General features: G+C 45.0%; 1 protein-coding gene across 1 annotated transcript; it reads right to left on the bottom strand.

Moving 5' to 3' along the window:
* Positions 1–5,372: 5,372 nt before the first annotated feature.
* On the bottom strand, positions 5,373–50,889 carry LOC144165800 (cystatin-2-like). The gene is made up of 3 exons (XM_077695580.1): positions 50,610–50,889; positions 8,301–8,408; positions 5,373–5,608 (listed from the first exon to the last, which is right to left on the bottom strand). The coding sequence occupies exons 1-3, from the start codon at positions 50,808–50,810 to the stop codon at positions 5,528–5,530; spliced, it is 390 nt and encodes a 129-aa protein (XP_077551706.1). The 5' UTR covers positions 50,811–50,889; the 3' UTR covers positions 5,373–5,527.
* Between the last annotated feature and the right edge of the window lie 13,835 nt (positions 50,890–64,724).

Raw genomic sequence — 64,724 nt, 5'->3', positions numbered from 1 at the left:
TTTGCCTTCAGTCACGGTAGATCAAGATCTTAATTTAAAAACGCCATGGCAGCACTAACTCACATTGATTCATTCTGATAGGCTTAGTGCGCTTGTTGCAAAAAAGGATGATATTAAACTTCCACTTTTTGTGTTGTCGAAAACTGAATTCGCAGGAAAGCTGTATTAAGTGAATTTATTCGCTGTACTTCATTTAGTTTTCGTGCTAAGGAACACCGCCACTTGATCACTCGGCAAATCCAAAATCTTGGTCATTTTTTATAATTTACTCTTCGGTGCCCGAGATACCACTCCTTCCTCCGTGAACTCTATCTCACGTAGCTTCGCATGCACATGAAGCACCCAGGCATCATGGGATCCCAAAGCGTTTGCCTAAAGGGCCCATGCGGACAACATACAAGTTTGTTTTATTCGAAGCTTTGCATGTTTTATAATACCCCAGCATTTGTCCGGCCGCAAACGATGCTGTATTTACTGAGAAATTCATCTCTTTAAATTAAAAGTTTCAATTTTCCGCCAAATCTTGTGTTTTCGCGACGTCTGCCATGCAGCCATGAGCGCGGGTGTTCAAACAAACTTCAAGTGCGTCATCAGGCTCTCCAGCATTGCTTGCCGTCAGTCCTCCGAGATGGAGCTACCGTGCGCGGACTGCTATCTGCGGTTACTTTGTTTATGACCGTATTTGCTCCTGGCTTGTTTTTAATACGGTAGAAAGCAATCGTTTAATTAAAAATATCTGTCTCGACAAACATCACGTAAGACGAGTTGATTTACGCCAATTGGGTAGTGTCGTCTAAGATATCTCAAATGCTGTGAGCTGCTGCGCACAAAAACAGGATGAACAGCAATTTGGATCGGTACTGCTATGTTTAAGGGGAGTTTCTTAACTTCCATTGTTTACCCCACTATTGTTACTGCTGTCAGAAGAATATGCATTATATTTCAGAGCAAATAGCTCCTTCGGCAAGCTTATAAGGCCTGCCTAATTTGCGTTCGCATTGGCCGCCCTCCACCAGTCACACAGATGGGCATATTGACATCATAGTTCCTGTTTCAGGAAATGAGCTGGTGGGTCGCTTAGCCATTACCCTTTTCTTAATTATATAGGGTATTTGAGCAGAGTGTGCATTAAATCTGGTGTCAGTATGATTCGAACAAGCAAACTTTCGAATAAACCAACGTGCTGTTTTGTCTGCCTGTCCCCTTTAGGTGGAAGCGCCTTCTACGCGTAAGTGCGCAAATGTTACTCAAGCCCCCCCCCCCCCCCCCCCCAAAAAAAGAACACCTTTCCATCTTTCGTACAACACTTAGAAGCGTCGTGTTCTCGATCGCCCTTTCAGAATAAGCGCTCAGCATTCGCATGTACACATGGAATGACCCAAAGTCTGCTAAACGATCCGGCATTCGGGCGTTTGCGAATCACTATCAGTTTGCAAATAGATATAGGTCATTTTTCCCAGCGGAGCTGTTCATGCCGAGAGTTATCCGTCTGTCCGAGCAAAAAATCTATTGGAGCGATGACGTCACCTCGCGTTGCCTAGCAAAACCTGGCGCTGGTGTGCATACCGTCGCAAGCGCTTCGCCATCCTACCCATGGCTTCACCGAGCTTTACCGGCGCCGTAATGCAGCGACGTCACTGCGCAACACATAGTACAAGGGCTGGTGTAAAGGAGCGGTCCACCATACGTTGACAGGAGAGGCCAAAGAAGATCCGCACTCCAGTGGAGGAAGTCGCTTACCTGAAATGACATCTCAGCTGCTAAGCGAACACTACCTGTACGTTGTTCCACATACCTGTACACAGCTGTACATAAAAAAATATATGTGGTTCAAAACCCATACGTTTGCGTTAATACTCGACTGAGGTAAGCTGAAGCAGTTTCGTAGAAAGAACGGCTGTTTTCCTAATGAAGCTGCGAAAACCTATCATATTGCCCCGAACCATACATTGGGTTTGTTTATTTGTGTTTTGCTTTTACCGGCCGGCTGGGCCGGTCTGTGCGCCAACGGAAGCGCGTGTTCCATTCTTTCTGTGCCGCATGTGTTATCTGTTGTGATAGGGAGAGCATTCCGATCTAACGTGAACAGCCCAGAATAATCTTCTTGGATCTACTATGTTCTCGATGCGAATCGACGTTTCGAGAACCACGCGCGCCAAAAGATAAAAAGCCTGCAGTGCGGACGCCGGGGCATTCGATTCGACGACACTCGCCTGTGCAAGTCACTTTGTTGACCGCTGCTTCGCCGCCTCTGTATTCTTTTGAGTTGTTAGGGGAGAAGACTGCATTTATAACCCCAGACGGCCTATACGAGTTCAAGGTGATGCCGTTTGGGCTATGCACAGCACCAGCGACGTTTCAAAGAGTCATGGACACTGTGCTAGCTGGCCTTAAGTGGCACACCTGCCTCGTATACCTCGACGACGTAGTGGTATTCGCCCGGACTTTCGACGAACACCTTGCAAGGTTGGAGTCTGTACTCGAGGCCATTCGTACGTCGGGGTTGACGCTGAAGCCTGAAAAGTGCCGTTTCGCATACGGGGAACTCAAGTTCTTGGGCCACGTCGTCAACGCCGCGGGAGTCCTACCTGACCCGGCAAAAACTTCAGCCATTGCAAACTTCCCAAGGCCGAAAGACAAGAAGGGCGTGCGAAGATTTCTCGGGCTGTGCGCATACTACCGGCGCTTCGTCGCAAACTTCGCACGCATTGCAGAGCCACTCACGCGCTTGACGAAAGATAGCACCCCTTTCAGCTGGGAAAACGACCAAGAAAAAGCATTCGGCGAGCTGCAAAAACGCCTGCAAAGCCCGCCCGTGCTCACTCATTTCGACGAAAATGCCGAAACGGAAATGCACACGGACGCCAGTGATATAGGCTTGGGTGCCGTCCTTGTCCAAAAGCAGAGCGGCTGCGAAAGGGTAATTGCCTATGCCAGCCATGGTCTGTCGAAGGAGGAGAAAAACTATTCTGCCTCTGAGAAAGAGTGCCTGGCTATTATATGGGCGATTTCAGAATTTCGCCCATACGTGTATGGAAGGCCATTCAAGGTTGTAACAGACCACCATGCGCTGTGTTGGCTCGCCAATTTGAAGGACCCCTCTGGCCGTCTTGGGCGGTGGAGCTTGCGCCTGCAAGAGTTCGACGTTACAGTCGTTTATAAATCCGGCAGGAAACACTTCGACGCCGACTGCCTGTCCCGCGCCCCCGTCGACCCACCACCACAAGACTCTGATGAAGACAGCGCGTTCTTCGGGATCGTGACGGAGAGCACCTAGCCGCCCAGCAGCGTGCTGACCCCGACTTAAACGTTATAATCGAGTACCTCGAGGGATGCAACGTTACCGTTCCTAGGACCTTCAAACGCAGCTTACCAGCATTCAGCCTGAGAAACTCCGTCCTTGTGAAGAAGAATTTCAGCCCCGGAACAAGAGCGAATTACCTTCTCGACATCCCCGCGGACCTTCGTGACGAAGTTTTGGAAGCGTGCCATGACGACCCGTCTTCCGGACATCTGAGCACAGCCCGCACTATTGGAAAAATCAAGGTGAGGTACTACTGGCCCGGCATTACCTCTGATGTCACCCACTACGTCCGGAGCTGCCGTGACTGCCAGCGACGAAAAACGCCGCCGACAAGACCCGCCGGTCGTCTGCAACAGATCGCCGTCCCATCGAGACCATTTCAACAGAATGGAATGGACCTTTTACGCGCGTTCCCTACGTCACGATCACAGAACAAGTGGATTGTCGTAGCGACAGACTACATGACGCGCTACGCAGAGGCCGCCGCTCTTCCGAGGGGGACCGTACAAGAAGTGGCGAAGTTCTGTATAAGCCAGGTTTTGCTGCGACATGGAGCCCCGGAAGTCCTAATCACAGACCGCGGAACGGCATTTACTGCGGAGCTGATGCAAGGAGTATTACGCTACAGTAACACGGATCACCGAAGAACGACGGCGTATCAACCTCAAACGAACGGACTAACAGAAGGTCTGAACAAAACAATCGCAGATATGCTGTCAATGTACGTTGACGTTGAACATAAGACTTGGGACGAAGTGCTCGCGTATGTCACGTTTGCGTACAAAACGGCTATCCAGGAGACGACACAGCTGACGCCATTCGAGCTTGTCTACGGTAGAAGGCCGACTAGGATGCTCGACGCCATGCTTCCGCACGTAGAAGACGACGACCTCAACGCCGGCGTCCACGGATATCTTCAACGTGCGCAGGAGGCCCGCCAGCTCTCTCGAATTCGTATAACGGACCAGCAGCTGGTGGATGCGGGCCGCTACAAACTCCGACGCCGAGACGCCGAGTACCAACCAGGCGATCATGTGTGGGTTTGGACTCCCATCCGACGACGCGGACTCAGTGAGAAGCTCCTGCGACGGTATTTCGGACCCTACCAGATTCTACGACGTGTTGGCCAACTTACCTACGAAGTGATCCCCGATGGTGACTCCGGCACATCACGACGACGCACGCGGCCTGAAGTCGTCCACGTGGTTCGCTTAAAACCTTTCTACGGACGATGACGAACTTTTATTTTCATTTGTTCGGACTGTCGCTTATGTTAGCATCGGGTCGATGCACTCTTAGAGGGGGGGTAATGCCGCGAACCATACATTGGGTTTGTTGATTTGTGTTTTGCTTTTACCGCCCGGCTGCGCCGGTCTGTGCGCCAAGGGAAGCGCGTGTTCCATTCTTTCTTTCCGTGCCGCATGTGTTATCTGTTGTGATAGGGAGAGCATTTCGATCTAACGTGAACAGCCCAGAATAATCTTCTTGGATCTACTATGTTCTCGTTGCGAATCGACGTTTCGAGAACCACGCGCGCAAAAGATAAAAAGCCTGCAGTGCGGACGCCGGGGCATTCGATTCGACGACACTCGCCTGTGCAAGTCACTTTGTTGACCGCTGCTTCGCCGCCTCTGTATTCTTTTGAGTTGTTAGGGGAGCACAAGTTCGCTCCAATAAACGTGTTTCTCATTCAAGACAACTGAATCGTCCTTGTCTTCGTGACAATATCCTCGCAAAATTTAGCAGGACCTCGAACCGCCAGGACAAGCTAGGTGGCGATCAGCTCCGCTTTGTCTATAGCCATGCACCACTTGTATAAGGTAGGTCATTGTTATTTCAAAGAATTTATGCGATTGTCGCATAATTTTTAGTGACTGAAAATATTGGTTCCATTATTAGGAATGTCGTCAGCCGGCAATTCTTTTTCAATAGTTTGAGTTGTGCGTCGCAATGCGACTTCCTGAACCATACGCTATTGCACTCGACATTATTGGTTCCCTGGTGACCATAAAATGTTGTCACGAAGGTGTGTGCGCGGATATTTGAAAATATAAAAAAACTGCAAATATTTGCACTTTCAAACAAAATTTATTTGGTATACCTTCTACATTTTATCTTATCCCATGCTGCAAGGCTTTTTACTTAAGCGGAAGTCCTAATTTTCCATTGGCAACAACTTCCTTTAAGGGTAAACTGCGCTTTGCCGAAATAGCTTAAAATATTTTACCCGCAGTTGTAAGAGTTGACCTCTATCAAGTTCCTCCACGAAACTTCGTAAATCTTTGCTGTGCAGGTTGCCTTTGCCTGAAACGTAAAAAGGGCAATAATGAGTATTCCTCCACGTAGTACCGCTACTGCCTTAAAGGTGTTCATATTTTTACTTGGCAAAGACACGGAGTCGGAGCGAACACCTCATCCCGTACAAAGCACCCCCACCAAGGATGATACGTGCAGAGGCGTATATTTGCAGGTATTTATAAGTGAGAATAAGCTAAGAAGTACAGAATTAGGCAGCAGCGTGAGTATGGGCAAAGCGTCGTTGCTCTTGTCTTCCATCACCGGCGCAGACCCCTCCGCATGTTTGGTTCGAACAGGGATTGCCCCATCACAATATTATCTGAGGTGTTTCAGTTGGGAAAGGCACATCAGAACCGTTTGCCCAATACACACGAAAAGAAAAAGCAAGCGGTAAAAAGTACCCCGAAATTTTAGCTAGTACCATTGAAGATCCTTCTACCAGGAGAATTAGAACACTTCATGAAATTGTAAAGATTGCTGTGCTTTAAAGTTTTCGTTAAATGGAGACGCCCTCACTTCACCTTCGAAGTTAGGGTTGTCTTTTTTTTAGAGATAGCACTACTACAAATTCAGGAATGACACTAGTTTACCAAGGCATTTGCGATACGTCTTTCTAGAACTGGGTTTTTTTTTTTTTGAAGCCGGCTGCAGGTATTTTACTGAGACCAAATACGATATTTGGTCGTTTTTTTTAAATTTTCTCTTCGGTGCCCAAGATTCCACTCGTTTCTCCGCGAACAAGATCTGACGTAGCTTTGCAGGTGTCGATCTGACGTAGCTTCGGGTGCAGGTATTTTACGGAGACCAAATATCGTGGCATATACTTTGGTATGCAGATTAAAAACTTGGGCTTACTATCTTTGCGCTGCGCAACAATTCATATCGCGAATGCACTGACTTATGCAAACACATACTGATACCATCCAGGTAACTCTTGGGAATTCATAAACGAGAGCGGATTCGATGTCGTTGTACAGCGCAATTCAGTTTTACTTCCGCTTCGATGAACAAATAGAGGAGGTCGCAGGGAGCAGAAGTAGCCAGAATGGGCAGTTAATAGAATCTACTGCGAAGGTTACAAACTTATAATGCTCAATTACTGCGTAATTAGAACGGGGATATTTTGCACTTACGCTTGATGTGAACTTGTTTAGCAGTCACGGAAACATGAGACTTGGTGGGATATTTGGAACACACATAAATCCTATTCCCATGCTGCTACCCTTGCATTTTGTTTTTAGCTTTTGGGTTTTTGTTGGTCGTTGGCGGCCATTTTGGCCCAAGCACATTAAAGGCACTCATTGAAATTTCGAAAGAACCAGAGCCTCCAAGTCTTCCTATGCGAGTGTTAGGTATGTCAGATGGAGCGCGGTTCTAAATGAAGATAAAGTGGTAGATTCAACCTGGGTCATACTGAAATTATGTGGCCGCGGGATTTGCCTACGAAGGGGAGTGGGTAGAAGCTGATGACAAAGGAGCGCATGATGGCTGGATTGATAAGTTGCTATGGCCGCTGATATTTGAGGTACATGAATAATTTTCATGTTAACAATATGATGCAAAGCAATGTTGCTATTTTTGGTGCTTTTTGTTGTTGAAACACATTCAAACGAAGGAAGTTCCTATGTCGGGATTTTATGAACCATCACAAATTGGGTCAACAAGAATGCTTTCCTATATGTTGCAAAATTTTGAGCTTCTCTTCGCGGAAAGTTTTAGTAAGGGATAGTGGACTTCAACCATTTAACTGAAATTTCGCGAGTACAATGTTGCATATCAAAGTCAGTACAAACTCCCAATCAATGTTGAAAGCTTACGAGCTTACTGCTGCAGGGACACGTCCATGTTGGGCCCTCATTACTTCGAGGTATTTTTTTATGTCGCACGGCCTTAGCCTGCTAAGTGGCCAGTACAGTTGTGCTTTCAATTCACCGGAGAATCGCTCGTATATGGCAGTACTTGAAATTGCAACATGATCTAGAATACGAAGTTTAACGGGCCGAAGCTACGCCAGTGAAATGGAGTGTGCCCTGGTGGAGGGATCCGGAATAATTTTGACCACGTGGGGATCTTTAACTTGCTTTGAAATAAAATCATACGGATGTTTTCGCTTTTCTCCTCCACCTCGAAAGCTGCCTCCGGGGCAGGGATCTAACCCGTGTCCGTGCACTTAGCAGCACAACGTCTTATTCACTTAACCACCGCGGCGGGTGCAGAACAAAGCCACAAATGTATGAACTGTGGCACTTTACAGAGCCCCTTGTCTTATTTGCCTCGCAATGTTTCTTTTTTAGAGCCGATATTCTGTGAAAATATCCAAGGTAACACGTGAGAAGGGTTTTTAACATAGCTAGGCATCAGTTTCAAATGATATCTAAGGACTTTTGGCTTGTTTTCTGTACCGTCACACCTGGATATTTCGCATTTTTGCCACCAGATTATTTCATCGACGTAATTGTAGAATTCGCATAATAGGCATTGCGTGACGCGAAACCTCCTCTGTTATTATTGGTTATATTAGATGTAATAGTAACGCGAGACATTTTCTTCCACTTCCTATGGGTAACGTGAGGTAAAAAGATAAATTTTGCATTTGGCTAAAGCATGGAGATATATAAAAAACGTGCGTATATTGATCTCGCCAAGTTATGCACGTTAATTTACTACCTTAACCAAAAATATGATAACACAAACTCACCTCTGTGGTAGTCGGAGGACAGCGCTCTCTTGTGTATTCAACCTGCCCGATCTTGCAGACCGAGGGGGCGATGGTGAAGGTCAGCCGGTAGTTCATGCCTTCCACAAGCTGTATGCCGATGCGAATAGCAGCAGTAGCACATGCAAGATTTCCGCTTCAAAGGTTAGCATATTTAAGGTGTACAATACATTGTACACATGCGAAACATTGCAATTTACATTTCGAATTTACAATGTACACTTATGATGGCTTACAGTTTTAGAGTTGGTTGTAGTACACACAACGACAGTATTTGGCGAATGGTAGAGGTAATTATAGTCTTACAGCGGTCGGATATCAATCAAATGAGAAATATTTTAAATAACGTACTGCAGCAGTTCTTTTCGATTTTTCTACTTATCTTCACCATCAAGGAAAACTTCAAATCGCGCCGACATCACATGAAGTGAAACCACACCAAAACATGCTTCATATTTTGTAGGTTTAACGCGTTGAAGATATACCTGTGCCGGCAGTGATTCTATAGATCAGTTCCGACAAAATCAATGTGTGCGGAAATTGTGGCAAAGTCGTGTTTTGCTTCTGCACCCTGCTCAATAGAACGGCAACCCTGGCCAGAAAGAAAACCACGGCCTTAAGCTCACCAGGACAGCGCCTTAGCCTGTGGGCTGCAGAGGAAAGAAAGAATATTGTCATACTAAAAAATCTCAATAACTACAATCATCCAGCAAGCCTTGAGGAAGATATTTCTTACGTCCAAATTTTACAGCTGAAAAATAGCAAATAGCCGGCAACAGTCAAGCTTGTCTGAGATATTTATAAATACTTTACTCTATATTTGTCATTTTCGTTTCTTTTCACCCAGTCAAAGCGCGTCTGCAACTGGGTAAAACCAGTTGTCCCAAAATATGACGAATCTTTTTCAAAGGTAAGGTTGTGTACTAGAGGCAGAATGGTAATCGAAATTCGGAAAAGGACACTTGCAGCTTCACATTGTCTCATTACATCATCGCCATAAGTGGGAACAATACCCCATGCGACGTTTTCATACACGTGACCCTATAAAGCATAGACAACGTTGACAATTTTTAAGTTGTGTGGGATGTTTTGCCGGAACGACTGTCAGCAGTGGCCGTGTTTAAGGACATGCTATTGGTTGTAAAAACAGAACACCAGGACATGTTTTTTTATGGGAAAGCAAAGTAACTATTATATAATAACTAGTAGGTAGAGACGTACCTATGGTTTAACGTAGGAACTGCGATACGAGCCATCCCACAGCCTGCTCCAGTAACCGCATATCCATCAGTCTTTTCGAGTATGGAGACGTGCGAAATTTATTGTGAAACCTACTCTGTCAAAAATTGTCGCTGGTTTCCGGAGAAGACCACAGATGCCGATGTTAATGAGGAAGAAAACTTAGGATTTTGTGTTATCTGAATTCATGTCCACGCAGCAGCAGACCATTGCGCCACCACTGTGCTACGTTCACGCATTCGTAGCGGTAAAAGAAAAGTTCTTGTCTTGCTCCTTTATTTGTGACCCATACCTTTTTGGTGGATTTGCCAGGAACAGGGCCAGTTGCGGGAACAACAAGTAAAGAACCGTAAAGGCGGCGAAAATAAGATTTAGCCATAATCAAGATCATTCTACGTAAATGAGCATTATTTTCTATCATTATTATTAATATTATCATTATTACTATTGCATCCTTGCTTCGCCCCATCTTTTCAAAGATGGCTGCAAGCAAGGACGTATGTGTACTCTGTTCCTGTGTTTTCTTCGGAAAACAGAAATTTCTGCGTTGCGGCGAGTGCAACAAACGCGCTCACGCGAAATGTATCACGTTGCCGGACGGCGACTTCCAGTTACTTAAGTCAGGTGCGCGGCGCTTCGCCTGCAATACGTGCAAGACTGCTTCGTCGCCGGTTTGCCCTAAGATCGACCACGGCATTTCTTCGCAAGCGGCAGCTTTCCGGCCCTTTCGTCCAGCCCTTCCCTCACAGCCGCCACCAAGCAGCCCAATGACCTTGGCGCCGAGCTGGATTGCCTCCGTGCCCTTTTCGTGGTCGCCCTCGAGGGAATCTCTTTCCTCTCTGACCAGGTTATTAAGCTGGGGCAGGACAACGAGCAGCTCCGCCGGGAGGGCGCAACAAAGGCCGAGGCACACGCCGATGCCGTGAAATCGCTGCCCCAAGAGGTGCATTGTCTGCACAGTGATTTGGCCCGGCTGAGGGGTGCGCCCCGGCTGGCCGATTTCCCGCCGCTTCCAACCAGGACGGTAGCGTAAACAAAACCCCCTACCCCGCGGACGCCAGGCTCTTTGCAGAATCCCATGCTGCCTGCCTCTGCCCCTCCAAACCCGACGCTGGTGAATTCGGCTTCTCGGCCTCTCCAGAACTTGTCACCACCGACGCAGCAGCAGCAACGCCACGCAAGGCACAACCCGCGTCCGCTGGCGGTTGGCGTTTCTGATGTGACTGTACTTGCAGCGGTGGGCCGTCCCAGGCCCCCTGAAGCTACATTTCTCACCAAGCTGCGTCCTACTACAACATCGGCGCAAGTAGCCACGCACTTGTGTTCTGTGGGTGCTGTGCCGATGATGTGCAAGCGACTGAAAACGAGGGATGACTCTTACGCTTCCTTTTACGTCGCCGTGGACGACGTGTGTTTCGAGAAACTGAAAGACCCTGCGCTTTGGCCGTGGCACTGCCTGTTTAAACCCATCCGCGGTGAGTTGTGTGAACAAATGATTTATGTCGAGGAACACCGTTTCGATGGCGATTTACGACAGTTTTGATTTTTTTCTACCAAAATGTTCGTGGGCTACATACTAAAGCTGTCGAATGTTTTTTATAATGTAGTTTCTTCTTTCTTTCCAGTAATATTTCTTACAGAAACCTGGCTGCACCCGTACATTAGCTCTAATTCCTTCTTTCCCCCAAACACCAAGTCTTTCACCATGACCGTGACCCTTCGTGCGGCAAACAATGGGGAGGTGGCGTGTTGGTTGCCCTACACGATTGTAAACGGTGCCGGAACCTTGATTTGGAAACTGAGTCTATCTGGTTAGAGGTGCTTTGCTCTCGGGGCAAGTGCTTCTTACTATGCACTTATTACATACCACCCGAGACAAACGCCACTGACTAAAAGCATACCCTAAATTCAATAGAAAATGTCGTAGCCTCTCACAGTGATCACGATTTTCTTATAACTGGTGATTTTAACGCACCCGGCATTGCATGGGAAACTCAGTTGGCTGATCGGGCGTCCCATCCGATATCACAGAAGTGTGAAATTTTGCTAGATTTTATTTCTTTCACTTGGTTACAGCAATGCAACTTCCTTGGGAATCTGCGTGGAAACGTATTGGACTTGTCTTTTACTAACATGGAACATGTTGAGGTGTCGCGTAGTTATATTGACCTAGTAAAACCAGACAGGTATCACCCCCCTTACTCATTTTAATTTCTAACGTATCCCTTGCCCACCAGACTCCACCCGTCAACACACCAGGCGTCTATGGTTACAACTTCGCTCGTGGGGACTATATTGGCTTGTTTCACTTCCTTGCTGAAAGGGATTTGTCACCATTGGACACCCTCAATGACGCTAACGAAATGACTGATTTTTTTTACCGAAGTTCTTCACTATGGCTTAAGCAGATTTGTACCTAAAAAACTAAAAAGTCGCAATTATCCATACTGGTTTTCATCTGAACTAAGAAAGGCCCTTGGTAGAAAGAATCGAGCTCACAAACAAAAAAACTGGCCAAGAGAGGTGGCAGAGCGAGTTTCTCCAACTCAGGTCGCATTGTAAACATCTGCTTAAGCGCGATAGCTCCAGTTATATTGCCACGGTTAAAGCTGATGCGCCACGCAATGCTAAATCTTTCTGGGGCCATGTCCCTGTACAAACTTTCAAAAACAACCCAGGAGATATTAACCTCATTGTCAAGAGGGGTGACAGCACTCCTGACGTTCCTAATGCGTTTGCTCAACAACTCAGTTCAGTATTCGGCAAGCCAATTGCAGCCTGCCCCTCCCAATTGTTCCCGCGGTATGATAAATGCTAAGAATGTTTTATTTCGGAAAATCTTTTATCAAGAGTTCTAAAGCGAGTTAAGCCCTCATTTTCGAACGGCCCTGATGGCATTCCTTCGGCAGTAGTGAAGGCGTTTGGGGATCCTCATGTTCCGGTCTTGGCGCGAATATTTCGAACGTCACTCAATACCGGTAAGTTCCCCTCTCGCTGGAAGATTGCGCGGGTTGTTCCTATGTTTAGGTCAGGGTCAAGTTTAGACCCCACAAACTACCGCCCGATTTCTATTCTCTACGCTGCTTCAAAACTCTTTGAGACTGTACTACATACACCACTCTCTTTCATCGTAAAAACTATATTATTACCTCCGCAACACGGCTTTATCGCTGTGAGATCGGTCACCACCAATCTTGCATATTTTATGCTGCATGCTTCGGAAACTTTTCAGGGAAAAGGACCACTCGATGTCGTCTACTTCGATTTGAGCAAGGCTTTTGATGTCGTCTGCTAATATATATTTTTTAGAAAGCTGGGTCAACTCGAGTTACAACTATCCATCACATCCCTTTTATGTAATTATTTATGGGATACGTCATGCTTCGTGCATGCAAACGGGCAGTCTTCCCTCTCCTACGAGGCCACAAGTGGTGTCCCTCAGGGATCTGTTCTGGGGCCACTTCTTTTTTCAATTTTTATAACTGATGTTTCCTCAGTAATTCATGATTGTCACTTTCTGTTATATGCTGAGTATGTAAAAATATTTAGGGCTCTTTCAGACACCGCAAGCTGTTCCGCTCTCCAGCGAGCCATGACGTCTTTTTCAGATTCGTGCTCACGCAACAAACTCCTTATCAAGACATCAAAAACTAAGGTAATGACCTACACTAGAAAAAATGACAGTATATTGTTCTCCTATAACAGTAACGGTGAAGCACTACCACGTGTTTAGGAGGTTAAGGATCTTGGTGTTAATTTCGACCGTACATTGAGCTTCTCCCCGCACATCAGGGAGGTCACTCGGCGGTCCCTCCAATCTCTTGGTGTTATATGTCGCCTATCAAAAGAGTTCAAGGAGCCGGGCTCTTTTCTCAAGCTGTACACGACTATCTGTCGTCCGCAGCTCGAGTATGCTTCTGTGGTATGGAATAGCGCATGCAAAACACTCTGTATGCACATTGAAAGTGTCGAGAAAAGGTTCATATCTATCTTCGATCATCGCTTTGGTAGCCATTACAATTTTGGGTCATTCTCTGTACCGATACTCTAGTGCTAAACTCCAGACGTAATAATGCTTATCTTCTTTTCCTGTTGAAAATCATTCACGGCACAGCGTTTTGTGGTGAAATGCTGCAACATGTTGCACTCCATGTGCCGCAAAAATCCACCAGAAGACACGACACATTTTTTATTCAGAGCTGTCTGTGTGGCATGTGCTCCTTGTTTCTCCTAAAGTGTAGGTACAATCAGTACAACGAATATTTCGACATATTTAATAATTCCTCGACACAGTTCCGCAAACACGTCTGTGAGCTTGTCATGTAAGTGAACTTTTTTATCCTCTGTTCCCACGTGGTCACTTCCGCATGAAGCGAGGACAACACAAGACTTTCTTTTTATATATTGCCCTTATTCCATGTCTGGTTTTCTTTACAGGTAAATTCCTTCCATGCTCCTTTTCTTACATATAAGCTATCATGATTCACTCCATCTCGGCGCAACTAAACTTTAACATTTATGTATATTTTTGAAATTATCTCTGTAGGACGACCACTGGCGTGATGTCACATGCTTTACTGCAAGGCAATGTACTTGTTTTTGTGCATATGTGTGTGTTTGTGTTTTCTGTGGGTGCATGTATATTCTGGTGCACTACAGTGGGTAATTTTTGCGTGTGTGTGTGTCAGTATCGCTGTCCTTTAATTGCATTAACTGTGAGGTGTGGGCATCTTACATTGCCCGTTTTTTCTTTCTTTTTTCTTCGTGCGCCAGCACAAATGCCCTCCGGGTGTTTCTGGGCACGTTAATAAACGATTGATTGATTGATTTATTATTTTTATTAATATTATTGCGCGGGTTGTAATATTATATTATTATACTATTATATTATTATATTATTATTATTATTATTATTATTCAATGTTGAATATTGTACATTTATAAAGAAACCTCATGTCTTCCTTACGATGAAGGGCCACATCAAACAAGCCGCTATTGGCTTAAATGGGCCCGTTTCGCTGTAGCTTTTCTGTCGTGATTAACAAAGTATATTATAATAATAATAATAATAATAATCAATCAATCAATCAATCAATCAATCAATCATGTTTATTTACGTGCCCAGGAACAGCCAGAGGCCTGAGTGCTGGCGCACGGGTAGTTACATGAAAACAAAATACAAGAAACATATAGCAAGAAACAAACAAGCGAGAAGACACACACAAAGTGAAGTAGTGAAAATGACAGAAATAAAGCACAGGCGGAGCCTGGGTACAGGTAAAAAATAAAAAAAGAAGATGCCTATGTTGCTCTGCCCGTCGTAAAGGCCACACGACAGGCAGAGCAACAAAGTTTGACAGTAATACAACAAAAACAACGGCAAGAGTGTAGAGACAAATGAAAAAACGAACAAATGACAGTAAACAGTTTCAAAAATAGGCAACTATCAGTTGGATAGACACAACCGCAGAGAAATCAAATTCCAGAAAAAAAAAAAAAGAACGACAGACATATCATAGGTGTTTAACATACTGTATTCAACAGCGTTGTACGGTAAACTGTAAAGGATTTCTGAAAGATGTCAAGGCGTTCAAAGAAGCGGTTGTAACAATTCTGTATTCTGCGCACAGGAGAATGATTGGAGTTGCGCGCAGCGGTCAAGAACGGGCGATGCGACCTGGTGGGCCTTTGTGGTACACTAAACTCTAAACAGTTAAGCAGGTCTGCGCAAGAAAGGTCACCATGAACAATTTTGTGAAGAAATGTAAGGTCTGCACGCATACGTCTGCAGTTCAAGGAAGGGATGGAAGGGACTATGGATAAGTCAGAATCAGGATGAATACTGTGATTGTGATGACGGTGCTTAAATATGGATAAAAACTTCTTCTGCACACGTTCTATTAATTCACTACTAGATTTGGAGATGCCGTTCCAGGCAACAGAAGCATATTCTAACTGTGGTATACATATTGCATTGTATAGCTTTAGAAATGGATCTGGAGAAGAGAATTCCTTTGTAATCCGACACACATTTCCAAGACTTCGGAGTGCTCGCCTGGTGATGAGCCTAATATGAGGAGAAAAAGAGAGGGTACTGTCGAAAAGCACCCCTAGGTCCCTAATCTCCTCAACCCTTTGCAGAGGAGCTCCCTCAATACTGTAGGAAAACAGCAGACGGTGGGTTTTCCGGCTGTAGGTGCAACCTTTGTTTTAGTGGGGTTTAAAATTAGGCAGTTTTTCCTGCACCAGACCGATAATTCCGACACATCCCTCTGCAAGGCACAGCAGTCCTGAACACCGCTAATGTGCCTAAATAGTTTGACATCATCAGCATAGAGAAGAAAAGAAGAGTTTGTTAACACTGTTGAAACATCATTGATAAAGACAGAAAACAATAATGGACCCAGCACGGAACCCTGGGGTACACCACTTGTTGCAGGGTAAACACTAGACTTTTTGTAGTTAACATCTACATAAAAGGACCGGTCAAGGAGATAGTTGGACAACAAGGCAACAAGGCTTGCGTCTACACCAGACTTAGCAAGCTTGTTAATTAATAACTGATGGTTCACCACATCAAACGCCTTACTGAGGTCAAAATAAATAACGTCCAACTGGCCGTTTTCACAAACTGCAGCCGAAGCCTGTGTCATAAAGCTTGCAAGATTTGTGACCGTCGATCGACCCGAGAAAAAGCCGTGCTGATTTGGTATCACAACGTTCTTGACGCAGGCAGCAAGAACTTTGTGCAGAGCTGACTCAAAGAGTTTTGAGGCGACACAAAGGAGTGAGATCGGGCGATAGTTAGAAACGGCTGACTTATCACCAGACTTAAATATTGGAAAAATTCGAGCGATCTTCCATGCACGAGGAAATTTACCTAAAAGTAAGCAGTTATTATAAATGGAAGTTAAGACAGGCACAAAAATGTTCCCGTAAGCCTTCATGAGGGCTGCTGGAATTCCATCTGCACCACAGGAAAATGATGGTTTCATCCGTTGAAGGCTATCATTGACAATTTTTTCATCGAACCTAAGTGTGTTAAAATTAGAGTTATTAAACGATAGGCGTTCGTCGTTGCCATCTGGCAGTTGAAAGACAGAATGAAAGTACTGAGCAAAACTGGTGGCAACATCCTCAACCTCTTCACCATCGGAATTAAGCAGGCTAACGTGTTCTTTAGACGCCTTAGAACGGCCGCGTACATACCTCCAGAATTCAGCCGGTTTCTGAGACGCAGCAGCCTCTAACGATTCTATATAGAGCTGGTGGTCACGCCGGTAGAGGATTTTACAAAGTGAGCGATACCGACTAAACTCCGCTTTCCACTTGTCAAGCCCAGAACGCTTCGCCTTTTTGTGGGCGCTATCCTTAAGTTTAAGCGAACTTCGAAGTTCTTTAGAAAACCAGTGGGGAAATTTGGAAGGAACAGGCTTATAACAAGGGATATACTTTTCCATGCCACTTCTGACTATTTCGGTAAAACGTCGAACCTGTTCGTCAACATCATTGACATCCAAAACACTAGACCATTCAGCAGATGAATAAAAGTGATACAGCCCAGCATAATCTCCACGCTTGAAAGCATATCGCGGGACTGAACAATTGTCAACACCGCCAGAGCGATGCTGGGTCGCGACCGAGAGAGAGACAATAAGAGGGGGGTGAAACTTGTCGGGGTGCACAAGGGATATTTCGGAGGCACACACTTGTACGTTTTCTAAGTTTGAGAAGCACACATCTAGAACATTACCACAAGAGTTTTCTATGCGGCAAAACTGCTGCATGGAGGTGAACGACTGAAAATCTAATAGCATGCTGCATTTCTGCGCTGCATAATGGTTTTTGTGCTCAAAGGAAAGACTGTTCCAGCGAATACCTGGGGTGTTGAAGTCTCCAAGTATGATGAGCTTATGTTTGGAGTGTGCATTTGAGACATTTTCTATGGATGTGAGTGTTCGATTAAATTCAGAAGGTAATACATCCGGGGATATATAGAATGCACCGATGAGTAGCTTCTCGCCCTTCGTGAGGCCTACCTCAAGCCAGACTGATTCGTCTAGGGTCTCGAGGTCAGCACGCCGCATGCAATGCACTGAATGATCAACGGCAACGAGCACCCCGCCACCTTTTTGTTTAGGTCCAGTTAATTTTCTGTCGCTTCTAAAGATTTGATAGTTAGAAGGGAAATAGTCGGAAGACGAGATATCATCGGAAAGCCAGGTTTCAGTAATGACAACAGCAGAAAATTTAGAGCATACAATATTTCTAATAAATTCAGAGGACTTAGTTCGTAGACCTCTAGTGTTTTGATAGTATATGTCGAAACTCTCGTACTTACTGATCATTAATAATAATAATAATAATAATAATAATATATTTTTTTCTGGAATTTGATTTCTCTGCGGTTGTGTCTATCCAACTGATAGTTGCCTATTTTTGAAACTGTTTACTGTCATTTGTTCGTTTTTTCATTTGTCTCTACACTCTTGCCGTTGTTTTTGTTGTATTACTGTCAAACTTTGTTGCTCTGCCTGTCGTGTGGCCTTTACGACGGGCAGAGCAACATAGGCATCTTCTTTTTTTATTTTTTACCTGTACTCAGGCTCCGCCTGTGCTTTATTTCTGTCATTTTCACTACTTCAATTTGTGTGTGTCTTATTGCTTGTTTGTTTCTTGCTATAGGTTTCTAGTATTTTGTTTTCATGTAACTACCCGTGCGCCAGCACTCAGGCCTCTGGCTGTTCCTGGGCACGTAAATAAACATGATTGATTGATTGATTATTATTCAGAGCTGTATTGAGGGAGCTCCTCTGCAAAGGATTAAGGAGATTAGGGACCTAGGGGTGCTTTTCGAAAGTACCCTCTTTTTTTCTCCTCATATTAGGCTCATCACCCGGCGAGCACTCCGAAGCCTTGGACATGTGTGTCGGATTACAAAGGAATTCTCTTCTCCAGATCCATTTCTAATGCTATACAATGCAATATGTATACCACAGTTAGAATATGCTTCTGTTGCCTGGAACGGCATCTCCAAATCTAGTAGTGAATTAATAGAACGTGTGCAGAAGAAGTTTTTATCCATATTTAAGCACCGTCATCACAATCACAGTTTTCATCCTGATTCTGACTTACCCATAGTCCCTTCCATCCCTTCCTTGAACTGCAGACGTATGCGTGCAGACCTTACATTTCTTAACAAAATTGTTCATGGTGACCTTTCTTGCGCAGACCTGCCTAACTGTTTAGAGTTTAGTGTACCGAAAAGGCCCACCAGGTCGCATCGCCCGTTTTTGACCGCTGCGCGCAACTCCAATCATTCTCCTGTGAGCAGAATACAGAATTGTTACAAACGCTTCTTTGAACGCCTTGACATCTTTCAGAAATCCTTTACAATTTACCGTACAGCGCTGATGAATACAGTGTGTTAAACACCTATGATATGTCTGTCGTTCTTTTCTTTCTGGAATTTGGTTTCTCTGCGGTTGTGTCTATCCAACTGATAGTTGCCTTTTTTTGAAACTGTTTACTGTCATTTGTTCGTCTTATCATTTGTATCTACACTCTTGCCGTTGTTTTTGTTGTATTACTGTCAAGCTTTGTTGCTCTGCCTGTCGTGTGGCCTTCACGACAGGCACAGCAACATAGGCATCTTCTTTTTTATTTTTTACCTTTACCCAGGCTCCGCCTGTGCTTTATTTCTGTCATTTTCACTATTTCAATTTGTGTGTGTCTTGTCGCTTGTTTGTTTCTTGCTATATGTTTCTTGTATTTTGTTTTCATGTAACTACCCGTGCGCCAGCACTCAGGCCTCTGGCTGTTCCTGGGTACGTAAATAAACAGGATTGATTGATTGATTGATTGATTGATTGATTGATTTATTGATTATTATTATTATTATTATAGTTGCCTATTTTTGAAACTGTTTACTGTCATTTGTTCGTTTATTCATTTGTCTCTACACTCTTGCCGTTGTTTTTGTTGTATTACTGTCAAACTTTGCTGCTCTGCCTGTCGTGCGGCCTTTACGACGGGCAGATCAACATAGGCATCTTCTTTTTTTATTTTTTACCTGTACCCAGCCTCCGCCTCTGCGTTATTTCTGTCATTTTCACTACTTCAATTTGTGTGTGTCTTGTCGCTAGTTTGTTTCTTGCTATATGTTTCTTGTATTTTGTTTTCATGTAACTACCCGTGCGCCAGCACTCAGGCCTCTGGCTGTTCCTGGGCACGTAAATAAACATGATTGATTGATTGATTGATTGATTGATTGATTGATTGATTGATTATTATTATTGCTATACGTTGCTATATCCAGGAGCGATATTGCTATGTAAGTGTTAACGGTCAAACATCATTTAGATACAAAGCAACAAGTGGTGTACCCGAGGGCTCCGTTCCGGGCCCCCATTTTCAAAATGATGTTGCTTCTGCCATTCAAAATTCATCTTTTTTGTTGTATGCTGATGATATGAAAATCTTCAGAGAAGTGCGTAATGTTCAGGACTGTAATTCTCTTCAGGCTGATATCGTGTTATTCCATCGTTGGTGCGCCAAAAACGACTTAATTTTGAACCCCTCAAAAACTAAAGTTGTTTCCTATAGTAGGAAAACTCAACAGCTGCTATATTCCTATAAAATAGCAAGCACTGCACTGCCGAGGGTGACCGAAATTCGGGACTTGGGAGTACTATTTGATTCTTCTCTGAATTTCTCTTCCCACGTTACACAAATTACCGGACGCTCTCTTCGATGTCTGGGTGCTGTTTGCAGGTATTCTAGAGAGTTTAAAAGTCCTCTTCCTTTCTTAAAGTTGTATTCAGCTCTCTGCTTACCTCTTCTCAAATACGGTTCTGTTGTTTGGAATGGAACTTGCAAGTCCAATAGTGACCGCATCGAAAGGGTTCAAAATAAGTTCCTTTCTATCTTTAGGCACCGTTTCCGTCATGTACAAGAAGACGCAAACGGCAGCATGTCTTGTCTCAAAAGTATTCCTTCCCTTTGGTGTCGACGAAGGAGAGCTGACATTATCTTTCTTTATAAACTTCTTCATGGTGATATTTTGTGTGATGACTTGGTTGCACTTATCAATGTCAACTTGCCGAACAAACTTTTCCGAAGATTTCGAACTTTCAGAACAGATGCTTTAAGTAGACGACGCTCGTCCATCTGCAGAATATAATGTGCACATAATGAATATTGCGATCGTCTTGATATATTTCAGAGCTCTTTGTCTTTGCTCTCTAATGAATTGAAAACTGTTGTAGCTTAAGTGCCTTTATGTCATTCATGTGCCGTATTTCTGTCCCGTATTTATTTTATGTAAATCATCATCTTGCTTGTTTGTTTTTCACTTTTCCTGATTTTGTGTTGCTTGAATTTCTGTCGGTTTAGGGGCAGTGCTTGTAACGCTGAACTTCGTTTTTCCATTTTGAAACTTCCTAACATTTTGTTACAAAACCTTTGTTTTATGTGTATAATCTATCTCCGTCATGTTCATTGAGTATTTGCTTGTGTATTTTCAATTTTTCACGTGCCTTCAACGTTTTTGCTGGCCGGGTGTCATGGCTTCTCAACACTAGGCTTCCTTTTTTTTTGCTGTTTTGCTTTCTGGGATCTCTGTAACTATTTTTACCTTATTGTTTCTTTTATATATATGGTTTTCTGTGTTGTGTTGTCTTGATTTTAGTTTGTTTTTATGAATGCTTGTATATGGTGTACCAGTACCAAGACCCTAGGGTTGTTCCTGAGCACCAAAAACGAAGGTTGATTGATTAATTGATTGATTGCTTGATTGATTGATTATTATTATTATTATAATTTGGTAGCACTTTCGCACCTCTCAGAGACAGTGAGACATCTCGGTTTATCAACAGCGTGCGTTGGGCAAGTTCAGTTCTTCTTGATGAGAAGCTTGTATTTGAAAGCCTCAAGCACATGAAACCTTCTTTGTCGTATGGCCCAGAAGCCATCCCTGCGGGGATACCTAAAGCTTTTAAAGATATCTAGTTCCTGTTCTAACATGTATATTTAATAACTGCTTAACTACTAACACATTTCCAGCTACATGGAAGATTCTAGAATATATCCTATCTTTAAGTCAGGCAACCGCGCAGATCCAACGAACTACCAGCAGGTTTCAATCCTCTGTGCCACGTCCAAACTTTTTGAGTCCTCGTTACACACAGTTTTGTCTTCGTCCGTAAAAAATGCGTTGTTACCCGATCAGCATGGTTTTATAACTGGGCGGTCAACGACAACTAACCTCACCTGCTTTGTGACGCATGCATTCAAAGCAGTCACAGACCGAGGCCAGATTGACGCAGTCTACTGTGATCTAAGCAAGGCTTTTGATCTTGTTACTCATCCACGGTTGCTCAAAAAAACTGTTGCTCTGTGGCGTCAATGCTCCACTAGTTGCCTTACTAGGCAGCTATCTTCTTAACAGACGTTGTTATATCAGTGTAAATGGCCAAAGATCTGTCGACTACATTCCTACCAGCGGCGTACCTCAGGGGTCCGTGTTGGGCCCTCTTCTTTTCTCTCTCTTCATTAATGACGTATCTACCTCTATTAAGAGCTCGTTTTTTCGTTTGTATGCTGACGATATTAAGGTTTACAAAATAATTAATTGCCCAGAGGACTGCCTTGCCCTTCAACATGACATCTCATCTTTAGCGCTTTGGTGTGCTGAGCAGGGATTAATTCTTAACTCTAATAAAACCAAAGTTATCACCCACAGCCCGAAAACACATCCCTTCCAATTCTCTTACACGCTTAATAATGCTCGTCTGTCAAAAGTTTCCGAGGTTAGAGACATTGGAGTGCTGTTCGACAGCTCCCTCAGTTTCACTCCCCATATACGACAGGTGGTCGGGCGGGCCCTCCGCTCTGTGGGTGCGGTGTGCAGGTTTACAAGAGATTTCACTTCTCCTGTTCCCTTTTTAAAGTTTTACTCATAAGTATGCCTCCACCAATTAGAATACTAATCTGTCGTTTGGAATGGAACCTGCCAGTCCAACCACCAGTATCTTGAACGAGTGCAGAAAAAATTCCTATCAATATATAAACACCGGCTTGGACGCGGTTCTGTTTTGTCCTGTAGTCAACATCAGCTCCCCTAAGCTTATTCCGTTGAGTTCTAGGCGTGATGGAGCTGATCTTCTTTTTCTGCACAAGCTACTACACGGGAGTCATTTCCTGCCCAGAGCTTCTGTCCCAGCTTGTGCTCCGAATTCCCCAGAAGTGCACGCGATCGCGCTATCCATTCCATACTGGTGCAACTAGTAGTCGTCTCTCGCCTATCCACCGACTGCAAAGCCTGTACAACTTTCTTGGCGACAAATTGGATGTTTTCAATGGCTCCCTCGCCCAGTTTCGTGCAGGGCTGAGTAGGGCTGTTTGTAGCTAACGGTATATGCCTTACTCCTTTCACACAATCTTGCTTTGCCACCTGCTTTTGTTTGCTCGTGACTGCATTTTATTCAACTTTTCGTTTGTATAGCTTTTATCCTTACCTGACTATCTTCTAATTGGCTGTATGTTCACTTAACCAGTACAATATTTGTGGCTAACTCTTCTGTACATAGAGTATGATATCATTGTTATTAGCATTCTTTGTAGTTCTATTATTAGTTCTTTGTGCTTCTTTTAGTGATACGTGTTGTATGTACCATGTCATTCTGTTTGTTTTTATGTTTGTTAGTGTACCAGCACTAAGACATCACCGTTGTTCCTGGGAACTGAAAATAAATTGATTGATTGATTGATTATTATAATATTATTATTATTATTATTATTATTATTATTATTTTGCTGTAATAATACCCGACAAATATCATCCTCCTCTTTCTATTTCCTGTTGCCTTCCTACAATGCTCCACCGTTCTGTATTTTCAAGCAAGGCGCAACCTCGCTACGCTTTCGCCCGGGGAGATTACGTTGGGCTGTATGGCTACTTTTCTGCTGCCCCTTGGTCAACAGTCATTGACCACTCTGATGTGAATGAACAAGTTGACGGTTTTACTGAGATTGTGCTTTTGGGTATGAAGAAATACATCCCGCAATATTTACCAAAGAAGTTCAAGTTCCCACACTGGTTTTCTTCTGAATTGCGGGATGCCCTGAAACTCAAAGAACGTGCGCAAAGAAAGATGAAGCGCTCTCGTGCGAATGAGTTCGCTCAGGAGTTCGGGCGCCTACGTGCTCTATGCAAAATATCGCACAAGCGTGATCATGCTTTGTACCTGGCGTCAGTTGAAGCTAAAGCAACTCATCAGCCGGGAGCCTTCTGGAAGTACATTCATTCTAGATCTAGTTCAACGAAAGAATCTATTCGTCTACTGGATTCTAATGGCGATGAGGTTGCAGATGCGGCCGATTGCTTTGCTCGTCATTTTTCTTCTTTGTTTGGGCTTAGCGGCGGTAGTGATGACGGCAGCGTCTCTTGTCACCAGGACGGTAACTCCGCTTGTTTCCAATTGGATGAGAACATCGTGCGGACCAGCATCAAGCGGCTAAAGCCCTCGTTTTCTTCGGGGCCAGATGGTATTCCTGCTGCAATTCTAAGAACGTATGCAAATATATTTGTCCCTGTTTTCACCTCAATATTTAATAACTGTCTCCGGTCTGGCACGTACCCTCGCTCATGGAAAATCTGTCGTGTATTCCCTGTTTTCAAGTCAGGCCCAAAAACCGACCCCATGAACTATAGGCCAGCGTCGCTTCTTTGTTCTGCCTCTAAAATATTCGAGTTATCCCTTCATACGGTCTTGTCTTTCGCACTTAAACACGTCCTCATTGCTAATCAACATGGCTTCATGCGTGGTCGGTCAACTTCCACAAACCTCGCATGCTTCATGGAGCAGGCTGTCCCAGCAGTCGTTGGTAGAAGCCAGCTTGATGCGGTCTACTGTGACATGAGCAAGGCCTTTGATGTAGTCAACCACTCGTTATTGCTTGCCAAGCTCATTCTGTTAGATGTTCACGCTTCTTTAGTTGGTCTTATACGTTGCTATCTCCAGGAGCGATATTGCTATGTAAGTGTTAATGGTCAAACATCATTTAGGTACAAAGCAACCAGTGGTGTACCCCAGGGCTCCGTTCTGGGCCCCCTTCTTTTTTCCATTTTCATTAACGATGTTGCTTCTGCCATTCAAAATTCTTTTTTGTTGTATGCTGATGATATGAAAATCTTCAGAGAAGGGCGTAATGTTCTGGACTGCAATTCTCTTCAGGCTGATATCGTGTCATTTCATCGTTGGTGCACCAAAAACGACTTATTTTGAACCCCTCCAAAACGAAAGTTGTTTCCTATAGTAGGAAAACTCAACAGCTGCAATACTCCTATAAAATAGCAAGCACTGCACTGCCGAGGGTGACCGAAATTCGCGACTTGGGAGTACTATTTGATTCTTCTCTGACTTTCTCTTCCCACGTTACACAAATTACCGGAAGCTCTCTTCAATGTCTGGGGGCTCTTTGCAGGTATTCTAGAGAGTTTAAAAGTCCTCTTCCTTTCTTAAAGTTGTATTCGGCTCTCTGCTTACCTCTTCTCGAATACGGTTCTGTTGTTTATAATGGAACTTGCAAGTCGAATAGTGACCGCATCGAAAGGGTTCAAAATAAGTTCCTTTCTATCTTTAGGCACCGTTTTCGTCATGTACAAGAAGACGCAAACGGCAGGATGTCTTGTCTCAAAAGTATTCCTTCTCTTTGGTGTCGACGAATGAGAGCTGACATTATCTTTCTTTATAAACTTCTTGATGGTGATATTTTGTGTGATGACTTGGTTGCACTTATCAATGTCAACTTGCCGAACAAACTTTTCCGAAGATTTCGAACTTTCAGAACAGATGCTCTAAGTAGACGACGCTCGTCCATCTGCAGAATACAATATGCATATAATGAATATTCCAATCGTCTTGATATATTCCAGAGCTCTTTGTCTTTGTTCTCTAATGAATTGAAAGCTGTTGTAGCTTAAGTGCCTTTATGTCATATATGTGCCGTTTTTCTGTCCGTATTTATTTTATGCAAATCATCATCTTGCTTGTTTGTTTTTCACTTTTACTGATTTAGTGTTGCTTGAATTTCTCTCGGTTTAAGTGTAAGTGCTTGTAACGCTGAACTTTGTTTTTCCATTTTGAAACTTCCTAACATTTTGTTACAAAACCTTTGTTTTATGTGAATAATCTATCTCCGTCATGTTCATTGAGTATTTGCTTGTGTATTTTCAATTTTTCACGTGCCTTCAACGTTTTTGCTGGCCGGGTGTCATGGCTTTCAACACTAGGCTTCCTTTTTTTTTTGCTGTTTTGCTTTCTGGGATCTCTGTAACTATTTTTACCTTATTGCTTCTTTCATATATATGGTTTTCTGTATTGTGTTGTCTTGATTTTAGTTTGTTTTTATGAATGCTTGTATATGGTGTACCAGTACCAAAACCCTAGGGTTGTTCCTGGGCACCAAAAATAAAGGTTGATTGATTGATTGATTAATTGATTGATTAATATTATTAATATTATTATTAATAATAATAACATTTAACATACCTTAATTAACAGACCTTACATTTCTTCACAAAGTTGTCACGTACAGCCGGAAAACCCATCGTCTACTGTTTTCCTACAGTATAGAGGGAGCTCCTTTGCAAAGGGTTGAGGAGATTAGGGACCTCGGAGTTCTTTTCGACAGTACCCTCTCTTTTTCTTCTCATATTAGGCTCATCACCCGGCGAGCGCTCCGAAGTCTTGGAAATGTGTGTCGGATTAGAAAGGAATTCTCTTCTCCAGATCCATTTCTAATGCTATACAATGCAATATGTATCCCCCAGTTAGAATATGCTTCTGTTGCCTGGAACGGCATCTCCAAATCTAGTAGTGAATTAATAGAACGTGTACAGAAGATGTTTTTATCCATATTTAAGCACCGTCATCACAATCACAGTCCGGGTCCTGATTCTGACTTACCCATAGTTCCTTCCATTCCTTCGTTGACCTGCAGACGTATGCGTGCAGACCTTACATTTCTTCACAAAGTTGTTCATGGTGACCTTTCTTGCGCGGACCTGCTTAACTGTTTAGAGTTTAGTGTTCCACAGAGGCCCACCAGGTCGCATCGCCCTTTCTTGACCGCTGCGCGCAACTCCAATCATTCTCCAGTGCGCAGAATACAGAATTGCTACAACCGCTTCTCTGAACACCTTGACATCTTTCAAAGCTCCTTTAAATTTACCGTACTGCGCTGTTGAACACAGTATGTTAAACATCTATGATATCTCTGTCGTTCGTTTTTCTTTTTTTTTATTGCTGAAATTTGGTTTCTCTGCGGTTCTGTTTAACCAATATAGTTGCCTGTTTTTGAAACTGTTTACTTATCATGCTTGTCTTATCATTTGTCTCTATACTCTTGTCATTGTTTTTGTCGTCTTACTGTCAAACTTTGTTCTCTGCTTGTTGTGTATTCATTACAAAAGGCTGAGCCACAAAGGCATCTTCGTTTTTCTTTTTACTTGTACCCAGGCTCCGCCTGTGCTTTATTTTTGTAATTTTCGCTACTTCAATATGTGTGTGTCTTGTCCCTTGTTTGTTTCTTGCAATATGTTTCTTGTATTTTGTTTTCATATAACTATCCGTGCGCCAGCACTCAGGCCTCTGGCTGTTCCTGGGCACGTAAATAAACATGATTGATTGATTGATTGATTGATTGATTGATTGATTATTATTATTATACGAACTAAGCCAGCTGAATTCTTCGCTAATGTTATTTCGTCTTCGTTTCCTGTCATTGTGATTACCGAAACTTGGCTGTGCAATGAGATTCCCTCATCACACTATTTTCCATCAAGTTACAACACCTTCTGCAGTGATCGTGACTTCAGTGCAACCAAACAAAAAGGTGGTGGCGTTCTTGTGGCTGTAGATAATTCTCTGAGATCTGTACGCCGAAGTGACATTGAAACTGTTCCTGAATCAATATGGGTCGAAATTAGCCTTGATCGCTGCGAAAAATTGTTGATTGGGTCCTTCTATGTGCCGCCTAGCATTACCCCAATCTCTTTTAATGACATCATCTCTTCCATTGACAATGTCATAGCTTCACATAGGAAGCACAGGATTGTTGTTATTGGTGATTTTAATACCCCTGGTATCGACTGGAGAACACTTAAATATTCTCATTACCATCAATACATCGAGAATAAGTGCGGCCTGCTATTAGAATTTCTTGCTTTTAATTCCCTTCAACAACATAATTCTATTGCCAATCCTTGCGGTAACATATTAGCCCTGTGTATTTCGAACAATCAGCCCATTGAAGTGTCACTCTCTGACGTTTTTCTTGTTCGTCCCGATAAATTTCACCCACCACTTAAACTAACACTCTCTCTGTCAGGGGAAAAACAGAGCTTTCAAAATAACATCAACAAATCGCCCAGATTTGCTTTCAAAAGAGGTGACTACGTTGGCTTACACCGTGACTTATCCTCCATTGACTGGTCTCTGGTAACTGAAAAAACCAATGTTGATGACCAAGTAGATCAGCTTACGGAACTTATCTTAAGCAGTATGCGCAAATATATTCCACAATATACTCCTAAACTCCATAAATATCCCCCGTGGTTCTCGTCTGAACTTATAAGTGCTCTAAAGCATAAAGATCGCGCACACAGAAAGCTTAAAAGCACTCCATCTCTCGAGCGCAAGGAAGAATTCCGATGCTTTCGAACTCTCTGTAAACACCTATATAAACGGGATCACAGTTCATATATTGCACACTTAGAAAAAAGCGCCTCTGACAGGCCGGCTGAGTTCTGGAAGTATGTACGCAAACGGTCTAACAAAAGTGAAGAGCCTTTAATACTACTGGACTTCAATGGAGCAGAACTACAAGCCGTCGCTGACTGTTTTGCCACGCAGTTCTCTTCCGTTTATAAAGCCTCTGACTCTAGCACTACTATCGAACAACATTTGGAAATCAACACACCCAATGCTCTGTCGCTAGATGAAAATCTAATCAGCGAATGCATTAAGCGCTTGAAACCATCCTTGTCATGTGGTCCAGATGGTATCCCCTCAGCCATACTAAAAGCTTATAGCAGTATATTATTCCCAGTACTGACTAGCATATTTAATAACTGTCTAATTACTTCCACATTTCCTAGCAGGTGGAAAATTGCTCGTGTTTTTCCAGTATTTAGGTCTGGCTCTAAAACTGATGTCTCAAATTATCGACCCAATTCTCTTCTCTGTGCCATGTCAAAGATTTTTGAGCTGGCCCTTCACCACATACTGTCTTTTAATGTGAAAAACTCATTGAATAATAATCAACATGGATTTGTCCCTGGCCGCTCAACCGTCACTAATCTTGCCAGTTTCATGACGCAAATATCTACACCTGTATTCCAGAGAGGACAGGTCGACACCATTTACTGTGACCTCAGCAAAGCGTTCGATGTAGTCAGTCACTCAATCCTTATGGTTAAACTTGCTCATTTTGATGTTGACACCGCTGTTGTGAATCTATTGCATAGCTACCTTCGTGACAGATCATGTTATGTTGCCGTCAATGGCCAAACGTCCTCCTTTTACAAAGTGACCAGTGGTGTACCTCAGGGTTCAGTATAAGGCCCACTCCTCTTTTTAATGTATGCTAACGACGTTTCTTCTGCCATTCGCAATTCTTCTTTCCTTTTGTATGCCGATGATATAAAGATATTTAGGGAAATTCATTCACTTAACGACTGTCGCTTGTTGCAGTCTGATTTATGTTCTTTTGTAGAATGGTGTAATAACAATAACCTTTCTCTCAATATTTCAAAGACAAAAGTCATGAGTTTCACTCGCAAATCATCTAGCGTATCTTTTTTATACTCTGTCAATTCTGTGCCTTTATGTAGGGTTTGTGAGATCAATGATCTCGGCGTTCTCTTTGATAGCACCTTGCATTTGTCATCTCATACTAAGCATGTTGCTATGCGGGGTCTTCGTTCTCTCGGCTGTGTTTGTAGAATATCGAGAGAATTCAATTCTGCTATGCCACTCCGCGAATTGTACACCGCAATATGTCTTCCTCAACTTGAGTATGCATCTGTGATCTGGAATGGCATCTCTAATTCCTTAAGTAACGTAGTTGAGCGTGTCCAGAAAAAATTTCTAAGCGTTTACAACCATCGCTTCGCTAAAAATGACTCTGGCTCGTGTTCTAACACCGTTGAACTATTGTCACTACCTTCACTTCGCTGCCGGCGAAATCGCGCCGATCTCTTCTTTCTTTTCAAGCTCGTTCACGGTACTATATCCTGTCCTATGCTGCTCAATAGTATTAATTTTCGGATTCCGCGGAAGCAAACAAGAGAGAGCAGGCCGTTTCTTGTAACTACCCGCCTCTCTCAGCACTCAACCCTCAACAGGATACAAAGTCTTTATAATTTTTATTTTCTTGACGTCGATGTTTTTGATGGGTCACAGTTATCGTTTTCCTCCAAGGTTTCTACCGTTATAAGATAACATCAGATGTGCAATGTTCTATCCTTCTCTTTTAGTTTATCTGGCCTATTGTTGTATGTATGTATATATGTATGTGTGTATGTATGTATGTATGTATGTATGTATATTGCCGCGAACCATACATTGGGTTTGTTTATTTGTGTTTTGCTTTTACCGCTCGGCTGCGCCGGTCTGTGTTATCTCTGCGCCAAGGGAAGCGCGTGTTCCATTCTTTCTTTCTGTGCCGCATGTGTTATCTGTCGTGATAGGGAGAGCATTCCGATCTAACGTGAACAGCCCAGAATAATCTTCTTGGATCTACTATGTTCTCGATGCGAATCGACGTTTCGAGAACCACGCGCGCCGAAAGATAAAAAGCCTGCAGTGCGGACGCCGGAGCATTCGATTCTGCGACGCTCGCTGACGCAAGTCACTTTGTTGACCGCTGCTTCGCCGCCTCTGTATTCTTTTGAGTTGTTAGGGGAGCACAAGTTCGCTCCAATAAACTTGTTTCTCCTGCAAGACAACTGCGTCGTCCTTGGCTTCGTGACATCTGGTGGAGGTGCGGGGTACGCACCCTTCATGCCCACTACAACCTCGAAAAGCCGCCAAGCCAGTCCAACAAGAGCCAGCCCCCGCCTGCAAGATTTACCGCCCGAGTTCGGTTTGATGCCAGAAGGGCCCAAGAAAAGGAACGCTGCTACCAACACCATGGTACAAGAAACAACGTCGCCTATCATGCTGCAGCAGCCCCGGGAACCGCCATCGTTCCGGGGAGCCCCCGCTGAAGATCCAGAGGAATGGTTGGAGAAGCTGGAGCGCGTGCGGATCTTCAACAGGTGGGACGATGAAGAAACCTTCCGGCATGTTTTCTTTTACTTGGAGCATGCAGCCCGAACTTGGTTTGAAAACCACGAGAGCGCCTTGACCGACTGGACGCAATTCAAAAGCGAGTTCCTTAAGACCTTCACGACCGTGGTGAGAAAAGAACGAGCTGCGATTTTACTGGAAACTCGAACGCAACACCCGAACGAAGGAGTCGTAATCTTCGTCGAGGAAATGAAGCGACTTTTCCGCCGTGCGGACCCAGGAATGACGGAAGAAAAGAAACTACGGTTTCTGATGCGAGGTGTGAAGCAAGAGCTCTTCGCGTGCCTTGTTCGCAACCCCCCCAAGACCGTGTCCGAATTCGCGTCTGAGGCCGCCGCGGTGGAGAAGACGCTCGAAATCCGAACGAGGCAGTACGACCGCCCAATTAATGCGCTGGTTTCGGAGACGCTTGGTGCCAGCGCTATCAACTCCGACTCACTACGCGACACTATCCGCGAAATAGTGAGGGAGGAGCTGCGGAAACTGCTCCCGACGCCGCCGCAACCACAAGTCGCTTCTCTTACCGACGTCATTAAAGAAGAAGTGCAGCAAGCGCTGGGAACTTCAACGACGCCAGTAGCACCTCGCGAGCCGCAAGCCATGACCTACGCGGCTGCTGTACATCGCCCTCGCCCACCTGCACCCTATCGTCACGAGGCTCCGTACCGTCGTCCCCTCTCGCCGGCCCAACCACCTGCGGCGCAACCCCCTGCCCCAAGGAAGACCGACGTGTGGCGAACGTCCGACAATCGTCCGCTGTGCTACCACTGCGGAGAGGCCGACCACGTCTACCGTCGCTGCCCCTACAGGAGGCTCGGTTTGCGAGGGTTCTCCGTCGACGCACCCCGCCCCCGAACTGGCCAGCGCCCATCGGAGATCGAAGAGTACCTGTCCAACACCAGCCGTCGACCAGCCCGTTTCAACCGTTCGCCGTCACCCTACCCATACCAGTCGCCGAACCGCCGTAGCAATGCTGAGTTCTCACGTGGAAGGTCCCCCAGCCCACGCGGGGGAAACTAAAAGATGCAACTTCTGGAGGTAAAGTTGCACGATCGCGGAAAAATGAAAACCCTCCAACGACGCAACGACTCGCGGAAGACAGTGACTCACAACATGCCCTCATCCCGACGACCCGACCCAGACCTGACGAGACTCCCGTACACGACGACAGCTATACGCCGCGACGCGCACCCGACCGGACCGAGACGTCCGCTGAGAAGACGATGACAACGACGACGCACAGTGCCCGACCGTCAACACGCACAAGCCGAGATGCGACGCCCCGACGCACCCGGAACTCGAGGAAGGCGGCATCCGACGTCAAGGTGTCCATCGACGGCTTTGATGTAGTCGCCCTCGTAGACACGGGAGCCGACTACTCCGTGTTGAGCGGACCATTTGCGTCTAAACTGAAGAAAGTTATGACCAGATGGGACGGTCCGCACATACGCACAGCAGGAGGCCACCTCGTGACGCCAAGTGGAACGTGCACATCGCGCGTCACCATAGACGGCACGACGTACCCTGCGGTGTTCGTCGTTTTGCCCAACTGCTCCCGCGACGTAATTCTCGGAATGGACTTTTTGACGGACAACGGCGCAATAATCGATCTGCAGACGAAGTCGATAACTTTTTCCTCCGACCACTCCATGACGCCGGAATCGAACCCCGAAATCCGTGCAGCTGTAAGGATCGCCGATGATCACGTCACCCTGCCACCCCGCGCAAGCTTGATGGTCGCAGTCTACTGTGAAGATGCTGCTCCTGACGTCGACGCTACGTAGACACCGATCAAAGGGTGCTTCTCAACCGTGGTGTGTCGGTCGCAAGAGGCATTGCGCGCTTCAAGGAACACCAATCCCACATTTTGGTTACGAATTTCACCGAGGAGTACCAGCATTTAAACAAGGGCGCGGCAATTGCATTCCTCGAAGAAGCGCAAGAAGCAAGTGACATGATCGCGGTCGCCGACTTTGAGCGCACACCCGTTGAAACCTTCAAGCTCCCGCAGCCTTTCGACGTGAATCCGGCGCTACCGCAAGAACAACGGAACAAGTTATTGGCTTTGCTGCGTCGCTATAGCGAATGTTTTTCGTCGAGCGCAAAACTACGTCAGACCCCTCTAGCGAAGCACCGAATAATAACCGAAGATGGAGCCCGACCCACCCGACAGTCACCGTACCGCGTCTCTTCACACGAACGGGAAGCCATCCGGACTCAAGTCGACGACATGCTTAGCGACGACATTATACAGCCCTCGAAAAGCCCCTGGGCTGCGCCCGTCGTACTCGTAAAAAAAAAAGACGGCACATTAAGGTTTTGTGTTGACTACCGGCGACTGAACAAAATCACGAAAAAGGACGTGTACCCTCTCCCCCGAATCGACGACGCCCTCGACCACCTCTGCCACGCGAAGTACTTCTCATCGATGGACCTGAAGACCGGCTACTGGCAAATTGAAGTGGACGAGAGAGATCGAGAGAAGACTGCATTTATAACCCTAGACGGCCTATACGAGTTCAAGGTGATGCCGTTTGGGCTGTGCACAGCACCAGCGACGTTTCAAAGAGTCATGGACACTGTGCTAGCTGGCCTTAAGTGGCACACCTGCCTCGTATACCTCGACGACGTAGTGGTATTCGCCCGGACTTTCGACGAACACCTTGCAAGGTTGGAGTCTGTACTCGAGGCCATTCGTACGTCGGGGTTGACACTGAAGCCTGAAAAGTGCCGTTTCGCATACGGGGAACTCAAGTTCTTGGGCCACGTCGTCAACGCCGCGGGAGTCCTACCTGACCCGGCAAAAACTTCAGCCATTGCGAACTTCCCAAGGCCGAAAGACAAGAAGGGCGTGCGAAGATTTCTCGGGCTGTGCGCATATTACCGGCGCTTCGTCGCAAACTTCGCAGGCATTGCAGAGCCACTCACGCGCTTGACGAAAGATAGCACCCCTTTTAGCTGGGAAAACGACCAAGAAAAAGCATTCTGCGAGCTGCAAAAACGCCTGCAAAGACCGCCCGTGCTCGCTCATTTCGACGAAAATGCCGAAACGGAAATGCACACGGACGCCAGTGATATAGGCTTGGGTGCCGTCCTTGTCCAAAAGCAAAGCGGCTGCGAAAGGGTAATCGCCTATGCCAGCCGGGGTCTGTCGAAGGAGGAGAAAAACTATTCTGCCTCTGAGAAAGAGTGCCTGGCTATTATATGGGCGATTTCAAAATTTCGCCCATACGTGTATGGAAGGCCATTCAAGGTTGTAACAGAACACCATGCGCTGTGTTGGCTCGCCAATTTGAAGGACCCCTCTGGCCGTCTTGCGCGGTGGAGCTTGCGCCTGCAGGAGTTCGACGTTACAGTCGTTTATAAATCCGGCAGGAAACACTCCGACGCCGACTGCCTGTCCCGCGCCCCCGTCGACCCACCACCACAAGACGCTGACGAAGACAGCGCGTTCTTCGGGATCGTGACGGAGAGCGACCTAGCCGCCCAGCAGCGTGCCGACCCCGACTTACGCGTCATAATCGAGTACCTCGAAGGACGAAACGTCGCCGTGCCTAGAGCGTTCAAGCTTAACTTACCAGCATTCAGCCTTAAAAACTCCGTCCTCGTGAAAAAGAATTTCAGCCCGGAACAAGAACGAATTATCTGCTTGTCATCCCCGCAGACCTTCGTGACGAAATTTTGGAAGCGTCCCACGACGACCCGTCTTCCGGACATCTCGGCACAGCTCGCACTATTGCAAAAATTAAGGCGAGGTACTACTGGCCCGGCCTTACCTCTGACGTCACCCATTACGTCCGGAGCTGCCGTGACTGCCAACGACGAAAAACGCCGCCGACAAGACCCGCCGGACTTCTGCACCCGATCGCCGTCCCATCGAGACCATTTCAACAGATTGGAATGGACCTTTTAGGCCCGTTCCCTACGTCACGATCACAGAACAAGTGGATTGTCGTAGCGACAGACTACATGACGCGCTACGCAGAGACCGCCGCTCTTCCGAGGGGGACTGCACAAGAAGTGGCAAAGTTCTTTATAAGCCAAGTTGTGCTGCGACATGGAGCCCCGGAAGTCCTAATCACCGACCGCGGAACGGCATTTACTGCGGAGCTGATGCAAGGAGTATTACGCTACAGCAACACGGATCACCGAAGAACGACGGCGTACCACCCCCAAACGAACGGACTAACAGAACGTCTGAACAAGACAATCGCAGATATGCTGTCAATGTACGTTGACGTTGAACATAAGACTTGGGACGAAGTGCTCCCGTATGTCACGTTTGCGTACAACACGGCTATCCAGGAGACGACGCAGCTGACGCCGTTCGAGCTTGTCTACGGTAGAAGGCCAACTACGATGCTCGACGCCATGCTTCCGCACGTAGAAGACGACGACCTCAACGCCGACGTCCACGGATATCTTCAACGTGCGGAGGAGGCCCGCCAGCTCGCTCGAGTTCGTATAACGGACCAGCAGCTGGTGGATGCGGGCCGCTACAACCTCCGACGCCGAGACGCCGAGTACCAACCAGGGGATCGTGTGTGGGTTTGGACTCCCATCCGACGACGCGGACTCAGTGAGAAGCTCCTGCGACGGTATTTTGGACCCTACAAGATTCTACGACGTGTTGGCCAACTTACCTACGAAGCAGGCGCGTAGCCAGGATTTTTGTTCGGGGGGGCTAAGGTTGTTCTCGCCCCCCCCCCCCCCGAAGGAAAAAAAGTGCGGTAGTTTGCAAGCACCCTTAAAGGCTATGAAGATAAAATACATGTTTGGTTCATTAAAAAGTCTGCCTTGTCTCGATATCAATGATACCAGTTTTATCGCAATCTTCAAAGAATAATCAAAATATAAAATTAAACGTTTGAAGCAATGGCGAATCCCCGCCCACTTTCCGGCGGCGATTTCACTATGACAGTTCAGGATCTTATTGGTACGATTGACGCCCAACGACTTAAGTCACCGCCAAGGAACATGATTGCGCGATTGCAGAACGTGCAGTTAACACACTCATAACTACGTTTAGTGCTAGCCTATATATATACCACTCCTGCCGATATCACTTCACTGCAGCGCTAAATTAAAAAAATTTTGACATTTGTTGCATTGCTTCGGTTTAAAAAACGCCTGTGATTGGAATGGAGCTGTGCGAGTTACCAAAGACTAGTTGCTATTCAATTGAACAAGGTTGTATTTTGTCTTTAAAAGGCCCTTTAAGGTTCTCTCATGATATTGGTGTTGATTATGATTGTATTTGTGCCAGCTGAAGTTGTGAACTGGGCGGAAATCCGCAGACCACGTGGTACAAATCTCTGCCCGTGATACGGGACGTACATTGCACGCACAGGAACCTAGTGCAGGCATTGCAATAAACGGCCATAGTTTCATGCAATTACTTGCTTTATTTCAACGTGTGGAGAATGATGAGTGTGACATCCGCAATGAAATGACGTAGGCCGTAAGAATTAGATTTTTTTTATTTTGTTGTCCTTGTCCAAAATGCAAAATAAAATGTTTTGCATACGCCTGCACAGTAACGGCCAGTGTCAGGCCAATGGAGCTCATTCTGTGCAGTATACATCGAATCTATGCACTTGCGTTATGTGTAGCGCAGATCTTATCTTTAAAAAATGAGAGGCTATGAATTATACATACAAGAAGCGTTATATCTCTAGCAATAATTTTAACAAATATCAACCCTAAACACACAGACATCATGCGCAATAACTGTGCTCTTAAGGGCGAAAATTACATGAACATGGCAAGATTAGTCCACACCAAAGCGGAATAATTCAGCCATTGGTATTTGTTAAGTCATGCCAGTTTAAATTTGCGCTTCTGTTTTGAGTCTCAACACAATCCATTTCGTAGCTTCTATCAGGTCTCCGGGCGGACATGAGAAGCTTGTGCTTTGTAACATAATGAATCTGGTTTACATTTCGGCACTACCCAAATGTAGAGTCTGCTGTAATGAGCTTGGTGTTCTCAAATAGTTGCATTATTACCTGTCAAGTTTTCAATGCTTCGTGCATAAATTCCCTATAGTCTGCCTGAAGGTGTGTACTATCCAGTAACTTCTCTGGAGCAGCCACCCCATTTAGTTACCACTCCTAGATGAGGTAGAGCAAGTCACTGCAAAGTTAACTATTCGATGCTGTATCGAACTTATTATTTAGCAAGAAAAAATAGTAACGCAAAGACGGCGATGTCTGACCATACTCTTGCGGTTAGGCATGTTCTCTGCAATCTGAGCAAAATATTGCTGCGTTTTGAATTTTGTCGTGAGATCCGAGGAAAGAGTTATAATGCGGTCCTACCATTTTGGTTTCTAACTTTAATGAAAGGAGATACTTTTTTAGCTGACGCGTGCACTGCCATTTTTCAGCCGAGTACACACTGCCGGTTTTAAAGGTAAACGATAAAAAGTATCAGTGCATGAGCATGGGCGGCTCTGGAATGTATAGGGCGCACAGGAGTTTTGTAGTTTTCGTTAGAGACGCGGGAAATGGAAATTATGTTGGCAATATTCTTGGTCCACCAGAAAACGGAGGATTGGGCAGCTGTGCAGAGCCAGCATGACCTTCGGGCGTGGTGCGATGCCCGAAACAAGGCAGCATTTCGTTTTCCGGAGTGCACCAAGAAACCATGCGTATTGGCATGGCCCCGTATACAGAAAGACCAAAGACTACCATGCTTCAGCATGAAGCGGACAGTAATGACATAGTTAAACTATTTCCTTGGTTGACAGCGAGCGTTATGTGGAAACTGAAACATGGTTTCAGGCTACGACAGGATAAATTGGCTAAAAGTTGCAAAGTTGTTTACCGTGATAATTCCTCAGTCATTTCGGTTACTTAAGATTGCTCAAAATGTCCTTCATGCAACATTTTAGAATGTATACGTAGCAGTTGTGCATTCAGGAAGAAAGACAACAGCGCGCACCCGTATGTGTGTGTGCGGGGGGGGTGAGCGAAGGAGGAGGGCGGAGGTGTGCTGGTGCTCTTGAGGTGTCTGTAGCCCGTTTATTTAATTAGGAAATTCTGTTGTCTTGCACGACCGATTGAGCCTTGCAAGCACGATACTCCTGCGTCCACAGAACGTCAAAGAAGGCCAGGAAGAGTTAAAGGAAAATTCTACCAGAAATTGATTGATTGATTGTGGGGTTTAACGCGCCGACGCAACGCAGGCGATGAGGCGCGCCGTAGTGGAGGGCTCCGGATTAATTTTGACCACCTGGGGATCTTTATCGTGCGCCGAAATCTCGTACACACGGGCGTTTTTGGTTTTCGCCTCCATCAGAAAAGCGGCCGCCCTGGCCGGGAATCGAACCCGCGACCTCGTGCTCAGCAGCGCAACGCCTTAGCCACTGAGCCACCGCGGCGGGTAATTCTACCAGAAAGGCACGTTCGTTTCTTCGCCACCAGTATGAAGGTCCTTCACTTGCGCTGTGCACGCAGCTATGGGTTTCAAATTGGGTGTAGCAGTCGATGTACGCGTAGATAAGAAACGCGATAACAAAAGTTCCGATAACGCGCACACAATGCAACACAGTTTCGTTCCAGTAAAAGCAAGCTATTAAAACTGCAGCCAGAACAAATATATTTTTCACTCTTCATGTACTGATACTAACGCTGTCCCGATACACTCTGAGTAACCCTCTCCAACTTCGTGCATAATAAAATATTAGGCGTTTACAGGAGTTGAATTTACGTTTTCCCTCATTAAAAATCACCTATCAGCTCCACCGCGGGCGCTTTTAACGACGAATTCAAACGCAAATACTGCATTCGAAATAAAACAAAATACACAATTTTAGCTTGCAGACGCAAGATACTGGGGCATCGTGTAAATATAAATGAATTATTATTTAAATATCACAGAATGCATAACTGATCTGCACTGCACAACTTAACGTACAATGCAACCTCCGTCGCCAAAAGACATTAGTGATCATGGAAGGATTAATCACTGGAAGGAAATGACTTACAATTCGAGGCCTCTTTTGGGTGTTGGCACTTGGAACATGAGCTTCTCAAAACCAGGGGCGCTTCTATCCTCGCGACATATTGCCGTTGTGTTTCAGGCCCTTAATCTGGGCGTCTCTGGGCAGCCGCCGTCCAGGGAAAAAGCGGCCGTGGACGCAATGGAGGGGCTTTAGTTGTGATCGAGGTAGAATATGACCACGTGATCGTAGTTACTGTCGCGACGTCGTCTGCCTGTGGCAGGGCTGGTGACCGCCGTGCCTTCACATTTAGGATAAAGTCTGGGACTGGCTCGGGGAGCTGCAGCGCGCCTTTTTTGTCGAACCCCTGTTCTCCAGTTTCCTAGGTTAGGGGAGAATACCGCCGAACAAAGCTGCCTAATCGCAGGGGTGAAATTGATTGTCGCAACATCGCCGTCGGAAGGGGACACTCAGTGAGCGCAATCTGAGCCCACTCCAACAAAACCTTCCCGGGCTCGACAGAAACGTGAAAAAGGAAGAATGAAGGGCTGACGCAGGAAGAGGGGCATACCTTGCTGTGTGTCTCATTCGCAAAGGCCCTCTGCCCGCGCACGACATTCATCCAGCTAAACTGCATGTTTCATCCATTACGTAACCCCATCGCATTCTTCAGTTACCTTGCACGAGTCTTGAATGTGTGCCCACGGCCGCTTGATCTCCCCTTTTCTAGGAGAGGGAGCGGCCGTGGTCAGCCACCGCCGCTTGCAGGTTGTTCTGCTTAACATACAAAGATCGTCTGTTCTCTTTCGGGCCTGCATCGTACCAGTCTTCAACCATCAATGACCGGCGGTCCCTCTTTTTTTTTCGCCGCGAGTTAGTGCGGACCACTCCTTAGTCCGGACCAGTCAATCTCCTCTGCTGAGAACGACTCAGCCGGCCTATTATTCTCTGTGTTGCCACATGTCTCGCACAAAGGGACACAACGCATGCCTTTGTCGTCCCGTGCGCTGAGCTTACCTGAAGGCGCCGTGGCTTTCGGGGCTGCCCCCCTCCGCAATCATCCCTCAGCGGTTCGCACCCTTCAGGCGCTTCATTTTGTCACGGCCGGACTCGACTCCCTTTCCGCAGCGCGGAAAAAGAGTCGAGTCCGGCCGTGGTTTTGTGTAAACACCCTTGCGTAGGGCAGACATTGAGTCGTGAATGCTTCTATTAGTGGCACTTTCAAAGGATATGCAGCTTTGTTCACAGGCGACGTACCAGGCATACAGGCAGCCCGGCGACGGCCGGAAAAATTTCGGGGGGGGCTGAAGCCCGGTCAGCCCCTCCCTGGCTACGCCACTGCTACGAAGTGATCCCCGATGGTGACTCCGGCACATCACGACGACGCACGCGGCCTGAAGTCGTCCACGTGGTTCGCTTAAAACCTTTCTATGGACGATGACGAACTTTTATTTTCATTTGTTCGGACTGTCGCTTATGTTAGCATCGGGTCGATGCACTCTTAGAGGGGGGGTAATGCCGCGAACCATACATTGGGTTTGTTTATTTGTGTTTTGCTTTTACCGCTCGGCTGCGCCGGTCTGTGTTATCTCTGCGCCAAGGGAAGCGCGTGTTCCATTCTTTCTTTCTGTGCCGCATGTGTTATCTGTCGTGATAGGGAGAGCATTCCGATCTAACGTGAACAGCCCAGAATAATCTTCTTGGATCTACTATGTTCTCGATGCGAATCGACGTTTCGAGAACCACGCGCGCCGAAAGATAAAAAGCCTGCAGTGCGGACGCCGGAGCATTCGATTCTGCGACGCTCGCTGACGCAAGTCACTTTGTTGACCGCTGCTTCGCCGCCTCTGTATTCTTTTGAGTTGTTAGGGGAGCACAAGTTCGCTCCAATAAACTTGTTTCTCCTGCAAGACAACTGCGTCGTCCTTGGCTTCGTGACATCTGGTGGAGGTGCGGGGTACGCACCCTTCATGCCCACTACAACCTCGAAAAGCCGCCAAGCCAGTCCAACAAGAGCCAGCCCCCGCCTGCAAGATTTACCGCCCGAGTTCGGTTTGATGCCAGAAGGGCCCAAGAAAAGGAACGCTGCTACCAACACCATGGTACAAGAAACAACGTCGCCTATCATGCTGCAGCAGCCCCGGGAACCGCCATCGTTCCGGGGAGCCCCCGCTGAAGATCCAGAGGAATGGTTGACTTTTCGTCATTATCATTAGCTATTTCTCATACTGTGTTAATTTCCTTTGTCCTGTCGTCCTAATATTTCTGTACTCATTGTGTCTCTTATAGTTTTCTTCTGAACAGTTATCTTGTTCTGTTGTGTTATTCATAGTTTGTTTTGTTTCTTTTTTTGTGCACCAGCATCAGGACCTCTCGGTTGTTCCTGGGCACGTTAAATAAATGATTGATTGATTGATTGATTGATTGATTGATTGATTATTATTATTATTATTATTGATTGATCATTATCATTAATATTTATATTATTTTATGTGCCGCAAAAGTGGACCAGGAAACATGATACCTTTTGCAACCCCAATTGTCTGCGTGTCTTGTGCCCTGTGTGCCGACTGCAATGCACGTACAATCGGTACTCGGATTACCTTGATATATTTAATGATTGCCCTACTCTGTTTCGCAAACATGTCTGGAGTTTGTATTGGCGTAACTGCCAACCTTTCTTATTCTGCATTTGTCTTTTATCCTTGAGTTCATGCATTTAAATGACTTTCATTCAGTAAATTCAACATAAGCTGTCCTTTCGTTTTTTTTTGTATTTTGTATTTTATTTTGTATTTGAAAGATGTGTACATTATGTTTCGTGTGTTTCTGTTTCCGTGCGCCAGCACAAAGGCCGACCCCGGATCTTCCTGGGCACGCAAATAAATGATTGATTGATTGATTGATTGATTGATTGATTGATTGATTGATTATTATTATTATTATCATTACAGAATACAGAATTGTTACAACCGCTTCTTTGAACGCCTTGACATCTTTCAGAAATCATTTACAATTTACCGTACAGCGCTGTTGAATACAGTATTTTAAACATCTATGATATGTCTGTCTTTCATTTTTTTTCTGGAATTTGGTTTCTCTGTGGTTGTGTCTATACAACTGATAGTTGCCTATTTTTGAAACTGTTTACTGTCATTTGTTCGTCTTATCATTTGTCTCTACACTCTTGCCGTTGTTTTTGTTGTATTACTGTCAAACTTTGTTGCTCTGCCTGTCGTGTGGCCTTTACGACAGGCAGAGCAACATAGGCCTCTTCTTTTTTTATTTTTTTACCTGTACCCAGGCTCCGCCTGTGCTTTATTTCTGTCATTTTAGCTACTTTAATTTGTGTGTATCTTGTCGCTTGTTTGTTTCTTGCTATATGTTGCTTGTATTTTGTTTTTATGTAACTATCCGTGCGCCAGCACTCAGGCTTCTGGCTGTTCCTGGGCACGTAAATAAACATGATTGATTGATTGATTGATTGAATATTATTATTATTATTCGTGGCCTACTGACAAAGGCTAGTGAGTGTTTTTATTCTGTATCTTCATCCGATTTTTATATTATTATTCTTACGGAAACGTGGCTTGAACCAGATATTGCCTCCGGGGACAATTTTACCGAAAATTTTAATGTTTACCGCAGTGACCGGGACTGTACAAAATGTAAAAGTTTTGGTGGGGTTGTTCTCATAGCTGTGGATCGTTCTATTACTTCCTTGAGGCGCAGTGATATCGAAACTGTTGATTAATCTGTCTGGGTTGAATTATGCTGCCCAGGTAAGCGGAATATATTACTTTCTACATTTTACTTTTCTCCAAATCTTCATCCACATGAGTACGAGTCAGGCATTTCGGCCATCGAAAACGTCGTCACCTCAAATCCCCGTCATGACTTCTGTATCGCTTGCGATTTTAACGCACCTGGTATGGACTGGTTGGAGGGTGTACCGTCCAGCATCAATACCACTATGCCATAAGGAAAGGCACCTGCCTTCTCGACTTCATTTCTTTTACTGACCTCCAGCAAAAAAATGGATAAAAACCTGCAACGGAAACACGCTTGACTTTTGCTTTTCCAATCTTCATTCTCTCAGTGTTTCGAAGTCCGACTTTCATCTTGTGTGTCCTGACAAGTATCATCCCCCCCTTGCATCTTTCTTTACTGTGTTCCCCTCAGTTCATTCGCTCCTGTCCATCTGTCCGTCCTGCCTCTAACTTTGCCGCTGGGGACTACGTAGGTTTTTATAATTATCTGTCGGAGTTTGACTGGTCTGAGGTTTTGAACGCTGGAAACGTTGAGGAGCAAGTCGAGCAATTTTCTTCTATTATGCAAGAAGGTATACGCAGATTCATCCCGCGTAAGCGGCCCAGGAACTCTAAATTCCCCGCTTGGTTTTCAGGTGAGCTCCGCGTGGCCTTGAAACATAAGAAGCGTGCCCATCGGAATGCCCGGCGGGCAAATAGTGAGTCATGACAACAGCAATTTGTCTATTACAGGTCTTTGTGCAAAGTGCTCTATAAGCGGGATCGGTTACTATACATCTCTGCTGTTGAAAACGATGCTACCGGGAGTTCCAAATGCTTCTGGCAGTACGTCCGTTTTTGCTCCGGCACGAAGAGCCGAGAACACAATAGCCTTCTCGATGAAAAGGGAAATGATATCGCTTCTCTTGCCGATGCATTTGCTGAGCACTTCAGTTCAGTGTTTGGGCCCAATACCCTCTCCCGCGCCCGCGAACTGTCTTCTTCGAATTTCTGTATCACCCTTATATGCGAAGAAGACTTTCTCAAGGCACTCAAACAGCTAAAGCCATCTCTTTCCTCTGGTCTGGATGGAATTCCCTCAGCCCTACTAAAAGCTCACGGGATCATACTAGCTCCGATTCTCGCTTCTATATTTAACAACTGTATAAAATCATCTACCTTTCCGCGCCTTTGGAAAGTCGCGCGTATTTTTCCGGTGTTTAAGTCTGGTGTGGAAACAAAGGTACGAAACTACAGGCCAATTTCCATCCTCTGCTCGGCAAGCAAACTGTTCCAATCAATTTTGCACGTAATTTTGTCGAGTAGTGTCAAAAGCCTCCTTCTTCCAGAACAACACGGTTTTTTATCTGACCGTTCAACTACTACAAACCTTGTGTCTTTTATGTCCATGGTCTCGGAAGCTGCGCATGGACGGGGTCAGCTCGATACCGTGTACTGTGACCTCAGCAAAGCGTTTGACGTAGTTGACCATTCCTTGCTTCTGCATAAAATATCTACTTATAAAATTCCCGTTTGCTTCCTGGAGTTACTCAGCAGCTATATTAAAAACAGGTCATGTTTTGTCTCTGTTAATCACAAAGAATCTGCTGCCTACTATGCTTCCAGTGGTATGCCTCAGGGATCTGTTCTGGGGCCCCTTTGGTTTTCTTTGTTTGTAATGACGTCTCAGCCTCTATAAATCACTCTTGCTTTTTTTGTTATATGCTGATGACATCAAAATATTTAAAGAAGTTACTAGTGCTGAATATTGCATAGCTCTTCAATCTTATGTGGGTGCTTTTAGCAGCTGGTTCTCGCGAACAAACTTGCTCTTAGTGGCACATCAAACGAAGGTTATTTCCTACACTCGTAAAACAAACACCATACTTTATCCGTACGTTGTGAAAAGTGTGCCACTACCTCGTGTGTTGAAAATATCTGACCTTGGAGTGGTATTTCACAGTGCGCTAAACGTTTCTGCTCATGTGTATTCTATTTCTAAGCGCGCACTTCACGCTGGGGGCTTGTCTGTCGAATATCAAGAGAATTCAGCAACCCTGTCTCACTACTAAAGCTTTATTTGTCTGTTGTTCGCCCTATTTTAGAATATGCCTCTGTTGTTTGGAACGGCACGTGCCAGTCAAACAGTAATATACTTGACAAAGTGCAAAATAAGTTCATATCTATCCACAAACATTGTTTCTCCCGCTACAGTGGCAATGGTTCAGACTTTTTTACTTCTAATCCTCTCCAAAGTTTGAAGTCAAGACGAACCAATGCTGACCTAATTTTTTATTTAAACTTGTACACGGGATTATTTCTTGTTCGGAGTTGCTTGCAAATGTAAATCTTAGAGTACAGTCGAAACTTACCCGTAAGTCTCCTATACTTCGTACCCGTAAGACATGCAATTCACACTGCACATTGTACCGCCTTCAAGAAACATACAATCTCTACTCCCATATTATTGACCTGTTTCATACACCCCTTCGGTCTTACATGTGCGACCTTCTGACTTCTGTCTCTGCCTGACTTGGTTCCGATCAGTTTTAATTTTATTTTTATTGCCCTATTTCCGTTTATGTTGCTCGCCTTTCTTACTGTTCCTACTCATTGATATCTATATCTGCCCGTTTGTATTGTCAAATTTTTACGACACTGTGTTTTATCGTGTCGTGATTGTTCAAACTTTAGTGTGCCGAAATCATTGATTTTGTTAAATGACCTTTATTCTTCATTCTAGTTTTTTTCTTCGCTTGTATTTTGTTGTTCTTCTAACGCGTGGATGTATTTGTGTCGTCGTCGGTCTTTTACTTAAGTGCGCCAGAACAAAGGCTACGGCTGTACCTGGGCACTATAATAAAGAGATTCATTGATTGATTGATAGATAGATTGATTGATTGATTATTAATATTATTATTAAGTGAAAACTAATAATATTCATTTGGTCAGTCACTCAACCTTTATTTTCGGTACCCTAGAAAAACCGTAGGGTCGTGGTGGTGGTACACCATAAAGACAACATAAGAAACACTAAAAAGAAGACCGCACATTACCCAAAAATCATATATATGACAGGAACAATAAAGTAAAAAGAATGACAGAAACCTCAAGAAGCAAAAAAAGGCAAAAAAGGAAGATGCCTAGTGGTGGAAGCCATGTTACTCGGCCATCGCAGCGTTCAAGGCACGGAAAAAATACGAAATATACAAGTAAATATTCAAGGAACATGATATTGATAGAGTATACATATGAAACGAAGGTTCTGTGACAAAATGTTAGGATGTTTCTAATAATGACCAATCAATCAATCGATTTGTTTTCAGTGCCGACGAACAACGCGGCTATCTCAGTGTTGGTACCACAACAAGAATTAGAAAAAGAACATACAATGACATGACACACAATAGGCTCAACAACGACAATATTATTAATAATATTAATAAAATTACAAATATTCAATCAATCAATCATGTTTATTTACGTGCCCAGGAAAAGCCAGTGGCCTGAGTGCTGGCGCATGGATAGTTACATGAAAACAAAATACAAGAAACATATTGCAATAAACAAACAAGCGACAAGACACACAGAAATTCAAGTAGTGAAAATGACAAAAATAAAGCACAAGCGGAGCCTGGGTACAGGTATAAAAAAAAAAACAAGATTCCTTTGTGGCTCAGCCTATTCTAAAGACCCCACAACAAGCAGAGAACAAAGTTTGACAGTAAAACGACAAAAACTATGACAACAGTATACAGACAAATGATTAGACAAGCATGATAAGTAAACCGTTTCAAAAATAGGCAACTATCAATTGGTTAAACAGAACCGCCGAGAAACCAATTTCCAGCAATGAAAAAAAAAGAAAAACGAATGACAGAGATATTATAGATTGTTTAACATACTGTATTCAACATCGCAGTACAGTAAATTGTAAAGGAACTTTGAAAGATGTAAATGAGTTCAGAGAAGCTGTTGTAACAATTCTTTATTCTGCGCACAGGAGAATGATTGGAGTTGCGCGCAGCCATCAAGAAAGGGCGATGCAACATGTGGGCCTTCGTGGAACACTAAACTCTAAACAGTTAAGCAGGTCGGCGCAAGAAATGCCACCATGAACAATTTGTAAAGAAATGTAAGGTGTGCACGCATACGTCTGCAGTACAACGAAGGGATGGAAGGAACTATAGGTGTGTCAGGATCAGGATGAAAACTGTGATTGTGATGACGGTGGTTAAATGTGGATAAAAACTTCTTCTGGACAAGTTTTATTATTTCACTACTAGATTTAAGCATATTCTAACTAAGCATATTCCTATGCATATTCGAACTGAGGGATACATATTGCATTGTATAGCATTAGAAATGGATCTGGAGAAGAGAATTCCTTTGTAATCCGACACACATTTCCAAGACTTCGGAGAGCTCGCCGGGTGATCAGCCCAATATGACAAGAAAAAGAGAGGGTATTGTCGAAAAGAACCCCGAGGTCCCTAAACTCCTCAACCCTTTGCAATGAAGCTCCCTCTATCCTGTAGGAAAACAGTAGACGATGGGGTTTCTGGCTGTACGGGACATCCTTTGTTTTAGCGAGGTTTAAAAGTAAACAGTTTTTGCTGCACCAGACCGACACTTCCGACACATCCCTCTGCAAGGCACAGCAGTCCTGAAAACCACTAATGTGCCTAAATAGTTTGACACCATCAGCATAGAGAAGAAATGAAGACTTTCTTAACACTGTTGACACATCATTGATAAAGATAGAAAACAATAGTGGACCCAGCACAGAACCCTGAGGTACACCAAATATTTGTGTAAACACTAGACCTTTTGAAGTTTACATCTACGTAAAAGCACCGTTCTAGGAGATAGTTGGACAACAAGGCAACAAGGCTCGTGTCTGTACCTGACGTAGTGAGCTTATAATTAATAATTGATGGTTCACCACATCAAACGCCTTACTGAGGTCAAAATAAATAACGTCCAACTGGCCGTTCGCACAAACTGCAGCCGAAGCCTGTGTCATAAAGCTTGCAATATTTGTAACCGTCGATCGACTCGAGAAAAAGCCGTGCTGATTTGGTATCATAACGTTCTTGACACATGTAGCAAGAACGTTGTGCAGAGCTGACTCAAGGAGTTTTGAGGCGACACAAAGGAGTGTGATTGGGTGATAGTTAGCAACGGCTGACTTATCACCAGACCTAAATATTGGAAAAATTCGAGGGATCTTCAATGCACGGGGGAATTTGCCGAAAAGTAAACAGTTAATATAAATAGAAGTTAAGACAGGCACAAAATAATAATATTAATCAATCAATCAATCAATCAATCAATCAAACAATGTTTAATAAAGTGCCCAGAAACAGCCGAGGCCTTGGTTCTGGCGCACTGGGGACGACAAAATGCTGCACTAATATACAGCAGAAACTCACACTATAAACAGTAAGAGAGAAGAACGAGCGAAGAAAAAAAAGAGCAATAAAACCCTAAGGATAATAAAAAGGTATTCCAACCAAAATTAGACGATTAAGAAACTCTAATGGTGGATCAATGGCAAAAGTATGTGGAACAATGGTCACAGCAGTTGGGTAAAGAAGGCATATATAAAAACATGTTCGCAGATATAGGCGAAAACACAAAGCTTCAATTAAACACGAGTGTATGAAACAAAATACAGAAATCGATTTATGAAATTACAGCAACAGAAGATGGAAAGTACCAGACACATCACTGCGGCACCTCGCGGGACAATAAATCGGGTGCGATGGAAGGCAAGTAGCATACCGTAATATATGACAAGTCAATGAAACAGTTACAGCCACAAAGTCACGAATATATAGGAATTACAAACAAGAAACAAGAACTATGAAGACATTGCACACATGAAAACGAAATAAAAAACAAAAAAAAAACCGTGCCGAAAAGAAGAGTAATTATTGTATCACAGCTAACAACCCTGTGAAAAACTCCCGAAGAGGACGTTGAAATATATCAAGTTTCCCAGAGTGACAGTTATAGAGACGCTGAACTCTTAGGAGGGGGGAATGGGTGTTGAGTGCTGTAGCATTATGGAAAGGGGGGTAAACCTTGTTGTTTTTTGCGAAACACGAAGGTTGACTTGTGCAAGTAGTTCCTGGCATGTGATAATACCATGAAGCAGTTTATATAGAAAAACAAGTTCAAGGCGGGTTCGCCGACAACTCACAGAGACAGGTAATGGGAATCTGGATACTGCTAAGGCAGTCTCGAGAGTCCCAGAGGAAAACCGATGCTTGTATATTGATAGAAATTTGGTCTGAACGCGCTCTTTACGTTTGCTATTAGAATGACAGGTTCCATACCACACGACAGAGGCATATTCTAGTTGAGGAATACAAAGTGTTTTGAATAGTTTCAGGAATGAATTAGGAGACTGAAAGTCCCGTGAAAATCTGCATACAGCACCCAGAGAGTGAAGAGCCCGCCGAGTAAGTTGATCGACATGGGGCGAGAAAGTTAAGGCGCTGTAAAGAGCATTCCAAGGTCTCTGATACCATCAACTCTAGACAGGGGGCCACCGTCAATGGTGCAACGAAAGTAAAGGATGTTTGTTTTTCGGTTATAAGTTTGTTTTCTTTGGATTAAGATTTAATCTATTCTCTGAACACCATTTAGAGAGCGAGGACACATCTTTGTTTAGTGAAACACAGTCCTCAGCAGACTTAATACGTTTGAATATTTTGAATAATAATAATAATAATAATAATAATAATAATAATAATAATAATATTCACAGTTAGTAAGTTAATATTAACAAGGTTTTTTCTTCAAAGCACGTTAGAAGAGTTAGGCACCTGGAATAGTTTTTAGTCTTCTAATAATTTATAGTTAAAAATGCTTTTGGCCATTCATCTAATAATATATTTTGCTCGCGGTAATGAAGAAGCTTGTGAAAAGAAAACCTCCAAAAATAAACACCACTTTTGGATTGTACTACCCCGTTTAAAATTCATCGGTACCGTTGTGGTCAGAGGGCATTCATTTGACCGTGTCAAATTCTTGACTTGTGTTATGCGTGGCAACAGCGCAACGTCATCGATTTACTTATCGAGTTCTTATTATTCTTATTAAAGAAGGAAGACAAAGCAACCGCTAACTTTTGTCATTTCCTACGTAGATATGTACGTGCGCCATGGCATCCTTATCGGCTCGATCACGTGGATGATAACAGTCTATCATTGTGGCCGACTTGTATTCAAACAATGTGCCTTGATTTTTACCCACCCGGCTCCCCGAATCCGTTCATTGCCTAGGCATAGTGTCTCTTATTAATTAATAATGACTCTGGCTACTGGGTTGGCGGAAGCGGCTTGGCTGTTTGGCAAAAAAAGTAAGACAGACTGCTCGTATACCACATGGCAGTCGTGGCTGGTGGCGTATGCAGCTTTCTTTTGGGGTTTAAACTTTTCTGGGGCATATTTGTGCACGAGCACTAGGTATTTCCGACCGTATTAAAAAAATTAAACAGAGCGCATGCCAGTGAAAGAGATATAAAACAATAATTGCCCTTTTCATCATGAACGCTGCCGTCACAACTTGAGCAATTAATAGTTTTTGAAAGCTTACCTAAAACCGAGGCGGCGACGATTGCAAACACTAGCTGTGATTTCGAGATTACAGAATAGCTAACAAAAAAATATTCAAGCCCTACCTACATGTTGAAGGAGAAAACTGTAGTAAACAAAAGAACCTTTTTTTTGCTTCTGTGAAAACACTTTAACTTCCAAACGAAACATTCTGGGCGTAACAGAAAATAATTATCCTGTGATGATTGAATTGGCCCTCTGCCCCCGTTAAGTATACTGCATATTTATGCGTTCTGCTGCCCGTACTGGCAAGTTAAGATCTGGGAAACTACGCTTTCCGCCATGCGTCTGTGGGCCAACTTTAGTGTTCAAATCCTTGTCCTAATTTTCTCTTGAATACCTTTACTAAATGTAGTAATAAATATCATTCATACCTGAGTCAGCACCCTCGTCAGATCAAGCACCGTGTCGTAATATTCGAGCCCCTCGATGCGTTGTGCGACTGCTAAGCTGGCCAGTTCCAAGTACTTCGGGTTGCTATTGGGATCTTGTTCTACATAGGCTCCGAAACCCAAAGCGCTCATTATGCAAAAAGCTGACAGAGCGACCACCGAAAGGGCTACACAGCGAGCCATGAGGTATTCTGAACGCGTTCTGGGCGCTTGCTGATCCGACGGAAAACGAGTGCTAAACTGGGCAGCGCGCACCCCACCTTGCATCAGCCACTATCCGGTGTGACCGCCGTCGTGTGTTTTATATCCATAAGCTTACGTCAGCTGTTGTAAAGAGGAAGCAATTCTATAGATTACGAGGTTGTGTTAAGTGTCCGTTGGAAAAAAGAAACAAAACGATAAGAGGATAACATGTGTGAAATGGGAACAATTAAAACGGCAGTGATAAGACTGTCACCGTGATATACACATTTCCAACGCGTTCATTTGGCTGCCGAATTTAAAACTCCCAAATGCCCCAAAAAACATTTTCGGAGCATTTGTAGATGAAGCGTGTCTGGACTGGGCGAGCAGGCGCCCTGCACCTGTATAATATATCACCAAATCGGTTTTTTTCGTATTACTGGGTGTTACCACCCCATCTGGTAACGCAGGCCCTATCACACAAACCCGGAAGTATCAGATGTGCAAACAAGCCACGATAATGTATCGACAACATCCCAAGGCGGAACATATGTAGCGATGCCATCGTCCTTTGTTTCCAAGTCAGGGCCTGGGAGTGACTAAAACGAAGTGCCACTTGTTAAGTCAAAGAAAAATATCAATTGAACAGGAGCAGTCACAAACATTTCTGCGTTGAGGATGGGCCCATGTTTTATGGCGCGTTTGTGCCAGGGGAATGTCACCTTGCCAGTTCAATAACAAATGTCGGCGTCACAATAGAAAACAGAACCCAGGACTTGTGGAGGCAGGTGCAGTTTAGTTGCGTCTGAATAAAGCAATTGGTGAGTATAGTACGTGTAGATATATGAAAAAGAGTTCTTGCGGCCGCACTATAAATGCTTTCGAAAGGGGTTTCTTACTTGCGCCATAAAATTGCGCTGGTTTGAAATGCTAAAGTTCATTCGCAATGACTGTTTTTTTTTTTCACACAAGGTTTAGGTAAATACACTGTGGAGCCAGCAATCTTTTGTTGTATGGGAGGTATAGTTGTTTTATTAAAATAACATAGTGAAATATACAATGAGCAACAAAATTAAAATGGGCATTTCAAAACACGCGCCTAATCTGACAGCTATATAAATATGACGGAATTCGAATATTTGCCTGATGTTCTTTTATTACATAATAGTGATTAAAACATTCCGTAGAATATCTCAGACTATTGAAATCTTAGAGTGCAAACTTTATTAACAGGTGGGTAGAACGCCAATGCGTATGTGCGAGTTAAGACTAGTACATGCCACGGATCGAACGGACACATTTGATGACCCCCGTCATTATTAGAAAGCAAAGGCCTCTCTGTGTTGCATTGTCGCCGGTTCATAATGCGAAATCCTCAAACTATTTATCAAATGCAAAATTCACCGTGGTGGTCATCTTCGCGAACAAGAAAATAGCCGCCGCTGTAAAGAGAAAATGAAGAAACTCCCATGTTATCTGAGCCCCGGAATCCACAGGAGTAACCTTGAGCTCTGTAGGAAAAGGAACAAGAACTACCGTGGATGGCGCCGCGGACATATCAATGTGACGGCACGTGAACAGAACGTTAGCGCTCACCGAAAAACAGACTCCGGGGACCCTGTCTTGTAATTTTCGGACAGTTTCTATGTCGGGGCAACGTAGCCCAGAATACAAAGTAACAACAACAAAAAAAAGACGTAAAAACGATATGGCATAGAAAAGTCTTATTATCGCTAAGATTTTGTCTTCAAATAACGCGAGCACACTCAAGTTCGCCCGAAATTGTATAAGCCTTTCAGGAATGAGGGGTATATTTTTTTTAGTCAAAGAATGGTGTTGACATCCAAATTTCCCACACTTTGTTTCCAAAAAAATTTCAGTACAGCTTTTTTCAGCAAGGCTTGTTTTTTTTGACGCCCAACTCGAAAGTAAATATTTTCTCCTTCTTAGCAGGGTGCCCACCTGGTGAATCTACGAGCGAAAGACCATAAACTGAGCAAAATACAACCATTTTGATTTTGAAATAAACGCCTCATCGGTAGAAACCTCTGGTGGAAATGTCTTGCGGAAATAGCATCTTGGGATCGTTGTGTTAGCTAAGTAAGTTGCCATGAAATAGGAAACAAAAACATCCACAGAACCCAAGCATGTGCTTTTGAATCCAACACCATTTCCAATGCGTGCCTTTGCCAGCTGAAGTTGAAACTCGTGACTGCTATAAGAAAACGTTATCGGAGCTGTCGTAGATATCGCATATCTACAACAGCGCAAGCAGGCGCACTGGGCAGCTCACTGCGCCTAGATAATATATTATTAAATGTGTTTTTTCGCCGTATTAGGGGAGGTTATCACCCTTTCTGATAACACTGACCCTACCACAAAAACCCCGAAGTATCAAATCTGCAAACAAGCACAGTAAGGCATCGAAAACATCCCAAGGCGGAACAAACGTTGGTATTCCATCGTCCTTTGTTTTCGAGTCAGTGCTCGAGAGCGGCTGAAATAAAGTGCCCATTGTTCAGCCGAAGGAAAATATCAATTGAAGAGGAGCAGTCACAAGCATTCCTGTGTTAACGCTGGGCACCTGTGTCATGGCGCGTTTGTGCTGAGCGAATGTCATTTTGTCGGTGGAGTAAGAAATGCCAGGGTCACAATAAAAACCGAACCCAGGGCTTGTGAAGGCACGTGAAGTTTAGTTGCGTCTGCAAAAAGCGATTGGTAAGTGTAGTACCTGTAGATAATTGTAGTTAGCCTTGCTGCATGCCGAGGACAAAGATTTCTCGCGGTCGCAAGGGGAGCATTCGAAAGTGGCTTCGTCACATGCGCATCGATATTGCGGTTTTTGGAACACCTCATGTTTACTCGCAGAGAATGTTTTTTCACACAAGGTTTCGCTTAAAACGCTGTTTAGTTAAAATTTCTTTCTTGTATGGTGAGATAATTGTTTTATTATGACAACCTTGCCGAACATATCATAATCAACATACTTAAAAATGTGCCCTTTAAAAGACGTGCCTAAAGTGAGAGCAATACGAACGTCTGACGCAATATGAGTATTCGCCTGATGTACTGTCATCACACAAAAGTGACCGAAGCCCGTGGCGTAGCCAGAAATTTTGTTTTTTTTGTTCGTGGGGGGGGGTTGTGCATATACAACGATGGTGCCTCCTCACTAATGATATATAGATATAAATATAAATATATATATATATATATATACATATATATATATATATATATACAGAAAGATAGCTCAGCAGTCTACAACGCCAAAGGAGGCATAGGGGTGTGGTTAGGCTCTTTTTCTTTATCACTACGGTTAATTAAGTAAACATTTTTTTTAATTATACAGAAGAAAGAAAGAAAAACACGCGCCCAGAGTGGGGACCGAACCCACGCCTTTCGATCAGAGTGGCGCTGGCTACCACCCTCAAGCGTCAGATACACTTCTAGTAAATATAAATAGCCCAGAATGTGAAGGAGAACACAGTCGCCCAGATAGCCGAATTGGTAAGGCATTCGACATGTAATCGAAAGGCGTGGGTTCGGTCCCCACTCTGGGCGCGTGTTTTTCTTTCTTTCTTCTGTATAATAAAAAAAAATGTTTACTTAATTAACCGTAGTGATAAAGAAAAAGAGCCTAACCACACCCCTATGCCTCCTTTGGCGTTGTAGACTGCTGACCTATCTTTCTGTATTTCCTCAAGGAGCCCCTCATTTCCTTACTATATATATATATATATATATATATATATATATATATATATATATATATATATATATATATATATATAGAGAGAGAGAGACTGAAAAGATAAAAACTCACACAGAGCGCGAAAAAATAAGGTTAGTAGAGACAGAGACAAACGAGAAAGACTTAGAAAATAAAAATAAGTTTACTGACGTTTCAGGGAGAGGACTCCCTCTGAAGAAAGGGAGTCCTCTCCCTGAAACGTCAGTAAACTTATTTTTATTTTCGTCTTTCTCGTTTGTCTCTGTCTCTACTAACCTTATATATATATATATATATATATATATATATATATATATATATATATTTATATATATATATCTTTGGAGAAGGTAGCGGCCTCAGCCCTCTGCCAAAGTTTCGACAAGGAGGCTTGTCTTTTTCAAAGCATCAGGGTTCATCTCTGGCACACTGCTTTATACATACAGATTGAGTTGTAGAGAAAGGGGGGAGGTTGTTAAAAGCGGGGCCGTAAGGAGGACAGCAGAGTGGGTCAACGGTCGGTTGAAAGGAGCGAAATAGTGAGAGACAAAGGGAGGTGTGGTTCTTGTTACAGGACCCCGCAGTAAACAAAGAGGGAAGACTAAGCGACAGTGGGAGAAAACAGGGGGAACGGCTTAAGCTGGGCTGCGGTGCGGCCGGGAGACATCAAAGGAAGCTTCCAGGACGATCGGGGACGAGAGGGGCGTCTTGGGGGTGCAATTTCAAGGTTGCTGAACTGTGGGCAAGAGAGAAAACTCGTAAACAGCAACAGCCCGTATAGTTTGAAGAATTCCGACTGCGGAGGTCAGTGTTCACAGATGAATAAAATGAGTATGCGAGGGTACAACTCAAGCGGATCTTTGCGGTACATTCAAGGACTTCTTTTCTGTGTTGTTGCTTTTTTTTCTTTTTTATCCCTTTTTTTCTTTTTGCGTGTGTGTGTAAAGCAGGTAGTAAGACGAAATGTCGAAGGTCGAGGGAGGCGCGTGCGCGTGGTATGTCGAAATCGGCTTGGAGCAACACAGAAGAAAAAAAAGGGGGGGGGAAGCACAGAAATTGTATTCAAGTATCACCATTAGGGATGGGCAGGCTGGAATATTGCGAATGGAGGTGCCCACTTTTTGTAAAAGCATTACTTTTTGTTCGAATCAGATACCGTAAGGTTTCTAAGCTGCCTTTCGAAGCATTGATTCCAGCCGGCTCCAGGCAGTTGAATTTATGGATTAAGTACAAATCTCTGTATTTTCGGTCGCTTGGAGACTTAAAGTTTGACTGCAGAATATAGAGCTTGATATCATCGAAATTGTGGTTCGGCTGGTTGAAATGTTGCGCCATTGTTATGGAGCCACTGTTATTAGTGTCGGCCCGATGTCCATTCAGGCGTAACTTACGCCTGAATGGACATCAGGCCGACACTCATAAAATAATATAAAGCTCTATATTACGGAACGACCAGCGCCTCACGACCGCTGAGGAACGACCAGCGCCTCACCTACGGGATCAAGTTCGCCTCGTCATCGCGGGTCTCAAGGCCGACATTATTCTGCACCCCGGATTCCCGAAAAACGTAAGCGGCTGCCCGTCGAAGCCGACTTGATTTCGCCGTGACTTTCCGTCGTTGAGCTCGTGGTTACCCATAGGCATTCTAGGGTTAAGACGTAAGCCTCATTCTAGTTTTTCCTGTGTCGCGTAGAGCTTTCGTACCTGCTATGTTTTTTTTCGTTGTTTCTCTTTCATAGTGTTATGACGTAAGCCTCCCCAGATAGTGTCGTTCTTTATACCCCCACTGTGAATTTGTTTTGTTTTAGTTGTAAATTGTGTAGATAACGCCGTCCGTTAACCCCCCCCCCCCCCCGCACGCATGTGCGCACATTGTACCGCATCCCCCTCTTAGTGCCTGCGCGCACAAAGCGGTGTCCACGTGAAGGTTGTTTAGACGCAAAGCATCTGTTGCTCTCGGCTCCGTCGTCCGTCCATCCGCCGGCCCAGGAACATACCGGCAACACTGCCGCTCCAGGAGTCCTTTAAGGGTAATCGTGCTCGTCTCGTGCCGGCCCAGGAACACACCGGCAACACTGTCGCTCCAGCATCTCATGGTCGGGGCTGTGTCCCTCCCTTGTTGTGGCGCTGTCCACACCCAACTGCGCATGGTGGGCCAATCTCGGGCCTGCCCAGGAAGACACTGGTAACACTGTCGCTCCAGGAGCCAATAAAGTATGAGACACCTCCGGATATTCAGCTAGCCGAGCATGCGCAGTAGGGGTGTGGACGGCGCAACAATGAGCGAGGGAGGGACATAGCCCCGTCGCATCTAATTAAATTACGCCATCTTCCCAAGGGGAACCATGAGTAGTATGCGAAAAAGCCATGTGCTCAACGCAATTTCCCATTTCGTAGTTCCGGTAAGTGAAAAGTGTGGAAGTTACCTCGAAACCAAACTGTAAATACAACGGTAGCTACGTATCTCAGCATAACGAAACGACCAACTGAAAACTAATGGGCACTTGAATCGACGCCATCGCAGCTTTGCATACCACTCAGGGTTCCCCTACGGGAGGATGCTGTAATTTTTTTTTCTGCTTAGTCAAGCGCTGTCTGTCCCCATGTAATCTCATCTTGTTCATGCAGTCAAAATATTTAGTTTAAAACGTACTCGTGCACCACTGTACCCTCTCATACACTCCAGCAACTTCGGCACACGTGCACACGCATGGGCCGGCCACCCTGCAAATAGAAATAACTGTTTTCGCGGCTCCATTGTTTTTGCGAGCTGGCAAGCGGGGCGGTGTTGTGACAGTTCGCAAACGTGACATATAGAAGAACTTCGTTCTAAGTCTTACGTTCAACGTCGACGTACATAGACAGCATATTCGCGATCGTCTTGTTCAGACGATCCATAAGTCCGTTCGTTTAGGGTTGGTACGCCGCTGATCTGTGTTGCTCTAGCGTAAGATTCGTTGCATAAGCTCCGATGCCAAGACCGTTCCGTGGTCCGTGATTAGGACTTGAGGGGCTCCATGTCGCAGCACAACAAGGTTTATCAAGAACTTGGTGACTTCTTGGGTGGTCCCTATCGGAAGAGCTGCCGTCTCTGTGTAACGCGTCATGGAGTCTTACGTTATGACAATACACTTGTCCTCGGATGGTGACGTAGGAAACTGGCCTAGAAGATCCATTCCTATCTGTTGGAAGGGCCTCGATAGGACGGCGATTGGCTCCACAAGTCCGGGGGGTCTTGTCAGCGGCGTTTTTCGTCGCTGGCAGTCACGGCAGCTCCGCACGAAGTGGGTGACATCAGAGGTAAGGTGGGGCCGTAGCACCTTGCCTTGATTTTTCGAATAGTGCGAGCTGTTCCGGGATGTCCGGAAGAGGGGTCTTCATGGCACGCTTCGAATATGTCTTCACGAAGGTCTGCGCGGATGACAAGAAGGTAATTCGTTCTCGTTCCGGGGCTGAAATTCTTCTTCACGAGAAGTTTGTTTTTCAGGCTGAATTCTGGTAAGTTCCGTTTCAACGCTTTAGGCACGGCGACTTTGCGAACTTCGAGGTAGTCGATCATGACACGTAAGTCGGGGTCGGCACTCTGCTTGGCGGCTAGCTCGATCTCCGTCACGACTCCGAAGAACGAGCAGTCTTAATCGGAGTCTTGTGGTGGTGGGTCAACGTGGGCGCGGTACAGGCAATCATTGTCGAACTGTTCCTTCTGGATTTATAGACGATTGTAACATCGAACTCTTGCAGGCGCCAGTTCCACCTTCCAAGACGGCGAAAGGGGTTCTTCAAATTGGCGACCCAACACAGCGCATGGTGTTCTGTCACAACCTTGAACGGTCTACCATACACGCAAGGGCGAAATTTTGAAATGGCTCACATTATAGCTGGGCAATCTTTCTCGGAGGCAGAGTAGTTTTTGTGCTCCTTCGACAGACCACGGCTGGCATAGGAGATTATCTTTTCACAACCAGTTTGCTTTTGGACGGGGACGGCACCCAAGTCTATATAACTGGCGTCCGTGTGCATTTCCGTCTCGTCGTTTTCGTCGAAGTGAGCGAGCACTGGCGGGATTTGCAGGCGTTTTCGCACTCGCAGAATGTTTTTTCTTGGTCCTTTTACCAGCTAAAAGGGGGGCTATCTTTTGTCAAGCGTGTGAGTGGCTCTGCAATGCGTGCGAAGTTTGCGACGAAGTGCCGGTCGTATGCGCACTGTCCAAAAAATCTTCGCACGCCCTTGATGTCCTTCGAGCGTGAGACGTTCGCAACGGCTTACGTTTTTGCCGGGTGATTACGACTCCCGCTGCATTGAACAACGTGTCCCAAGAACTTGAGTTACTCGTGCGCGAAACGGTATTTTTCAAGCTTCAGCGTTAGCCCCGACGTAAGAAAGGCCTCGAGTTCAGACTCCAACCTTACAAAATGTTCCTCAAATGTTCGGGCCAATACCACACCGTCGTCGAGGTAAACGAGGCAAGTGTGCTACTTGAGGCCAGCTAGCACAGTATCCATGATTCTTTGAAACATTGCTGGCACCATACACAGCCAAAAAGGCATCACCTTGAACGCGTGTAGGCCGTCCGGGGTTATAAACGCAGTGTTCTCTCGATTTTTTTCATCCACTTTATTTTGCTAGTAGCCGGTCTTCAGATCCATCGATGAGAACTACTTCGTATGGCAGATGTGGTCGATGGAGTCGCCGATTCGTGGCATGGGGTACATGTCGTTTTTGGTGATTTTGTTCAGTCACCGGTACTTCACGCACAGCCTTAATGTGCCGTCTTTGTTCTTGACAAGTACGACCGGCGCAGCTCAGGGGCTTTTTGTTCGCTGTATAATGTCGCTGAGCATGACGTGTACTCAAGTCCGGAAGGCTTCCCGCTCGTGTGAAGAGAATCGGTACGGTGACTGTCGGGTAGGTCGGTCTCCATCTTCGGTTATAGTTCGGTGCTTCGCTAGGCGTGTCTGACGTAATTTTGAGTTTGACGCGAACCACTCGCTGTAACGACGCAACAAAACCAGTAATCTGCCCCGAGTTTCTTGCGACAGCGCCGGGTTCACGCCGAAAGGATGCGGCAGCTTGGAAGCATCTGCGCGTGCGCGTTCAAAGTTGATGACCACGATCACTTGACTTGCTCCTTGCGTTTCTTCGAGGAACACAACTGCAGCGCCCTTGTTTAGATGCTGGTACTCCTCTGTGAAATTCGTGACTGAAACGTAGGATTTGCCTTGCTTAAAGCGCGCAATGACCACGGTTGAGGCGGTTGCGACGGTTGAGAAGCAACCTTTGGTCACTCTCTATGATAGCGTCGAGGTCAGGAGCAGCATCTTCAAAGTATACGGTGATCATCAAGCTTGCGCGGGGTGTCAGGGTGATATGATTATCGGAGATCCTTACAGCAGCACGGTGTTCGGGGTTCGGTTCCGGTGTGATAGAGTGTTCGGAGAAAGCAGTTATCGACTTGGTCTGTACCCAGGTGGCACAGAAAGTGTGTCCCAAGACGGGCCCATCTATGGCCGCTTTCTGGCATGTCCTGCCAGCATCCACGTTCTGGCAGCCACTGATCATACGTTGAACAGCCAATATTCGGCAATCAGCGCTTCGGTATTTCTCCGGCCGCCCTTATTCAGACGCACAACGGCAGCTACCTGGCTGCCAGATATTCAATTCACTTTCGGCTGCCGATGTTCAGAAAGATAACGGCTGAAGTACGGGCTTAGGACATCCGTTTTTCCTTCGGGAAGCGGGATTCAGCCGAAGCACGGCAAACGACCGGCCACAGAATATCCGTACTGTTGTGGCATTTGGTGTTCGAAGGGACACCGGCCGGAGCGCGGTTGCCGCGCATTCGCGCTTTCAAGATTCGTTTTCTTCGGGAAGCCGGTGTAATAAAGAGCCCGGCCAACGTACGGCCCCAGAATATACGCTTTTCTTTCGGGTAGCGGTCTTCGGCCAAATTACGTCACGCGAACGTCCGCAGAATATTTGGCAAACGGTGTTCAAGCGGAGACAAGCCTACGTAAGGTGTCAGGTTATGCGTCAATCTTTCGGTCAGCGCTGTACAGCCGAACAATGGCACGCACCTGGGCGCCGAGAATTCATGCACAGACGTTGAAAGAGACCGGCCGGTGTAGTACCGGTTTTCTCTGGGTGAAGAAAAAGCCGTTAAGCACCCGAACGCTGCAGCCGCGTTTTTCATACGCTTGGTGTTTCTACGTTAAAAATGAACAAACTTGGTTTGTCAAACAGTAATGAGTGTTTTAGGTGAACGGCAAGGTGCAAGGACTCCCTGGAAATTACCAGGGAACCTTTTAGCCATCGGAATGCCATTTATTGCCACAAGAAGACTGTGCCACTCCGACGGGTGAGATAAGCCTCGCCACTCATAGCCGCTACCACGCTTCGCCCGCCGGCTTCGTCGACGCATCAGCTCGAGACTATTCGCCCCCTCAAGAAATGGAGAGCATTGGAGACATGGACCCGGCAGAGATGTCCGACCCGAGATGGCGGTGGTTCACCAAAATAAGTGGCCTTAAAGGGCGTAGAGCAAGCGGCCACCACAAAGGAGTTCAACCGGCACCATGTCAAGGCCTCCCCACCAAAGAAAGGCAAGGGCGAGCAAAAGCGCAACTTTGCGGCTATTCTTCTTACAATAGTACTGCGAAAAACAATGTTGCTCTATTTTGTTGGTGATAAACATAAAAGAGTCTAAGCTCGTGCATTAGTAGGCTCAACTTCGTGGACTGCACTATGTTATTTCATGGGATTTTATGACTCCCTATTTAGAAACGTGTTATTTTAAAATTGCTATAACAACAGAGCCTTGTCAATGACGAAGCCTCGATGTTCATTTAGTTGCGGTGTTTGAAGGTGAGCTTACCTACACATGGGATATGACTCTCTGGTTAAACATAACCTCCAGCATCCTAGCAAGCACGGATCTTGTCAGGTTTCTCTTGCTCAACGCAGCTTGTTGAGTTCACGCCCAATTTGGCTCTAGCAATAGATAAGCTTAAAGCAGTTGACTGTATTTTCTTGGACTGCAAAAACGCATGTGACGGTGTTAGTACCTTCTTGTTAGTACATTGTGGGCTATAAACTGAATGAATCGGTTATTGCATGGTTAGCCCAGTATCTCTCTCTAAGATAGCAGTCGGTCGCTCTCAATGGTTGTTAGTCCGGATAGGTTCCCGTGACGTCAGGAATTCCCCAAAGCTCAGTTTCGGGCCATGATTTTTTCTTGGGATATATAAATGTTATTACTATTGGCGCCTGATCTTTGTTCGAAATGTTCGGGAAGGGCTGTGTAGTTTAAAGAACTACAGCGAATGAACGTGATTCTGAACACCTGCAGCATGATTCAGATTTAACAACATCCGGGTGTGGTGATTCAGAAAAGTTGTTGAATGTTAAAAGTGTGTAACGTCACCTTTACAAGAAAACCTTCATTCAAATTGAATACTTATACTGTAAATTACGCTGCTTTAAGAATGGCCGGAGAATATAGATAACTAGGAGTGTATTTAACGAGTGAGTAGAGGTTAAAAACGCACCTTCACAAGTTCAAAGTTACGGCTGCAGGTGTTTTTGGCTTTGTGAGGCAAATTTCACCGAACCTCTATCTAGAATAAAAGATCAACCGTATTTCGCTCATGTGCGCTCGATGTTGGAGTACGCTTGTGTTTTCTGGAATCCCTAAACCAAAGAGCTGTTTGATACGCTCGAAAACATACAGAATAGGGCAGTGCGATTCGTATTAGGTAATTGGCACTGTCAACTCAGCATGACGGAAAATAAATGTAAACTTTAATGCTAAGACGTGAAAGAGCACGGACAAAACCAGAGGTTGAAATTTTTTAGTAATATCTATCATTTGAAAACTGGAATATAAGGGGAGGAGTATATCCAAGCGCCATTCTACATATCCCGAAGTGGGACCGCTAGCTTAAAGCAAATTATTAACTTTCCTGTAAAGGTGACGCCTTGCGCGAGTCATTTTATCTTAGGTCAATACGAGAGTGAAATTATCTCCCACGCATGGTTGTAACCCCTGTTTATAATGGCGCCTTTTACCGCGCTTTGTGTAATTATTCTGCTACTTGACCTCAAATATGATTGTTATGGTTATGAATCTCCCTGCTGGAATGCATGCAATTGCGAAGCAGGTATCAAATAAATAAATAAATAAATAAATAAATAAATAACTGAAAAAATAAATAAATAAATAAATAAATAAATAAATAAATAAATAAATAAACTTGCGAAGCAGCAAGTTCGCCTCCGACGGGTTGAGAACATTATACATTCAAACCAAACTGCACTAATGAAACATTTATTGTCTTATTCATTGCAGTATGCAAGGTTTGCTGTCTCAATACTACCATTGCTATGTTATTGGTTTGAAACAAACTATGGAACTCTAGTCTTACGCCTTTGCGCTCGTGAAGACAGATTGATACAACCGCAGCCACATGAAGCAAGGCGTCATTCGCAACGCGTTTAGAATTTTTTAAAGTCGTACGACATTAGACAAAAATTAAGTTCTTTTGGTCTATTAAGGGGTGTGCACATAACTCATGAAAAAATTACGCCCATCTTCCCTCGAGGGAACCCTGGTGTGATGCGACGCATCGGGGGGTTCAATTTGCGTTTCCGTTGGGTTGATTCTCTCATTCGGGTGAAACGAGTTTTGAACGCTTATGTTCCATTTCCATCACATGCGAGCGTTCTCATACGCGGGAAGATTGGCGAACCGTCGAAGCCCGATACCCGCTTTATATTCACAACGCTTGAAGGAGAGGGGACAACGGGAGAGAGTCGCGCATGCGCGCACTTGCGCACACCACGCGTCGCCCCGCTACGGGAGAGGAGCGAAGCGAGCGAAGCGCGCGCACGTAGCTGTTGTTTATGATGAAGAGACGGAGTCAGAGTGTTACCCACAGCTGTTGCGCACAACTATCGGAGAGAAGAACGGAGGAGGGATGTGGACGAACGGCGCGACAACGACGACGCAGGAGGGACATGCCTCAGAGCAAGAGATGCGTCGCACCTAACAACGTGAAATATAGATTGAAAATGAAAGTATTTGTTCTATCCCTCCAGCATCATCCCTGTGAAAGCTTATCAAAAAAGTTGATCGAATAGAAATATCTTTTGCAAGAAAAATGAGCAAAAACTGAACGTACTTCTCATGTGAAGGAAATTATATTGAGTGCTCCTGAGTGTTTCGTGGTGTACCAAACATAAAGGCAATCGAGCCGGTTTTATATACAACAAAAGTGGTCAAGCAACTGTTGTAAAAGTAGTTGATTTAGTCAGAGCACCAAAGCGTTCACGAAGATTGTCTTAAAAGAAATTGGCTGAACGCGGCACTTTCATCTTTGTGAAATTTAACCCAATAACGTATTCGCCCTTCGCCCCCCCCCCCTCCCGCTTCCTTCCCCATTTATTACAGGTAAGCCACCCCAGATAACATGTCAGGACCTGGACAATATATCTATTCCAGCTCCGCAAAGAACTGAATATTTTCTTTACACTAATTAAAGGAACGGCAATTTGTGAGCACTGTTTATAAATTTTGAATTTTGAAATTAATGAATTTTGTTCTCAACTAACGCTGATAATTAAGCAAGGCTGCGATGAAGGCTGGACGGCTGGAGGTGGCGGACGGGCTCACTTTGATGTCCGTGCAGTGGACTCAAAATGGTAGGTTCGTGCTGCTGCCAAGCGCGACGAAGTCATCTGCTTGCGCTGCATGCACTGGTCGTCCAGCGGCATCCGTACAATTAACGTACTGTGGCGGAACTCTAATGTTCATAGCATGGACGAACTTCCGGAAGCTTTACTCCGCCTGGAGTCCGACAACCGCATCTCGGCTGTCCTCCGGTTGCCATACTTCGGCCGCTCACGGATGGCTTTGAAATGGCCGGTGCCCTACGGCTGGAATCTGGCCGCATGAATGTAAGCTGGTCTACTGGTGGACACACACTGGCCGTTGGACAGTCATGGCAGTACGGCCGTATACGGCCAAAAGGCCCACATTTGGACACGGGCCGAACACGGCTGCTGGAAAAAGCCCGTACAGAAAATCACCGGCCCAAGTATACCGCAGGAGTTAGGAAAACACTCCTGTGCTGCCTGGGTAGATCACTTATTTCACCATTGTCCATCAAGAAGTCCATTCCAAGAAT

Source organism: Haemaphysalis longicornis, unplaced genomic scaffold (genome assembly GCF_048455015.1).
Source record: "Haemaphysalis longicornis isolate Haplotype H1 unplaced genomic scaffold, Haemaphysalis longicornis Haplotype H1 scaffold_15, whole genome shotgun sequence".
Classification (NCBI taxonomy): domain Eukaryota; kingdom Metazoa; phylum Arthropoda; class Arachnida; order Ixodida; family Ixodidae; genus Haemaphysalis; species Haemaphysalis longicornis.
The sequence above is the reverse complement of the archived record's forward strand: the minus strand, read 5'-3'. Positions and strand labels throughout refer to the sequence as shown.

Bases quoted from the DNA above. Each gene is read 5' to 3' on its own strand.
- LOC144165800 (XM_077695580.1), bottom strand. From the start codon at position 50,810: ATGGCTCGCTGTGTAGCCCTTTCGGTGGTCGCTCTGTCAGCTTTTTGC. The intron at 8,409-50,609 runs GTATGAATGATA...ATCGGCATACAG, and splicing joins TGACGAGGGTGCTGACTCAG to CTTGTGGAAGGCATGAACTA. The intron at 5,609-8,300 runs GTGAGTTTGTGT...TTTACGTTTCAG, and splicing joins GTCCTCCGACTACCACAGAG to GCAAAGGCAACCTGCACAGC.